Source organism: Micrasema longulum, unplaced genomic scaffold, assembly GCF_059751315.1.
Source record: "Micrasema longulum isolate JH-2025_06_02 unplaced genomic scaffold, ASM5975131v1 h1tg001143l, whole genome shotgun sequence".
Classification (NCBI taxonomy): Eukaryota; Metazoa; Arthropoda; class Insecta; order Trichoptera; family Brachycentridae; genus Micrasema; species Micrasema longulum.
In genome coordinates this window covers 15,212-87,300 of record NW_028278331.1, presented here as the reverse complement: position 1 = coordinate 87,300, position 72,089 = coordinate 15,212, and the positions used below count along the sequence as shown (strand labels likewise).

General features: G+C 34.7%; 4 protein-coding genes and 1 long non-coding RNA gene across 7 annotated transcripts in view; 1 reads left to right on the top strand and 4 right to left on the bottom strand.

The window, feature by feature from the left end:
- LOC148276810 (uncharacterized) overlaps positions 1 to 1,525 on the bottom strand; it is a 4,435-nt gene extending 2,910 nt beyond the window's left edge. Inside the window, exon 1 of the long non-coding RNA XR_015823647.1 lies at positions 1,218 to 1,525. This is a non-coding gene — a long non-coding RNA (uncharacterized LOC148276810). The remainder of the gene's footprint in view (positions 1 to 1,217) is intronic.
- A 10,257-nt stretch (positions 1,526 to 11,782) lies between these two features.
- LOC148276809 (protein dpy-30 homolog) lies at positions 11,783 to 16,348 on the bottom strand. 2 transcript variants are annotated; one of them, XM_088233711.1, is made up of 3 exons: positions 16,260 to 16,348; positions 12,656 to 12,720; positions 11,783 to 12,172 (listed from the first exon to the last, which is right to left on the bottom strand). In XM_088233711.1, exons 1-3 carry the CDS (start codon positions 16,270 to 16,272, stop codon positions 11,921 to 11,923), a joined length of 330 nt encoding a protein of 109 aa, XP_088089837.1. In that variant the 5' UTR covers positions 16,273 to 16,348; the 3' UTR covers positions 11,783 to 11,920. The 2 variants fall into 2 exon arrangements, with proteins under 2 accessions (XP_088089837.1, XP_088089839.1); XM_088233713.1 differs by lacking the exon at positions 16,260 to 16,348 and adding an exon at positions 12,945 to 13,102.
- A 14,106-nt stretch (positions 16,349 to 30,454) lies between these two features.
- On the top strand, positions 30,455 to 45,144 carry LOC148276808 (polycomb protein Sfmbt-like). 2 transcript variants are annotated; one of them, XM_088233702.1, is made up of 5 exons: positions 30,455 to 30,613; positions 30,721 to 30,913; positions 30,991 to 32,643; positions 36,782 to 37,017; positions 43,522 to 45,144. In XM_088233702.1, the coding sequence occupies exons 2-5, from the start codon at positions 30,778 to 30,780 to the stop codon at positions 43,822 to 43,824; spliced, it is 2,328 nt and encodes a 775-aa protein (XP_088089828.1). In that variant the 5' UTR covers positions 30,455 to 30,613; positions 30,721 to 30,777; the 3' UTR covers positions 43,825 to 45,144. The 2 variants fall into 2 exon arrangements, with proteins under 2 accessions (XP_088089828.1, XP_088089827.1); XM_088233701.1 differs by having other exon boundaries at positions 43,519 to 45,144.
- A 3,368-nt stretch (positions 45,145 to 48,512) lies between these two features.
- Pi3K21B (phosphatidylinositol 3-kinase regulatory subunit alpha) lies at positions 48,513 to 52,157 on the bottom strand. Its single transcript, XM_088233703.1, has 2 exons — positions 51,984 to 52,157; positions 48,513 to 50,117 (listed from the first exon to the last, which is right to left on the bottom strand). The coding sequence occupies exon 2, from the start codon at positions 50,074 to 50,076 to the stop codon at positions 48,868 to 48,870; it is 1,209 nt and encodes a 402-aa protein (XP_088089829.1). The 5' UTR covers positions 50,077 to 50,117; positions 51,984 to 52,157; the 3' UTR covers positions 48,513 to 48,867.
- Positions 52,158 to 57,790: 5,633 nt separating this feature from the next.
- Positions 57,791 to 59,196, bottom strand: Ssb-c31a (single stranded-binding protein c31A). Its single transcript, XM_088233704.1, has 2 exons — positions 59,040 to 59,196; positions 57,791 to 58,265 (listed from the first exon to the last, which is right to left on the bottom strand). The coding sequence occupies exons 1-2, from the start codon at positions 59,097 to 59,099 to the stop codon at positions 58,005 to 58,007; spliced, it is 321 nt and encodes a 106-aa protein (XP_088089830.1). The 5' UTR covers positions 59,100 to 59,196; the 3' UTR covers positions 57,791 to 58,004.
- Between the last annotated feature and the right edge of the window lie 12,893 nt (positions 59,197 to 72,089).

Here is a 72,089-nt window from a genome sequence, read left to right as displayed (position 1 = left end):
ATAACCAGCTTTTGCTTCAGAAACTTTATAAGATTGGCTTCAGTGACATTCTTCTGAGATTTTTCTCAAGATATCTTATACGAGTAGATTGAAAGCAGTATGTATCATATGGACTCCATCAATCTGCAATTTTTCACACCTCCTCGGGAGTGCTCCGGGGATCTAATTTAGGAACAATGTTGATCACAATATTCATAAATGACATTAGCAATGAATTTAAATTTTCCACATTTTTATTATTTGCCGACGACTTGAAAATTTTCTGTGAAATACAACTTTGGACTGTTTGAAACTTTAGTACGACATTAAAAATATTATACAATTGGGTAAACAAAACAAACTGTTCTTCAATGTCTCTGAATGCATTAATGATAATACGACATGAGTCGTACTCAACAGCGTCCAAAACAAGTTATTTCCGTTACATCACGGATGCAGTAAAGTTCGAACGAACGTCGACGTCCAGGGATCTCGGGGTGCTGTTTGACGCTAAGTTATTATTTAATCTACATATAATATCATTATGTAGTAACTCCCTTAAAATGCTTTAATTTGTTCTTAGAAATGCCAAGATTTTTTCAAATATTCAGGTTCTGAAAACATTGTATAATTCCTCGGTAAGAAGTCGCTTGGAATTTAGTTCCTTCGGTCGCTAAATGAAACCACATATTTCTCAATGATAGAGAGGGTGCAGAAAAAATTTCTGCGTTATCTGTATCTGTAAAGGGAGTATGGATATTACCCGTGGCTTTTCCCGACTGACTCCTTACTGGGAATGCTGGGCTACCAATCATGGTTGGGGAGAAGGGATATTCATTTGGGTGTTCACTTTTTTCAACTTATCGGTGGTCGCATACATGACTCCGATATTCTGAATGAATTCGGTCTATTTGTCCCTGATAATTATCTTCGACAAAGGCAACACGGGTTGTTCTACCTACGATGGTTATGCCGGTAGGTAGAGCAATCGTGTCGCCTCGGATGTCGATATATTTTATGACAGTGGGATTTCTCTTAGGAAGGCAATTTCCAAATTGTAATATGTACGTTCATTTTACGTGACTTCTTTTTCTTGTCATTCCTATTTGATAAATCTGATGAGTATATTCTGTATTCTATTGAGAATGAATTGGTTCTCAATGTAAATAAACAATAAATAAATGAAATGAAATACCAATATTTCATTTTCGTGATGGAAAAATCAAATTGATTAATACCGTCTCTTCCATAATACGGGACGAGCCGCCTGACGAGGAACGCGAGACAGAAGGGTCACTCCGATCTTCCTAGGAAAGTTGCGTCACGTCACGTCCGCGTCCCTTCGGCAACTTTTCTTCCTTTCACACACACGTGTGACAAAAGTGAACTAAACTGAGAAGTTGACTCACAAAACGAAAATGTCTCAACGAAAAGATTTGTCTATTAGTTTTCCTCGAGCGAGAGAAAATCTTTATCAACTTTACTGTTCACGCTGTGCGAAGCTTTTGAAACACATTCGCCGACTTTAGTAGGCTAAATCTTAAATGTACTCTCGTCTACCTGCTTACTACTCGCCCAGCGATCTACGGATAGTAGCCGACAAGTTTATCCAGAGGCGAAGCGATGCCTTTTGATTATTATTTGGAATGACAATAAAATTTATCTCAATTTAGATTTCATTTTTAATATTAGTTAAGTTCATATCATCATTATTATTCCCTTTCCGCACCTAATAGTGCATAGGGCACTGCATTGCTGTACCAATCGCAGCGTATCTTGATCATTTTTGTTACATAACGGTAAGGTGATTAGTGTTATGCTTCAGGCACCAGTCTATCGACTATGAAATATTCTAGAGTGAAAACACCCTTTTAAATAATATTTCATATCAACCATGTCGGGAATCGAGCCCGAGACCTCTTGCGTGGTAGGCGAATGCGCTGACCATTACCCCACGAGGCCGACGATTATTTCATTATATAATTTAGTTCATATTATAATTTGCTCAATCCAGTATAATAAAGCGCCAAAAATACATTTAAAATGGATGAATAGTTTGAGAAATGCGTTTAATATAAAAATGTTGACGACTTTGGTAGAATAATGTTGAAATTTAATGGATTATTGTACTAAAAGCGAATCAATGAATAATTCTACAGACCTGATACAGTTTTCAGTTTTCATTACACATTGAAATTTAGGAATTTAATTCTATTTTTGCTGAGGAAGTTCAGTGGTTTTTTCAATTTTTATACATCATATTTTCAGGGCTATGATTTTTTAAAGTTTTTTATTTCTAAAATAACTCCGCGTGTGACGTCAGAGGTTCTCTTCCGCTTATTCTCGATCGGTTCCGCCCATTGGTCCATTGACGGCAAGCAAACCGGAAATATTCCATAACTCTCTTATCATTGGTTGGTTCATATGAACCAGTGACGTCGTTTAAAGTAGTTCGTTTCTATTAAAATATTTTTAATTATTTTTTTCGTATATTTTCAGAAAACTTTGCCGTATGTACAGTTTAAATTCCCGTAGGGCTGAAGTTCCTCATGAAAAGCACATTTGTAGTATGAAATGATAATTTGCGCTTCCCTGTTTCTTCGAAGCCCTTCGTATATTGTTTGCAAATGTTTAATCGCGGCAATGGAACGCTAAAACAAAATATACATTTTCTCCTACAAATAACAGTTTATTTTTCGCATACATATGTAATACCTAATTACCGCGGAATAACTCAATGCTGAGCGTTCCAGGGCTGCTATTCTGAACACCTTTACAGGGCGTATTTATAGCAGCCCAGGAAAGATTCTTTCGCGCATGTCATAATCTTGGGCAGACATACTATATATCTGTACCTACCTTTACTACTGTACTGCAGATTCCGAGAGTCATGAAATCTGGTTTTATATTATTTTTAAAGTTCGAGATTAGCAATTAGCAAAAATTTACAAATCTGCTTTCCTTCCTTTATTTGCTTTTTATATATTTTTATGTTTTTTCCATTATGTATTTTTGAATAATTTAATTTAATACTTACTATTATTTGGCATATTATTTATTACTCTAGTGAGTTTCTAGAAAACATATATCAATTAACATTTCAAATATGTTTTTACAAATACATTCTTTTTCTGTTGATTTTAATGATACAATTATTTTGTTTTTTTTTATTTTACTATTATTTTGTTGATTTTAATGATACCATTATTTTGTATATTTGATAATGTGTGAATCTTAATTTATTAAAATTATTTCTGATTATCTTTTTTGCATTGTATTTTTTGGAATTTTATTATTTATTACATATACCTTTTTTTCTAGATTGTTATTATATTGCATCACATGTCATTTTAATTTAATCTAATTAATTTTACTATGTATTTTTATTGTTAATTATTATGGCTTGACACGGGCATAGCCTAAAAATTATAAAAGCCTATGAACTTATAAAAGCCTTAATAAGTTCATTAATATTTAAACTAGTGTAATTTTGAATTAATACATAAATACCGGGAAAATTGTGTGCGAACCATCCCTATCTATAATATTACCCCAGAATTGATTAATTGCGTCTGTTCCTTATACCAGAGCACAGGAATTTGAGTCTTATTATTGTGGTTTCAACACTAAATCAGGGTCATTTTCGTATGTTAAAATGTAATATTTGAACGGAAAAATAATTATCTCTCCATATTTGTATTCATATTTACCTCAATTTTTTTTTTTAAATGCACCTTGTGAATATATTTTTTCAACTATTGTTATCACAATAATATTTACCGATTATTATTTTTTTTATGAGCCACGATAGTATATTTGTTCAATATTATGACAAAAATGTTCAATTCCTAGTTATTATTTTTTTAAGTCGTGAGAAAATTCTTCAATCCTTTTAAATAAATATATCTTATGACAAGATTTCAATGATTTGGAGAACATATTTAAAGATTCTTTTAAATTAAATTATGATTTACATTTCTAAAATAATTACGTACCGCGAAACCGTCCATGTTGATTTTCTCCAAAAAAATGTATGCTATGCTTTACTTTTTAATTTCTAAGAATGACCTACGTAATCATTGAATTGGGTTAAAGTTGTAATTTAGTCATATTTAAATGCGATTCCAAGCTATTTAAAATGTTGATGGTGGGCAAAATTACCTTAATTTTCGTCCATGTTTGCCCGCAACCATTATTTTAACTGTAGCTCATGTGGCGTTCTTGTCTAAGAACTACTTTATTGAATTATTAATTCAAGGGCAAAATTATCGCTTGAACATATTTTCAATGGCTAACTTTTAAAATATTCGTCTAAAAACAAGTGGGCAAATTTACCTGCCGAACTCGTTTGTTTTCATACAAGCAACTTATAGCCCTAAGGGTTGTCAAAATTTGGTTGAAAATTTAAGAAAAATAATAAATCTGCTTCATTTATAGAAATGTTTTATTTAAGTCCACATACCAATAATCCTAGTCTTAATTACCTTAATGACAATTTTTAATATGAGGTAGGAACACACATTTTTCGAAATGGCAAATATACCTATGTTGTGAGAAATAATAACTGTTTCAGGAATATAAGTAATGAACAAGTAAGAAGGTTAAAACCAGACGACATCAATTTTAAAAATAAATCGAAATTATTTCGGAATCCAAGTCCATAGCTACGAAAGTGAAAAAATATCGTTTAAGGGTGGATAATAACTGGTTAACTCCAGATATGTTGGAAATGATCAAATATAAAAACAAATTGAACACCGTGTACACAATTAGAAATGCTTCAGAAACAATTCAAAGGTAATATAAGGAATATAAGAACAATTTATCAAATGAATTAAGAAAGGCAAAGAAGAATTGAATTAAATTATCCACAATAATAATAATACTTTTGAAAATCTAAAATACCTAATGTGTGCAAAACCATCATAATAGTTTTAATTCTATTTAAACTAATTATGAAAATAAGAAAGTGACAACCCTAACCAGCTTTTTCGTTTGGGCAAAATTGACACACCAGAGACTCAACTTATGCGGGTTGATTTGCCCATCGTCATAATAATTCTTGACTTAAGCTACTGACAGCACATAATACAAACAGGAAATTATCTAAAAACCTATATCATGCAACAAGAAAAACTTACCTTTGTCTTTGCCATCGAGCAGTATTTTAAAAAAAACACCGAGATGTTTGTAAAAAAAAAATTGCAAAAGCGATATACAATTTATTGGCTTATGCATAGTCAAACACGAACAAATTAAGATAAACTCCTTTGGTTTTGCTAAAAAAAACAATTATGTGCCAACCCTGGCACACAAATCCACATTGTATAGAAAAATTGAGGAAATAGTTGACAATGTTGCCCACCTGTTTTTTGCATTGATTTTATAATGGTGATGCCTCAATGATGCTTTTGTTTAAACATAAACAGCATTTTTCGCACAAAAAGTAATAATAAAAGGTATGATGAGGATGATAAAACCTAAAATAACAGTTAATGACCAAGTGGGCAAAATTGTCAACCAGTGCAGATAATTTTGCCCAGTATATTTTGTCTTCGAAAATTTCATAAATAAAAGAAAAGCAAACGTTGTGTACTTGTTAAAATGCTCAGAATAATTAGTATTACTATTCGAAAAAATAGATAGGAGTACTCACATACAAAAATTCTATGATGTTGTAAAAGTTTGGTAAAACTGGGCAATATGGTCATGTTTGATGGTACATTTTTTCAAATATTTCGTATTTTGTTATTTCACGTGAGTATCAGGTAGATCAGTCTTCCACTCAGCTTCTGTGTTCAAACGAGTTAACCGAGGCCCTTAGAGCCGATCAATGATTTAATAAGGCCTCTAGAACAAATTTATTGAGGCCCATGGAGTAGATTAAATACGCCCAGGAGAGCCGAATTTAATAGCAGATAACAGTTGGCGATAGCTGGAATGAAGCCTGAAGAGCCGAATGCACCAGCATGTAACGGTCAGCTACAGCTAACTGATATTTTTTTAAAGGACTGATTATTTTATTTTTTTTAATTTAATCCCTTACAAACCAATATTTTTACGTAGATTTTAAATGTTTGTAAATTTTGTGTGGTTTTTTGTAGCAATATTTTGCGTGAGAGATGATTTTTTATTACATTTAGATCACTGAATAACAAAATAAAAAGTAAGGCCTAAAGGGGCGATACTTTTAGGTGAGTGAAATCCTAATCAACCGGGGCATGAAGAGCCGAAAAATGAGGCCCGTAAGGCCGTTAAAACGAAGCCCGGAGGGTCGATTACATGAGGCCCGTAGTGCCGAATTCTCTACAATGTAACAGTTGGCGACAGCCGACTGTAGCCTGCTAGTATTATATAGCATAAGATGATTTTCCAACAGAGCAATGAAACGAACATATGTCTTGCTTCATTGACTATGAGAAAGTATTTGATAGTCCACACCGACCATCTGTCTGGAAAAGTCACGATGCGCATGGAATCCCTTCCAAGATCATTGCTATTATAAAGATGCTCCACGTAGACAGCAATAATTGTCGTGTGAGAATCGACAGCTCTTTTACTGATTGGTTTGGGGTCTACACCGGAGTGAGGCATGGCAGCATCCTAACACCGTTCTTATCCATCTTATTGATCAATACTGATTTCTGCGCTCCATTTATGTGTTGTGTAATACTGTTGTCGCAGTTTCTCCCCATCTTATAATCATTTTAATCTAATACTAGCTACACCCAACTATTACATGCTGGAAAATTCCAGGGAATTGATAATATAAGGAATAGCAATGAGAAACTAAGTGTGATTATATAACAGGAGAGGAAATACTGCAACATTTGTCTTTGTTTGCTTTAGTTGATAAAAGTAATAGTTTTAAAGTGTAAAATGAAACCATTTCAATAGAGGTTGGTCAAAAATAAATCTACGTTCAACCTTCATCATATGATTTGACTTATTTACATATTTAGTTTGGAACACATTTGGAATTGTTTACTCTTTCTGTAGCTTAATAATATTTGTATAAATACATATCATTTTGTACAGCTCCATGAACCAAGCGAAAAGTTCCGCATAAGAGAAGTATGACAGGGTGATACAATATCCCCAAAATTATTTACACTATCTCTGGAAGATGTCTTCAAAACTTTTGACTGAAACGACAAGGGTATTAACATCAATGGCGAGCTCATTAGCAATCTCAAATTCGTAGATGATATAGTCCTATTCGCTAAAGATGAGAAAGAACTCGAAAACATGATAAACGAAGTTAATACAGCATCCCTGAAAATAGGCTTGAAAATGAATGCTTCAAAAACTAAAGTAATGAGTGATGCAAACCAATCATATAACATCTTAGTAAATGGACAAATCATTGAAAAGGTTGACAGTTATATATACCTAGGACACGAAATAAAGCTCGGGAAAGATAATCAAGAGGTCGAAATAGAAAAAAGGCGAGGTTTAGCATGGGCCGCCTTTGGTAAGCTCTCATATATCCTAAAATCTCCAAAATATTTACATTATTTAAAGAAGAAACTTTTTGATGCTTGTGTTCTCCCTGGACTGACATATGGATGTGACACTTTTGTGTTCACGAAAAAAAAATTACACCAATTATCAGTGACACAGAGAGCCATGGAAAGGAGAATTCTGGGTATTTCATTGAGAGACAGAAAAACCAATACATGGATTAGAGCGAGAACAAAGATTACCGATGTGGTCCATAGGGCTGGGCTGCCAACCAGAAATGGAGCTGGGCTGGTCATATAGCCAGAATCACAGACTCTAGATGGACCAAAAAAGTCCTGGAATGGCTACCCAGAACGGGTAGAAGTGTCAGCAGGCCTCAGACAAGGCGGTCTGATGACATAAGACGAGTAGCAGGAAGTGGTTGGATGCGGTTGGCTCAGGATAGGGAAATATGGAGACTAAAGGGGGAGGCCTATGTTCAACATTGGACAAGAGACGGCTGATGATGATGATATCATTTGGGTGTATTTAAAGAATTTTCGAGGCTAATAGAGAATAATTTAATACTATTATTACAAAATGAAATGATACAAATATAAATTGTTTTAAGATGGGAATTCTACGGTACATCATAAGTGATAATCGAGACTTTTGTGGTAGAGTCCTTCAATGGTTCTTCTAAAAACAAACTTTATTATACAAATATATTCCAAGTCAGTGTTTACAAATATCCTCCAAAGATCTCTTTCAACTGCCGATACCTGTGCCTCTTCCCAAGCCAAGTCTGTGAGTCACCAGAAGCCATCTTTTAGAAATTGGATAAACCTACATATTGAGTACTCGCCGAGAACAGAAGTATACGTAACTTCTAGAAAACATAAGCTTATACTACAGGGATGGAGAAGGGAGAATAGAAGTATTCACCCGTCAGTTACGGGACAGTTTCATATTTTACATTAGGTACTCAGTGTTCGGGTAGATGAAGAATACACTTAGGTGTGTGGTCTAGAACCAGAATCTTGGACGAGTGTTTTCCACTCAATGGATAGTCTCAATTAAAATTTGAGTGGACCTAAGTCTGCCTTGTAATATAGTGGTAGAAAAGTATAGTTTAACATCCCAATATCTAACCGTCCCTGCCCGGCTGATCGCATTATCTTCAGATTACAGATAAATGAACTCTGCATTTGGTACACCAATATGCAGACACCTTTAAGTAAACAAATTTGAGAAAACCTTCCCCGTGCGAGTCCCTATCGCTATCCCCATCTGCTGATATTTTAGGTAAGTACTTGTCATTTATAAATTATTGTAGACCTAAAGCCTTATACTGTATTATTTACAATTTTTGTTTACATTAAGAAATTAATCTGTCATTAAAAAAAATCCACGAGTTTTTTTCCAACTGGAGTATAATCATCAATTTTAGGATTTGGAAGTAAAATTAGGGTCTTCGTAATATTATTTATTTGGATATTGACCCTCGACTAATAAGTAGTTTTTCGAGAATCTAAAAATCTCAGAAATGCTTTAATTTTTATTAATTTTTGAAATTGGAAGGACTACTTTGTTTTCCAAACCCACAACTGTTTTTAAAATTAATTTGTAAGAAAAATCTTTCGGTTCATTTGTCGCTAGTTCACGCACAACAGAGTAAGCAAGATAGACAATACCGGCCGAAATACCCATCATATCGTCATGCAGTGATTGTAAACCCTTTCCTACTTAAACATTATTTATTGCGCCTTAACTGCGCCAACAGAGCGGTGCAAATGTTTATTCGAACACGCTTTTGGTCCGGAGTGAACAAGCGCGGCACCCAGCGCGCGGTCAGCTTTCTCATGCCTAAATCTTGTTTTAATATGCAACAAACATGTTCTTTGGACATGTTCATAGACTCTGCTATCTCTTAACCTTAATCCGACGGCTGTCCAGCACCATTCGGTGAACTTGGGCGATGTAATTTTTAGTGGTTACAGATTTCAGCTGTCCCAAATGTTCATTTTCATTCAAACTGGTACGTCCAAGTTTAAATTCAGCTGCCCAAAATATTTCTGTGGTATAAGATGGAGCAGAGTCTCCGTACACAGCGTCCAACTTGTCTTTAATTTGCGTAGGCGTATTGCCTTTCAAAAATAATATTTAATAACAGCTCAATACTCGATTTTTTCCATTTTTACAAGTACACTCATAGAAACTCACTCAAACGATTGTCCAAAAATAACTGCTCGTCCAAAACGGCGGAAATTTTTATGGGTATCTTTCAACACACGCGCAAACACATTCCCTAATTTTCGCTGACAAGTGCTGCCATCTTCATGTTGATTTCGGAAACATTTCAGACAACTCTCGTAATATATGATTGTGCAGATGTTGAGCTATTTGAAGAAAGATAGTGTGAAGGTCCCTTATTGGTACAGGCGATGAGGAAGTTCAGTTTTTTTTTTTATTATTTGTTAATAGATTATCAAGCTAAGACTAAAAAAGTTTTTTCATTTTTATACTTAGTATTATAGTTATGATTATTTTAAGTTTTCTAATTTTTTTATTAGTCCGCGCGTGACGTCACTAATTTTCTTCGGTGAGTTCAGGGTGAGTTGTCCTGATTGGAGAGTTGACTTCCTGGAAACCGGAAATCTATCACAACACTCTATCATTGGTTGATTTAGAAGAACTTGTAAAGTCATTAAAAGCAGTTCATTATTATCTTAATCTGTTGCAACAGAGAGGGAAAGCATTTTTGAAAAGGAAATATGGAAGTCCAGGCATTCACAGGGCTGATGACCTGTCATTGGCTGGTTTAAGTGGCCACTTTACACACTGTGTAATATTCACCATTCTCCCCATGTTTAAACATCCACATTTTATCAACTCTTCCATATGTTGACTTTTGTGAAGTAAAAGAGCTGAAACCTTTATCATGTGGGTGAGATTCATCTGGCTGAACCAATTCACTTACTAGGCAACGCCTGAAAACAATTTTCCATTTGTTAAACTTCTCATACCAGTTAGTTTAATCAACGATGTTTCGAGTATGTCCAAATGTTTGTAGACTGGCTGGATGGTAAAACTTCACGGTACGATGAAATGCTTTAATTTTTACAAAGAAAACTTTTTTATATCCAATTTCCCGCATTTTTTTTAAAGTTTTGATTTTTGGCATAAGTGTTCCTTAGGACCTTAAAAGTGTTCCCACACCTTGGGGATCGGTGTCCCCCTCCATCCCTAAATGTGTCCCTGTCAGAAGTTTTTCATTTTTCACAAATACGGTTAGAGTTAGCCAAGGGAATATTTTATTATCATAAAATTATCTACAAAATAATACTAACTTCATTTTGATATGATTTATAGGTTCTGAATAAGTACTCAGCTATTTAGTCGTAAATATGAATACCTGTTTTAAAGTTGAAAAATTGAAGGAAAAAAGGACAGCCACCACACTATCGTAAATCTGTCAATAGTTTCTTCTCACTCGTATATTGCCTGAACTGTGAGGAACATTTATGTGACCTAAACTATGCTTAAATTGCTCAGGTTATATTACCTACGGGAGACATTAGCTTTCAAAAACAATGCTCCAACACAAGTTGCAGTCGGTGAGATATTGATATAGTAAAAATAGAGTTAAGTAAATAAATGCATAGATTTTCAGTCACTGTTATCAGTATGTATCATTAACAAATTATAACAGGGATGGACAGCGTTTTAGAGAAGGGAATATGGAAGACTGAGCTCCGCAAATGCCTGGACTTCCATATTCCCTTCTCTAAAATGTTCTTCATCCCTGTTAATGACCCCCTAGGGGATGCAATCCAGTCTTTTGTCTACAAACATTTGGACAAACTCAAAATATTGTAATACGTATCATCTTTTTTATCAACCACTGCGACACAGTACAAATTACTAGTACATAAGCGAATAATTTTATTAAAATTTGAAACTAGTTTTCAACTAAGTATTTTTCAATTTATCGCCGATCGGTTTCAAAGTTGCACGAGCTCGCTTATCTATATAATATTACATAATTTGGTAATGAATATAATTCTCGAGATAGGAATATGATAAGGAAGCTCTTGTTGCTTCAGGTCGTTGATAAAACTTAAAAAATAAATGGTTCAAAACAAAAGTGTTTTATTTTCAATTATAATAAAGTTAGTGGTTCAAATAAAAATTTTACATGTGTTTTTTTTCTACGCAACGCATAGTTTACTCAAAAGATGGCTCTGCAACGGTAGCCTTCGCGAGATCACCCAAAAAAGACATACGATAAAAAAATATATATTTGCAAAAGAGGAAATTACATAAGAGTAAAAAAATATTGAGCAAAAAAAATCGCAAATATTATAGCAATATTTATTGTTATAAATTTTAATACAATTATTTACACTAAATTCCTTTAAATCCGTTCAAAAAAATATCATTTTGGCAATATTACAATTTTAAAATGAATCCTAAATAAAAAATGTTATGTGGGAGATTATTGGGTGGCAGCAGACGGTGAGGACGAAACGGGGATTTCGTAGTTGGCTTTGTTCTTGATGAGGAAAGCGGCGAGGAAGCTGACGGGGTCGGGCGGGCGTTCTCGCGCCAAGGCCGACAGCCCCTGCAGCAAGAGAGGAACCACAGTCTGGTCCAGGTACTGTCGCGTGGGAAGGGAAGACAGATCCAGCCTTGACTTCCTCCCTTGGCTTGTTTCACTTTCTTTTTCCATCTCCATGTTAACTACGGCCTGAAAAATATCAGTTTATCTAAAAATAAGGCCATTATCTGCTAGTGTATCGTGTACCCATCACTGCTCAGAACGAAGGTTAATCATTAATACCACAAATTCGAAGTTTTTTTTGCTAAATCACGTGTAGGTACTGTGCAACACTTCATCCCCACATGCCTCTGCATGTTAATCCTCTGAACCTAATAAGACCAAGTCCTCGATAGGATCGAGAGAGAGTACTTGAATGTGACGGAAAATGTATGTTTAGCCGTCCCTTCGAAAATAACTGGTAGTCCGGCTAGAATAGGTAGACAACGGTAAGTATAAAAACTGTGTACATGTGTAAAAATGCAGAAATTTCTGAATCAGTAAGTCAATTTGGGACGTTCATTTTCTTCAGGAATGTAGTTAAAACGCTGGCTTAACGTAGATACTATAGATAAAATGCTGTCCACCGTATTTACAATTTTGCAAAATAATAAATACTATAAAAAAACGTACCTGAGCTGTGCATGGAATTTTTGGTTTTGGTGGCGTCTTTGAGGATGCAGGAGAATATCGTCCTTCTGTTATTAAATAAATATATTATGTAAATATTTTCGCGGTTCATACAATTTTTAGCACCGATGAACTGATAGAAACACTTGAATCTTAAGTGTCGAATAAACTATGTGTCAGATTTGGATAATCAGTTCAATCGACGTTTGGTTATAAATTGGACGAGTGTCCACATAGATGCAGCCACATAGATTCACGAGTTAGATGCAACCTCTGAACCCTATAAACTCACCCAGAAATGCTCGAATTTCAAATTAATCCGAACACAAACTAAACGGCTAAACATACATTATACAATATATACTAGTTCGGCAGTTCAGTCAAAGAGCAAAACAAAAAGCAGACGGAAAGCCGGGGAGAGATCCCAGAGCAGGAGCAGAGACAAAACATAAATTAACCAAACTATAGACTAAAGATATAAACACTGTTAAAAAAAAAAAACGGCCATAGAGCAGAGATTGGCAGAAACTATTAAGGCAGGCACGAGTTATCACGAGGGGAACCTTGTGAAATAATGGGTAGTTTGTTATCGAGATGGTGGCGAGATTGAGAAAAATTAAGATGAGATTTAACTATCTCGGAGGCTGTAAAATTTAGTTCCGCGTTTGCCCGTATGCAAAGACGGAAGCTGTCTATCTCTTCGCCAACTGAAAGGAAGCGGAAATATCCGCCGATCGGAAACATAAGATTAATTAATTTTTTGTTTTTTTTTTTTTTAATCTACAATAAACATAAGAGGTAATACAGTTTTCAAAAAAAAAAAGGATAATTACAAAGCAATGAAATACATATCAATAGTAAAAATAGGAACCAAAAAAATCTGACAAACGCATGCCCTTTTCTTGCATTATCGAAATCGCGTCTTCCAGGTGCCTTATCAAATATGTGAGATAGAACGTTAATTTGCCATGTGTTTTCCTTATTTTAATTCCCCGCCGTGATAGTGTAATTTTAATTTAACTTAAATTAATTTAATGTCCAAAAGAAAACAATGAAAATTAAGTGTATCCTGAAAATGTGTAATTTGATAGATAATTTTAAAATCTCGAATGTTTTATACACCTATGTTTATAAATCTGGAACATGAGAAATGACTTAAGACTTATTGCAAAGATGAAAAAGAAATTACTTACAGAGATAGCTAGGTTCTTATACTAAAGCAGTTCGCGATTGCCATTTTTAACTTATATATTGCTAACACATCACCATGCTGAGAGTTGGCGGATGACGGTGCGGATACTGTGTTCGGATAAGCACAAAATGGATGATGTCCTGGGTGGAGATCTGCTATTGATAGAGCACTGGGCAGCTCCCGGAATTCAGTCCCGTAGGTGACGACAGCCAGCTGAAAGACTGGGCGGCTGCGGTTGGGAACACGCACTGGCGGTGCAGGAAACTGGCATTTTTTGGAGGACGATGGATGTTCTAGATGTAAAGGGGCCTTCGCGACCGGAAAGTGGCCTCTGACACCCTCGGGGATCAGTCGAATTTCCATGAGGTTTGTTACGTAGCGCGGCTAGATACATTGTACGCGTTGAAATCGCTGATCTTTGGCATTGACCGAGGATCCGTTCAACACCACTCACTTCCATTTCAACTGCTCAACTTCGACTCATTTTTCGACTCATTTTCGACTGCTTTGTTCCTAAAATGGCTGCGGTGGTTTTATAGAACGTTGAGCAGGTCTTTGTTTCTTCTCCATTGTTTGGCATATTCATGGATTATTTTTGAGTTTTGAGGTTGAGGACGTTAATGTGATGCCACAGATGATTTCAGTTTGCCTAAGTTAGATAAAGGAATAACATGTCGACGCGCTCTGAGCCCCCAAAAATTATGACTCTTATTTAACTGGAGTGGTAGGTATTTTGAGTAGTTAATTTAAGGATTTTATTTTTTTAATGCAACGGCACGTTGCTTCATATAATGGCCGCACTAATGATTAAACGTCAAATGATGTACAAAACTGTTTAAAATTTTTTAAAAACCAATAAAGTTTGGTCAATTCTAATTAAGCTTAAGGTCGCAATAATGTTCTAAATGAAAATCATCATGTTTGATTTCACGTGTTCATTTTTATTTAACATCTCATCATCAGTGTAGCTTCATATATGTCTATTATTATTTTCACTTTTGAAAATGCATGCAAAAAATAAGAATTGCCCAATTTATCACTCTCTAGGGGGTAGAGGTGATTCAGAATACCACCCCTGGGCTGGTATTATTAACGCTATATCACGCATAGAGAACGCTTTGTCAGTATGTATTTAGTACGTTAAAACGCGCTAAAAAAAGCGTTCTCTACACGCGCTATGACGTTCAGAAAACCTCGCTCCAAACGCTCAGTGATGCCCAACGCGTATTAAGTCGTTTTTCGATTGCCAGCCATGCAGGTGTAACGTTTAAAATCAAAACCAGAATGCCTGCTTGTGTCACGAAAGCGTGTTAAAACTTCACGAATAAAGATTGTAAAAATAATATTCTTTTTTTTTATTGTTAAATATTTGTTCATGAGAGTGATTAAAGCTTAAAATAATTCATGTTTAAAAAAAGCTAAATATTTTTTGTACACGTCAAACTACGCCTAGGTGCAATTGCGAACCCCTTCTTACTTACGGCTGGTATTCTGAACAGAATTGCGGGCGAAGAGATTGCTCTGTTACTGTGTATTTAGTATGTTAATACGTGTTGAAAATGCGTTTTCTACGCGCGCTTTTCCGTTCAGAATACTATCCCAGCGATGCACTGAAAGGAACGCATAAAAAAAACATAATAAATACGAGTCAAATATGTAATTAACAAAGTGTTTTATAAATTTTATATTAAGTCATGTTCCACAAAGTTATGCCGATTCATTCAATAATATAAACTTGAGTTAGTATTATTTTTGCGTTACCCAAAATCCAGTGAAAATAAATAAATGGTAGAAAAGGGTAGAGGTTATAAAAGGAATTTAAGGAACGAATCTGATTGGAATCCATAAAAAACGAATCTTGGTTGAAAACATTAAAATACAAACACAAACAAACATAAGTACCAAAAATGGTTATCTTCCAATTGTTTGTAGTATATGGATATTCATTGATCTTCGTAATCCAAACGCATTAATAGCGGGGTAAAGCGCGTTTTTACGTACTTTATATGCGCTATACCAAGCAATAAATGCGTTTGGAATACCAGCCCTGGTGAAAATAAACAAATTCAGTAATTATGGGTACGTTTTCAAGTCGCATTAAACAAAATATTTTACTTTATAGGGCGCGTCTGTTTTAATAATTGGTCGATGAACAGTGGAAATATCATCATCATTCAGGAAAAATATATATATTAAACAGACAGTATATACTGCTCTGCCACTTGCGACTTTCTATAAATAAAAATATAAACATACAACTTCGTTTAGTCAGCCGCAAGATAACATTCCCTCACTAAGATTCCAACAACAGATCAAACAATATTTTTCGGTTATTTTATTTGTTTTTTTTTCAAAAATAAAATTTAAAATCAATAATAAGAAATAATGTTAATTTAAAATAAATATAAAAATTACCTTTTGTTGTCATGTGGAATGAATCACAAATTAAATTTTGCTGTGGTTTGACTTTTATAGATTTGTGAATCAAAAAAACAATCTCAACTAATTCAAAAACATTCTTTTTTTTAAACATATAAATGTTTCACTGTCGTGTAGTTTAGAATATGTTTAAACTAAATGATGAATTTAGGCGATTAAGTCAGACAAAAAAAATATTATGGCTTTTACCATTCTTGGTAATACTAGCCAGAAACAAACAGTGTTTATAAATGTTAAATGGGAGCAAAACAATATTACAGACAAGACAGAAAAAACAGATAAACCTTAAACATTTTTTAAATAGGTACATGGAACATAATAGATCTTAAAATTAAAATTAGAACAATTAGAAATAAAACACAAATCGCAATAATAATACGCATTATTAAGAAAAACACACAAAACCTTGATAATACATATTTTACAACAAAAATATACAATGAAAACATATTTGACATAAGTTTATTATTTTAGAGATGAATATAATTTATGAGAACCTAATTTCTATTTACATAATAAGAGCTTAATAATTATTTGATGATTAAATTTTAAAACATTTTATAACATTATGTAGCAATTAATCAATAAACATATATTTTAAAATGTGTTTCAGACAAAGACATTATTTAAAACCATTAAGATCTCTCCAGTATACGACAAAATATCTCCTAATATAATAAAACTGGTGAAAAAATACATAGCATTACCTCTAGTCTACATAATAAACTGAAGTTATCAAATGGGTGTGTTCCCGATTCTTTAAAACATGCAATTGTAGTTCCTATATTAAAAAACGGAAATCCGTACTCTGTAAACAATTACCGGCCTATCTCTTTATAAAGTTGTTTATCTAAAATAATAGAAAAGGTCACAAAAAAAGATTAAACATATACCTCGAGAAATCTAATTTGCTGCCGGACAATCAATTTGGATTTAGGGAAAATAGGAGTACGGGTGATGCCATAGCCAACCTGACAAAAGCTATAACGGAAAGCCTAGACAAGCGTCAGAAATCTTTTGCTGTTTTTTTAGACCTAGCAAAGGCATTTGACACTGTCTCCCACATAATTCTGTTTAACAGACTATGTGGGAGACAGTGGACAAGAAATAGGGATAACTGCAAAGGCTCTTAGGTGGTTTAAATGCTACTTAAGCAACAAAACACAAGCCACAATAATTAAACAGCCAAATAACCTAGGTTCTTCAAACAGTTTAACTCAAAATTTAACCCACGGCGTCCCACAAGGAAGTGTTTTGGGTCCCATTTTATTCCTGATCTATATTTACATCATTTTATTTATTTCGAATATAAACAGATGTACAGGTTAAATGAATATTTAAAAAAAAAATATATAAAATAAACTTAGCGATCTCCCTGCAGCCACTAAAACAATTACGTTTGCGGATGACACCGTGTTCTTTTACAAGGCTCCAACACGGAATAAAGTGTACGAAAAGGCTAATGTTGGCATAAATAAGGTAAACAAATGGCTTGAGGAGAATTTGTTGACCCTAAACATTAGCAAAATCAAATGCATTAATTTCTCTTTTATAATTAGAAATCAAACACTGATTTGAGTCTACTGAACACCTTATTTTATTTTTACAAATATAAACATATGAAAATAAAAACTTAGTGACAATTGTTTCGCATGTTTATATTTGTAAAAATAAAATAAAGTGTTCAGTAGACTCAAATCAGTGTTTGATTTCTAATTATAAGTTTAAATATGGAGTTCTACAAAATAAACACCAAATCAATCAATGCATTAATTTCTGCCTACATCCAATCCAAATCGACAATGTACTGATTATTCATACGTGTCCCAAAATCTCTATTCCCTGTCTTTGCATTAATATTGAAAAGTGTGATAATATCAAATACTTAGGAGTTTATATTGATAAATGCCTAAGCTGGAGTTCCCACGTAAATTATATTACACCTAAACTAAGAAAAAATAATTATATTTTTAAATCGCTTCGCGACATGATCGATTGGTCATTACTTAAAAGTGTTTACTTCTCCTTTTTACAATCTACAGCGACTTATAGAATTATTGGATGGAGGGGTAGCGCAGCTAGCGTATTGGATCCAGTTTTTAACTCTTAAAAGACTGGTAAATAATCCCTTTGCGCGCGGTGATGTAACATCGTGTTACCACTAGTAAAAGACGGAATATTCTGAAGTTCAGACATTTGAAAAAAATGAAAAACATGGAAAAATACTTTTTAATAATTCGTTTTCCATAACTTATGCGAATAAACATATAATTTAGCCCCGTTATAGCAAATAAATTAAAAATCACAAAAACGCCGCTCATGTTACGCGCGTGCGCCCCCTATCATTGTCATTAACCAACCGAAGTCTAAATCTGTTTTAGACGACACCCGCGGCAGAACAGCGTCTCTGTCTTTCCTGTTATGACTTATGTCTTCGTGCTCTCTCTTGTATAAGGTATATGTATAGATGTGTTGCTAAATTAGCGGACATTCATTCTTCGCGTAGCAAGGATAAATATTTTTTGAATAAACATTTGCATTACTTTCCAAGTCGGGTGTGAAAATGTCCATTTGAAGATTACAAAAAATACGAATTCGTCACTCAAAAAAATAAGAGAGATATATCAAGTTTTGTGTCCTATGTCGACTTGAGTGACATCACAGCCACACAAGAGTTAAAGTACAACAACTCGTGCTTAGAACAATGAAAAAAGTACCTTTTTGACATCCTTAAAAATAATTGTTTGATAATTGTAAAGTTCTAGATGTGCGGCAGCTATTTGTCAAGGAGGCACTTGTGAAGTTCTGGAAATCTGTAGATAAAGTCAGGACACAGCAAAATATACAGACGCGATCAGCGGGAAGGATTAATTACCTTGGCCCAACCACTCACTTGAAGCTACCTCAAAGAAACTTTACCTTCCTGGCTCCAAATTTTTTTTATCAACTTCCGGCAGCCATAAAAAACTCCACAAGTGCCAATGTATTTAAGAAAAATGTTTTCAATTGGTTGCTGCACATCGATAGGGATGAGGTTGTCAATTTTTTTAAAGTTCGAAATTAGCATTTAACAAAAATTTACAAATCTGCTTTCCTTCCATACTTTTACTTTTATTTGCTTTTTATATTTCTTGATATTTTTATGTTTTTTCATTATGTATTTTTGTATAATTTAATTTAGTACGTACTATTATTTGGCATATGATTTATTGTTCCTATTTCTTATATTTCTTACTATAGTATTGAGTGAGTTTCTAGAAAACATATCTCTATTATCATTTCAATTATGTTTTTATATATATATTCATTTTCTGTTGATTTCAATGATACTCTTATTTTGTTTTTTTTTTAATACTACTATATTTTACTATTATTTTGTTGATTTTAATGATACTATTATTTTTTATATTGATTATGTGTGATTCTTAATTTGTATAATTTATATTTTTTAAATTGTTTCTGATTATCTTTTTTGCATTGTATTCTTTGGAATTTTATTATTTATTACATTTACAATTTTTTTCTAGATTGTTATTCTATGCCATTATAATTTGATATAATTAATTTTACTAGATATTTTAATTGTTATTTATTGTGGCTTGACACGGGCATAGCCTAAAAAGCCTTAATAAGTTCGTTAATATTTAAACTAGTGTAATTTTGAATGAATAAATATCTATAAATACATACTGTTATCAAATAAATATTTACATATTGCAGAAATTATACCCCAGTTTCTTATACATGAAAGTAACATTTGGATGTTAATTGGTAATGTTATAAATTGAATCAGAATTTCTTTAATCAATTCGTCTATTAAAGGACAATTAAAAATTAAATGGTTTATATCTATAAATATATTTGTATTTATATCATGTGAAGGAAAACAGCCGTGACCTGATCTTAATCTGCATATTGTTACTACTTTACCCCTTGAGAGTTGTTCCTGCATACCGCGGGTTTAAAAAAAATATTTGACTCTAAAGAAGCGTAAAATGATCCCTTTACCAATTTAAATTCATTCTACTGCATACACTACACCATACATACATCTCGACTATTCTTTTGTACAAATCAGTTGCCGTTACACAATCGTACTTAATCTTTCCAGTGATACAAGCGTGTTTTGCAATTAAATCTACTTTTACATTGCCTTTTATACCCAAGTGACTAGGGATTCATGTCAATGTAACTTTTAAATTTCGTTGACTCAACTCAAAAAGACAGAATTTTATTTTGCAAAATATTGTGGAAAACTTTGATTTAAAATGTGAGCATTCAAGTTTTTTAAGTGAGGCTAGAGAGTCAGAAAATATAACGGATTTTTAAATACTTTTCTGGAGAATAAATTCCAACGCTTCAAAAAGAGCAACAGCCTCTGCCTCAAAATTGGAGCAATTGTTTAGAAGTTTGAAAGAACACGAAGAAAATGGATTTGTGCATATAAATGAAGCTCCAGCAGAGGAACTCGAAACATATTTGTAGCCATCTGTATAAAAATATTTGAAAGTTGGTCACTTTCCTTGGATCGATTGAAGAAATTCATTTGGATTTTGTTGATAAGACCTGAATAAACATTCAGTCTTCCTTTCAGTCATAACATTAAAATATATATCAGGGTAGGCTTTCAAAGAGAAGCAAAGTCGGGTTGTGGTCCCGTGGCTAGTGTCTCGGACTCACAGACCAAAGGTCCGTGGTTCGAATCCCACTCTACCCCAACTTGATTCCATTTTCTAATAGTGAGTTATTTACAACTCGTTGAGAATGGCCCTCAAAATTAAATATTTGGGTAAATCATAAGAACGCAAATATTTCTTTTTAAAAAAAAAAAAAAAAAAAAAATATATTGAATATGAATGATTGCGATATATTTCCGTTGCAAAAAAAGACAAGGAATTATGACTCAAAACTAGCAACGCTTTCTTTTTTCTTCTCCAGTAGGGAAGGGAATAAGAATAACTGCAAATTTGGGAATCAGCGGATAATGTGATGAACTTAAACGATTGATAAAAAAAATATTTGATAAATGTTGGCGGTGAATTTCCAAAGGTTTTCCTCTCCGTTTTCCACTTGCAGAGCATTAACTGGAGTAGATTTCATGCATATTGCAATCAATCATAAGGATTTGTACTAAATTTGGTCAAGTTTTTTTGACAAATAATTCAGAAGAGATCCAAAAAGAAACGACGCATAATCCATATGCGATCGTATAAGGGCATTGTACATTATTCGAAGGACAGATGGGTGCGATCCCCACCAAGTTCCAGCTGTACATTTAAGAATATTAAAAGTTTTGACACATTTTGCTACAATTTCGTTAATATGAACTAACCAAGATATAGACGATTCTAAATTGAGACCAAAATAATTAACAGATGAATGATTTGGGATAGATTGATTTTTAAATTTAATATCAAGACTAACGGGACGTTTTTTTGGAAAACATCACAACTTCACTTTTTTGAGGTGATAATTTCAGACCATTTTCCAAAAGCCATAAACTTAAATCATTTAAGAAATTTTGAACTTTCGTTTCAGTGGCTAAAATACTTTTTTCCGAAACATAAATGGTAAAATCGTCAGCAAATAATATAATCCGACATTTTTTTGTTATTAACCTTTCCAAATCACATGTATAAATATTAAATACTATGAGGCTCAAAACTGAGCCTTGTGGAAGACCTTTCCAGACTACTCTCGTGTCGATTATCGAGTTTTGAACAAACGCGTGAATAGTTCTCTCGGAAAAAAATATTTTGAATAAAATTAAATGTTTTTTGTGGAATTTTAAATTTAATTAATATATCAAGAAGCACAGACATATCAACATTATCGAAAGCTCCACCGATATCTAAAGAAACTGCGACTAAACTTTCTTTCCGAGAGAATGAAAAATTGATGTCAGAGATAATGTAGAACTATAAATTGATGTCAGTTGTGAAGATAGATAGATAGACTGTCAAGAGTTCATTTTCCTTTACGAAAACCAAACTGGAATTTCGAAAGATGATAGTGTTCAATGAACCAGTAAAGTCCATTTTTTTATTTTTTTTATAAGATAAAGCTATTGGACGATATGAAGATCCTAAGGTTACCACCTATCCTATCCTATCTATCTATCTACCCTATCCTATCTTTACCACCTTTGAAAATTGGAACAACGTGTTGTTGCTTCCAGTTATCTGGGATTAAGCCCGATGAAAATATTTTATTGTAAATACTAAGAAGAAAAATATAAAATTTAGAATTGGATAGTTTTATCATTGAGTATGGAATATCGTCTGGCCCAGGAGAAGAGTCATTTAAATTTTAAAGATCGTGTTGCAGCTCAGATTAAACAAATGGAGAATTAAGAAAATATGGTGAGTTAATTTGGAGAGAGGTATTTTGTGGCATTTGGCAAGATGGGGGAGCAAGTTTATTCATGAACTGGTTAATCTAAATATTACATGGAGTTAGTAAAATTGGGGGATTGTGAGTTGTAAGCGGCTCTAAACCTCCTAATCATACTCCAGATGGTAGTTAAGGATGATTTAGGTGAAAGAGTTTCACAAAATGTTAGCCAACCTTTTCGTTTTTTTAGTCGGAATAATCTTTTAGCTTTTGCTTGTTGTTTTTTGAATTCTAAATAATTTTCCAAAGACATGTTTTTACAGTATTTTTAGCAAGCATTTTTTCTACTTATAATAGCATCAGTACATTCTGAAACCCTCCATTGAGCTGGAATTGGTTTATGTGGATTAACAGAAGTAAAAGGAATGTGTCTGAGAGCAGTTTGTTTAAAAATGTCTATTAGATTGTCATAAGATTCTACGCACGATTCAGTTAGTTCTAAAGAAGAAATGTTTTTTTCAAGTTCAGATTAGAAACCAGATATGTTGATTTTCTTAGATGAAAGTCTTAATTTAGGACGCGTGATAGTATTGTTGGTTTGATATGTTTGAAAATACAAAATAATCGGAAAATGATAGTTTTCACGGGTATCCGGAATGATGTCCCAAGAAAGAAGAGAGGCTAGAGAGTTCGAAGACATAGAAAGGTCAAGTGCATTAGCGTGTTAACTGGGTGAACCGAGACGAGTCGGAGAGCCATTATTTAGTAAACAAATATTTGAAATATCTAAAAAGTTAATAATATTTTAACCTGATTTGTCTTCACTAGAACATCTCCAAACAGGAGAATGCGCATTAAAATCTTCCAGCAATATAACTGGACAAGACATATTGGAAATAAGGTTATTCCACCAATTAACATAAAATACAGAGGCTAGACTGAAATAAATAGATATCAATGTAACGTTATAAAACTGAATAGCACAAATTTGGGTTTGGGTATTGTTGGGAGGAAAAACTGGAATTATTTCAAGAGGGATACCATTTTTTATGAGGATGGCAAAACCTCCACCTGCGCTCCCGTTGGGTCGGTCACACCTGACGACCTGACACAGGAGTAGCCGCTCACTCGAAAATGAAAAGAGGGTTTAAACCATGTCTCAGATATGGCCGCTGCAGAAATAAAATATTTTTGAAGAAGAAAGAGAAGATTCGATTTATTAGAAATGGCGCTTCTGCAGTTCTATTGAAGGAGAACCACCATTATAATTTAAGGAAGTGGAGATGTTGGCAATTAATTTAGCAGCGTTGTACGGTATTTTATTATTAGATATAATATTAAGAAGGAGAGTCAGTAATGTTTGAACAATGCCTGAATTTACGGATGGATTTTCAGAAGGACAAGCGAGTTTCCATTAGGACGTAATAACATTGAATTTAATGGCTAATCACAAGATAAATAAGACGGGTGACTTGTTCTTAGAGTGCGGAATGTTAAAGAGGTTTGAGACATGGATAGGTTGTTTTGCAAGTGTCTGGGTAAATTGCGAAACATTTAACAAAGATGGCATTGAAGTTATTTCGGCAAAAGTTGATTTTGAAGGTACAATCTTTTTGGAAGCCTCAAAATAGGGCAAATTTTGGGACGCCATTATGTGTTTAATATTTTTTTGTCTAGTGTATTCAGGATAGTTGTAGCTAGTTGCGTTATGGCAACCTGAACAATTTATACACAGGAGGAGCATTTTTGGGACAACCCTCTCCCAGGTGATCTTCGCTGTATTTAAAACAGCGAGGACTATATCTGCATGCAGTTTTGGTGTGTCCGAAACGACAGCACCTAAAACATAAGATGGTCAGAAATATGTATTGTGAACAAACTGGAAGGGAGTTGTAATGTAAAGATACATTTTTTGGTAATTTTTGTCCTTCAAAAGTAACCACAATTGATTATGAAGGAAGCCACTGAATTGTTCCCGATTTGGTGTCTTTATAATTAAGACGACGGATTTTTTTAATTTTACCAAAATACTTAGGAACAGAAATTTCATCAAGGATTTCCGAATCTGACATGTCAGTAGGAATACCCTTGATAATTCCCATTCGTGTTACCTGGTAGGAAGGGATAATAGCAGAATACAGATTGCACATGGAAAGAGATGTACAAAATATGTTTGCCGATCTATAGCCATTGAATTCGACGGAAATTTTAAATTCCAAGAGATTTAACACCGCCAGAAGTAATATTTTCAATATTATTTCGGAATAAAAAGTTGCCAAAATGACTAATTGCAACTATAATTATCTAACAACGTATTTCGTTGACAAAGCTTTATTAAACATGTTTTTTTTCCTTAGAATTCGGTTAACACCTCAACCATGCAATTACGAGTACTATTAAATGGCAATTACCACGGTTAACTATGCAGGCAATAATCAATAGCATTTTATTATTTGAAATAATTGTATGTTCCCAAAAATGTGTTTATCAACAATATTTTGAGTTTGTCCAAATTTTTGTAGACAAGGACTGGATTCAACTCCCTGGGGAGCTGTTTATATTAACATATTACAACAGAGATGAAGAACATTTAAGACAAGGTAATATAGAAGTCTAGGCATCAACAGGGCTAATGACCTGTCAATGGCTGGTTTGACAGGTCATAAGCCCTGTAGATGCCTAGACTTCTATATTACCTTGTCTTAAATGTTCTTCATCTCTGTTGTAAATGTATTTATATTAATTGGTAATGAAATAGTTTAATTTTTTTTTAAGCTTCAAAGGTAAGTATTGTAAAAGTTGAATAAAACGAAAATTTTGGTTTAAAATTTATAGTGCATTTTATTACTTATGTATTGTTAAATAATTTACTTTAAATAATGAATTAATTTGTATGCTCGTATTTTATAAATGACGATAATCTTGTAATATGTCGGAATTTGTGTGTGTGTGTTTCTTTTTACTAACAATTGTATACTTAATAACGATCTTCTTTTTAAAAATATTGTAAATTGTATAAATTTGTATGTGTTGTGCTCTGATCCCTGACTTTATTTTTTAACAATTGTAAAATACTTTGTCTCATTATTTTATATTTTTCAAATATTTTTTTTAAATGTTGCATTTTACTAATTATAGTCCTTCCAAGAACTAGGGGCACTTTAAATTTGAAAATTTTATTTTTTAGTCAATTAGAACTAGAATACGAAATTGTTTAGATTTTTTTAAGTACTTAAGGTATAAATAGCAAGATTTATAGTTTGTCAATAAGTGCGTATACATATTTTCTCCGATATAATTTGTACTGTGCATTTTAATTACACTCTGTTAATTATTATTATAATGAACACAAAATAATAAATAAAAAACATGCTTGTTCAAAAATAAATACTCGTAAATATATCGGTAGTCAGATGGCAGAACCCAGATAGCAATTTAAACTTGCCTCAAGCTTGTATCAAGAGTTCAAGCTTGACCCAAGTTTGAGATTGCAACTCTGTAAACTTGAGGCAAGTTTAAAGAAAACTTCCTAGTTACCATCCAACAAACTTGCATGATGTTTGGATTAATTTAGGAAAAAAAAACAAAAACCAAAAAATACAACAAAAAAACAAAAAATAGAGAAAAAAAAGAAAACAAAAAAAAGTAGAAAAAACAAAAAAAAACGAAAAAAACAAAAAAAAACGAAACAAAAAAACAAACCAAAAAACAAAAAACACGAAGCTTCTTAAAAATATTAATATTAAATAAAATATCTTGTTATTATTACTCAGTATATTTATTTTGAATAAATAATAAAAATTACGGGCTATTTTTGCCAAGAAAGTCAGATGATGTGATGTCAGATGATGTGATGTCAAATAATCCATGTCAATTGACTGGATATCAGAGTCCGGTGCATTATTTTGTCTCTCAACTCTGAAACAAATAAATAAAACTGTTTTATGACTTACTAGCTTTTCGACTAGCGGGATTTCTCATGGTAAAAAGTATCCGATATTCAAATCAAAATTTGTTGCAACAGAGGGAAACATTGTATAAGAGTAGTGAAGTATAAGAGCCTCTGTGGTTAAAGTATTGGTTTATTTTATCGACAGCTTTTTCGTTCTGTAAATAAAACATAATTCAGTAAATTCAATTCCATAATAGTATAATGTTTGTGATATTTAATAATTAATCAGTTTAAACTATTGTAAGCATCATGCAGTGGATGAGATATTAATATCATACTTACTTTTAAAGAGCTCTTGACAAGACTGTTTTGTCTAGTGACAGTGCAACAAAAACTCATTTTTAATGTTTTTTCCTCAGTGGCATATCAATAGTTCATCCTTTAAACTGAGTATTAACACTTCGACAATATTTTTAAAGTTTTAAAATCGCCGGAAAAACGTCCAATGATAAATGCGTAATTAAAGAACCGCGCATTATAAATGACATGAAACCCGCGGACAAAAACGGTGAAATATATCATATTTTTCTATGACTTTGATAGTATTGCCAATCTGAATGTTGTTTGGAATTAACCATTTTTTTGGATATTTGTCATGCACTAATTTAATTTGGCGGCCTTCGTGGTGTAGTGGTTAAGACATTTGGCTCACGCATGAAAGGTTCTGGGTTCGATTCCTGGTGAGAACACAAAAATTAAATGTGATTTTTCTTAAGGCTGGGTGTACCGTGCTGTAATTCACCACTGTAATTGGGTTTCACGGCCTGTTGTGGTGCTAAAAAAAATCGGTCTGGTAGAAAAGTCCTGGGATTAAATATAACGGTTAAAATATAAAAAAATAAAAAAAGGAATTCTCTCCATATTTTTATGTATATGGCAATGTGTTGATCATCACTATATAATTTTCGGATTCTGAAATACCATTCTTGACATGGCAAGATTCCAGAAAGTTTTGTAAAAACTTGTCTCTTCAAATTTGACATAACAATATTCTAGCAACTTTTGATAAAAACTTGTCGGGTCAAATTTTCCTTTTCAACCTTCCATCAATCTTAAATCAAGTTTGTACCAAGTTTCACTGCTATCTGGGAAGGGACCCATCTGTAATTTTCCAAAATGTTCAGGAGAGCTGAAATACGACTCAATTTCAAGACTGCAGTCCCCAAACTGAAATATTTTAGTGTTGCTTTTCAATAATAAATTACCATTCTAAATTATGGTGAGTTTTTTTTTCTATGTGTATTATCTGAAATATTGATTAAAACTATTGAAAACTAAAAAACAGAAAAAAATACATATGGTCCCTTTTGCCATCTGACTACCGATATGTCATGTTTTTAAGTAAGTGTTTTTTTCGCTCTAATCCAAAAGAGATTTTTAAAAACTAATAAAGCAATAGTTGTCTATGTCACGCTCATAAGCGCGTCTGAGCGCGAGAGAGACAGATATTATTTTCTTAATGCGTATGCCGTGCGATGTCATACGTCATACCATGGACTTCAAGGGCTACTACATACAGGCCTTGATGGACTTATTCACGGATACTACGCGATGCGTATGTGTGAGTATAGTGCACGCGCCAGCTTATAAAAATCCACCAATACGTCAAATGGAGAAGTAAGAGGCGGCTTGTCACAAGCTGCCTCCATGGTTACCGGGTTCGTTGTCAACGGCTACCTATTATTTGTTGTATGTTTGAAGAAAACCCAAATATTAAAAACGTCGAAAATTATGAAAGTTGAAACTGTGAACAAGAAAAAAAACTGTCACCAACAAAATTATTTGAGACGAACAATATTTGAAAAAAAAACAAATAAATGACATTAACCTATAAAATTGAAATAAAATAACGCACCTTAAACCAGAAGATCTACACGTTATTCTAGTTACTAAGCCCACAGACTACGCTAATCCTAAAGGCATAGAATTAAGAATAGTCCAGAAACCGCATACGCACATCAAACAGAAGGCCACTAATCTACTCATAAATGAGTAGGTTTACGTTTTGACCCATTAGTTTCTTTGTAGACGTCGCTCAGTACGCAACTCCTGATTTGAATTCGACTATGCCGTGTTGTGTCCTTTTAAAGTGTAGAAATACTGCTAGAATCTTAAAGAAACAGGGTGGCATAACATTTCATGTGTAATTAACAAACGAATGTTAAAGCAGCAAATGCATTACTTAAAAATTAAATTATTTTTCCATCTGTCAGATTGTCGAAGAAACAAAATGGAAATTTTGTTAGTGTTGCCAGGGTGGTAATTTTTTTTACCCTACTTTGGTCATCTAATGAAAGAACTAATGAAAATTAGACCTCGGATTAAACAACGCCGTGGGGGAGATTTGAACGAATTTTTTTTTAAAACATCAAATATTATTTAACATGATTTAAAAATATCTGTTTTATGTGAAATAAAATATGTTTTATATTTTTAGTTCATAGTTCATTAATTCAATTACTCTTATTAAATGACCTTTTACACAACTGTCAATTAATGTTTCCGCGTGCACAATAAAATTTTAGAGAAATTAACAAATTGCTTTTTTTTACCTTACGTTTTTGATATGATTATTTTTTTCCCATCAGGCAACATTACCCGGCGACTTCAAGAATGCGTGCGGCGAAAGTGCATAGTGAGGGAATTATTGGACACAGTCCGATGCATTCAAATATGATTCTACGCTCCTTCTGGACTATTATTAATTCTATGCCTACAGGTCTATAAGTATATTTTTTTTTATAAATAGTCCTTTCTCAATATTTTGAGCTTTCATTTACCATAAGTTTTGAAATTGATTTTGTTTCATTTGTTTCCATGTGCTTTAAAAATATATTAAATAGGTACCTATGTATTGCATCACAAAAATTGCCTTTATTTTTGGTACAATTACAAAACGATCATCTGTTTTTTTTTCCTTTTTTTGTCTTTATTGAAGCCTACTACCAATTTTTTTAAAAATAGTAAATAAAATAAAAGTAACGCTTATTGCTTAAAATATCATAACAAAATATAATATAAACAGAATGTTATAATGTGGTTATAATACATATTTGATATTGTACCTCGACTTTTGCACGTTTAAGAATTAAGTATTCTGCAAATGTTTATCGATAATGCAAAATTATCTGCTTCCGTGCATTTGCTCCCGCGGTCAAATAGCTCTGCCTAATGAATGCTTAATTGAGCAACACCTTTATTAGTAAATGAAAGAAGAGAAAAGAAGCAGAAGCTGTTAAATATGAATGAAACTTTTTTTACTACTATGGAAGAATGCGATCCCAATGAAGAACATAATATTTATATCCCAAATACGTAAAGCGATTGAGAAAGACATAGCATACATTATAGAACTCTTTATCAAAAGAAATAGAGTCATTTTGAAACAACCATTAAAAAAGAAACTAACTGAAAGCGCTTAAGCACGCCTCATCAACTTAATTAATGAATAAGAATTAGAATTATTCATACTCATATCGTATTATTGATTAATAAATATTTGAAAAGACAATTTTTGATGATATTTTTGACATCCTTCGAGTTTCGAACATACAACATTCGCACACATTTTCAAGAACCAATTATGTGCGAAAGTAGAGGGCCTACTGAAATAATAAATTACCAGGTGACCCGTATTAGCAAGTTTTAGTGATATGGTGGCTCTCGAGAGTGCTATTTATTCTTGTGTATTTTTTATGTAAATACACAAGATAATACGGTCACGAGAGCGTTTGGAATACTACTCCAGATTATCCTATTCAGAGGCTAAATCAATATAGATGGTGTTTTTTTTATGGTGCAGTCAATTTGTGATCTATGGTTGTTTTGATTTTTGAGCACTATGGCCGACTGTGGCTTGATTATAGCGCTTCTCTGGTTTTAAAGTGAAGTCTGCCGGCATTGTTTTGATTTGTTGAAACTGAGCATGGTCTCGTAGTCTTATTACTAGAAATATCATCGATAATTGATATAATTAAAAATACACAATCTCTAATGACTATTGGTGGTCAGAATGAGATTCAGTAAGGCTACCCGACAATTGAGGGTAAGAAGGGTTTAAAAAAAAAAAAATAACCTTGTGAAAGTTATGTTCTAATTCGTTTAATTTGTTTATCCTTCTGTTACATTTTTCCTCTTTCGACGTTTTTGTAGATATTATGACGTATTTAAAAGAGTAATTCACAAAATTGTGATGTTACTAAACAAAGAATGGCCGCTTCGAACGCTCAAGCCCAAAATAAAAAAATTAAACCCATCGCCCACCCGAATTTAGTACTGAAGTCTCCGATCGCTTACCATGGAGGATCCGACCTCTCCGTCCTGCCGATAGATAAAGATGGAATCGGTAAGTCCCCCGAACACTCGAATCGTCATAAGTACACTCACACAGTATAGCATAGTCACGAGCGCTCTCTTTTACAGCCGTCTGCGAGAAATGCGGCGCCATCGGCGTGAAGCATGCCTTCTACACGCGCCAGAGGAAGTTCTGCAGCGTGACGTGCGCGCGCAGCTACACCGGCTACTGCAACACCATCCCGGAAGCGGGGGCCGAGGATGGTCTAGAGGACTACCACCTCCGCAAGCGGGCGAACTACAAGTTCAAGCTCATGGAGAGCAGCGAGGCGCTCGTGGGCATGATCCCGCTGGAGCCGCTACCCCGCCTGCCTGGGCTGTGGCGCGCGGCGCTGGATGACAGCGCGCCGCCGCCGCGCGCGCCGCCCGCGCACCTCTGGCCGCAGCGCGAGCTGTTCGGCTGCCATTTCCTCGCGGCGCCCGTCAAGCTGTTCTCGCACGCGCCGTTGGCGGACATGTGGGACCACGTGTTCGAGGGCATGAAGGTCGAGGTGCGTAACACGGACTGCGGCGGCGAGCCGGCGGACTTCTTCTGGGTCGCCGCAGTGCTCAAGCTCAAGGGCTACATGGGGCTGCTGCGCTACGAGGGCTTTGGCGCCGACGGCTCCAAGGACTTCTGGGTCAACCTCGCGGCCCGCGAGGCCCACCCCGTGGGCTGGTGCGCCACTCGAGGCAAGCCGCTGATCCCGCCGCACACCATCGAGAACAAGTACGCCGATTGGAAGACTTTCCTGGTGCGCCAGCTGACTGGAGCGCGCACGCTGCCTGCCGACTTCTACAGCAAAGTGCACGAGAGCCTCAAGTCTCGCTTCCGTCACGGACACACTCTAGAGGTCGTGGACAAGAACCGCCTGTCTCGAGTGAAGGTGGCCATCGTGGACGATATAGTGGAGAAGAGACTTCACGTTCGCTACTTCGACAGCACTCCCGATAATGTCAACGGCTTCTGGTGTCACGAGGACTCGCCGCTCATTCACCCCGTGGGCTGGGCGCGCGCCGCGGGGCACGAGTTGGCCGCGCCCCCCGCCTACCTGCGCCGCCTGGAGGCCGGCGACGCGCACGCGGATGACACCACGTCCGACATGTTCCGCGAGTACAGCCAGCCCGACCCGCACGGGCTCGGTCCCCGCGCCCCGCTGCGCGAGGGCACCAAGCTGGAGGCCGTGGACCCCCTCAACCTGTCCTCAGTGTGCGAAGCCACCGTCATGCGGGTGCTGCTGCGCGGCTACATCATGATCCGCATCGACTGCTACCCGCCGGACGAAGCCGGGGCGGACTGGTTCTGCTACCATGAGCACTCGCCCTGCATCTTCCCGGCCGGCTTCTGCGCTGAGCGCGGCATACCACTGACAGTGGCGCCGGGGCGCGCACCGGCAGCGCCCCCGCGCAGCGCGCCGCCCGCGCCCCCCTCGCACGGCTTCGTGTCCGGCATGCGCCTGGAGTGCGTGGATCTCATGGAGCCGCGCCTGGTGTGCGTGGCCACAGTCGCGCGCGTCGAGGGCCGCCTGCTGCGCGTGCACTTTGACGGCTGGGGGGAGGAGTATGACCAGTGGCTGGACTGCGAGAGTCCAGACATATTCCCTGTGGGCTGGTGCGGGGCCGTGGGCCACCGCCTGGAGGGGCCTCCATCTCCCCTCGCCCCTCCGCCTCCTGGGAAGCCGCACCTCCGGAAGCGTGGCCGCAAGAAGAAAAGCAAGGGACACCATGAGTTCCGCCAACGCGGTAAGTATAGTGATCTCCTCCGTACACGGATTGCATTATTTTTACCATACAGAATATAAACACAACTTTTGGCATATTAATACATGGATATGCCCTGAGCCCTCATAAATGATGACACTTAACTCATGTCTATATGCTCAGTCATGCCCGACGTGTATTTAGTCATTCTTCGACTGCCAGCTAGACATGACGTTTAGAATTCAAAGCGAAATATGCCTTTGTGTGTCATTAAAACATGTAAAAAGTATTGTGTCACTTTTCATTGGTAAATATTTGTTCAGGAGTGATCTACAAAGCTTAAAACAATTAACAAATTTCAACAGGAATTCAGAACAATTTAGAGAGGGAATATGGGAGTCCAGGGATTTACAAAGCTTATGACCTGTCATTGACTGGTTTAAGTGGCCATTTTACACACTATTCACTATTTTGCCTATGTTTGAGCAACCATATTTATTCAATTCTTTCATCTGTTTATTTAGAGCGTCGTCTTTGTCATACATACATGCATACAGATCCCGAACTCCCGGGACAGAGGAGACGCTCTACAAAGTCAGCAGTCTCATTCTTAAGCCCCATGTATTTTATTTACTGCCGGGTACTGTAACTATGGGTACGTTTTCGTATCACTTATTTAAAAAAATATTTTACTCTATAGGGCGTGTCTATGTATTATATGACAATGAACACAACTCGTACTCGACACAATATGTACGTTAGACCGGATTACAACTGTCCGATTTCTATTCGACACAGCAAAAAAAGGGTGCCAAATGATACTTTTAGCTCACATACAAAATTTGATTAGAATCGGATATCATCTTCTGCCTCCGTTATAATTTTTCAATACATTTAGCTATGTATTTACCTAGTTATATGCAGTATTGTATCTTTATATCAATGAAGCATGATGTTATTTGATACTTTATTCTTATTGTTTGTTATAAAAGCACCCGCACAATATGTCATACCATAAAACTTTTTAGTTTTATACCTGTCATGTAAAAGCACACTGGGCGTATATAGGTAATGAAATAAAATGATTTATTAAATTAATATTTCAATCAAGGTAAAAATCTTTTTTGTTATTGAATTTTAGCATAACTTTTCAAGACATTATCTGGGTTTTGTATTTATATTTATTTTATTTTATTAATTTTTTACGCCCATAAGGCTTTTACATACATGAAGCCTTCCGCCAGTCTTTACTGCCCTTTCAATTGTCAAGAGTATAATACGGCAGGCGCAGTAACGATTTTCTTTCTCCTTTTTGGGCAGCAAACAGTCGGGTGTATTTGTCAGATATCAATTTTTATTATCGGGTGTTCAATTACATTCCCCCGCCAGTCAATAATGTCAGTGTTATTATTGACTGGTGGCAAATTTTGCAGTTGGAAGTTGGATCAGTTGAAATTTGATTGTAGATTATTGAATGCTGCGGGATTTCAAAATGTGACAGACTGCCAGATCACTGATGTGCGGCTCGGAGTCTGTCTTCATTGCGAGCGATATATTTTCAGGGTTTCGAAAGTATTTTTTAATTAGCGCGAGTTAGCCATCGGGCATGAAACATTTTGCCCGGTAATTGATTTCCTAAATCTTTATAATATACGCTTTATGAAACCGCTACAACTGTCGCAGAATATGTTCGGTCTGTGTTAATACTTTGAGTTGGACTCACGGGTAACTGCCGAAATGGGTTGAAACAGATGTGCGGGCAGACTTCTTTTCTAACATTTTTACATCTTTTCTATTGTGCCTGAAAATAATTACAGTCTTGATGTGCTGCCATCGATGTATAGGTACAAGTATCAGAAGGGTAATTAGTTTATATGTAACGGTTTTTCTAACCTGTGTTCATATTTATCAATATTCACATCACGCCCAACTAAGCAAATATTCCATAGATATTTCTGATTCCAGTATCAAGAGGTCGAAACTGTACGAGGCAATGGTGGGATTGTGGGATTGAAAACATAATTCTTGGTGAAGGTTCAAAACAGCAAGTCAGATCCATTCCAGGCGTACAACGGTCTAAGGCAAGGTGATGCACTGGCACGCCTGTTGATTATTGCTCTTGAAAAATCCATAAGAGATGCAGGAGTAGAAACAACAGGAACTATTTTTAAAAAGACCACCCAGATATTAACCTATGCAGATGACCTAGACTTAATCCTCAGAACTGTCCCGGGATTAAAAGATGATTTGTTAAAGCTTGAAATGGCTGCAAATGAAATGGGTCTTAAAATAAATACATCTAAGACTAAATATATGTTTGCAAGAAAGTCACAAATAAACTATGTACAGCAGGCAATTGACGTTGGGTCACACCACATAGACAATGTCATTCCTTTAAATATTTAGGTACTGAAATGACTAATGATAACAATTATAGTACCGAGATTAGAGCACGGCTATCGGCAGCAAACAGATGTTATTATGGCTTGTTTAAACATCTGGGATCCAAATTGCTTACTAGAAAAACTAAGACCATTATTTACAAAACTTTCCTCAGACCAGTCATTACATATTATGGTGCCGAATGCTGGGTTATGACCAAAAGAGATGAAAATATGGTATAAGTATTGGAAAGAAAAATATTAAGGAAGATATTTGGCACTGTCAACCAAAACGGATTGTGGAGGAGACGGTTTAATCATGAATTAGAGACACTGTATGGCGAACCCAACATTGCACAATTCGTCAAAATAAGAAGATTACAATGGTTGGGCCATGTGCACAGAATGAATGATAACCGCACCCCAAAAAATATTCTTTATACTACTCCAGAAGGCAGACGAAGCAGAGGCAGACCAAAATTAAGATGGCTGGATAATGTGGAATGTGACATTAGAGCGATTGGCCTGACGAACTGGAGAAGAGCCGCGGGGTGCAGGGACGAATGGAGACAAATTCTGGCTGTAAAAATGGCTGTAGCGCCACTGATGATAATGATTTCTGATTCCAAGAAGAAATCAATGATTGCTATTCTATTCCTTTGGATGTGCTAAAAGATGGTGCAATATATCCCGAGGATGTCAACAATGTATCAATTATAAATGAAATATGCTCTTTAATAATTCTCTGTCTATATATTTTTCCATTTTTTTCTGTCCGTCAAAGTATAAAGCGGGTATTTGTAGGACTTTGTCTTTTGCAGCCAATTTTGTGCTATTTTGCGTTTCCGGCGAAGCTTATTTTTACCAATAATTCTTGAAGAACTGCTTAAGCAATAGCTGCTGTAGCCTTGTCTGACACTTCTCATCTATTACATTTTCCTGATAATAAATCATAGTCTACTGTACTGTTTGTAGCGGTTGGCTTATCGACGGGAGCAGTCCACATAGAGGCTTTTGATTGCGGCAAACATAGATTGTCACTATTGTCCATTTCCGATTGATTAGATTTAAATGAAGTCGAAGCATCAAGCCTGTCTGTGCTTTCTTTTTAAGGCTGAATCTGAGATTTTCGGCTCAGCATTTCCCCTTTCAAAGTGTTATTTGTTGATTGTTATATTGATTGTAACAGTCTCTACAGTTTCAATCACTATTCTTCCAGGAAGTTTTATATGCACATTTTGTGTCTGGGACAAATGCGTTCATTAATGTTCTTACACTTGCAGAATGAAATGTCAAACAAACTTTAATTTAGTTTGGTTGAAACTCAAACTCCATGCTCCAGCATACTTCAAAAATAAAATACTATTGAAACTTTGATATCAATCCGGAGGCAGTTAGACTTATCAAAATGTAATCATATTTCACACATGTTATACTGAGACCATTTAGCACCCTTTTATCGCTGTGTCCCTTTAAAAGGTAGAAAACAAATAAAACTGCACAGCCTTAATGCATACTGCATTATGCATAATATGTGATTAGCTTATATTTCTTGTATTGCAAGCTATTCCAATATATTTTTTATTTTATTTTGAATTTTTTTTTTTTTTTTTAAATGTCCCCTTACCGTCCCGTCCTGTGCTGACGGAAAAATGTATCATTTTTTAAAAACGTATATATCATTTAAGTATAAAAGAATCCCATATTTAAATATTCTTTTTAAATGAAAAATCATATTATTATCAACGAAATTTTGAAAGAATTTACAATTTTACAAAGAAATTTTAATTACATTTCAGAGTCCGAAGACATTTGTAATATGAACAATGGTAATCACAACCTCGCTCCGCCACCGGAGCAGCTTGCGGTGGATGACACGAGAGACCAAAGGGAGGAGGAATTACATCCCGTCATCAAACAGGAAGTGAACCCCTGTCTCCCAGAAGATAGTAAACCAGACATGGAGCTCCTAATGGGAAGCCCCATGGACACGAGCCCTGCGGAGGTTCCTCCTACCGCCGTCGCCATTTCCGAGGTTTGTGCTCTTTAACCCAGTTGATACTGTAGCTGAGACTACTTTGGTTCAACTCGATGTTGGAAACTATTCAGTGCCTTATGCACCATCCGGTGCGGGTAAGGGTATGATGATCGGCTTTTTAGACCGCACATGAGTTTATTCTATTTTTTATCAGTATAAGTATCTATCATCAGGTTAAAATATTGTCACGCTATGGACCGGGAACATGGCAAATTCAAGAAAAGATGCTATGGAGATCTTCCATGTTCCCTTTCGCAGAGTTTTCATCAGCCTACTCAGTCTTTAACAAAGCACTCCATAATAAATAATATTTCAGTTGATGGTACTCGCAGATTCCCCAGGGTGATGCGACAGAATGTTAAATGAAGGATTTCCAAATGGTGTATTATAAAGTTTATTGCAAGATACATATAAAATATACGGATTTATACAATATGATGCTCTAATTTAATTTACTATAAACGATAAGTTTTTATGTAGCGACTAGAAAACTACAAAGCTACTTAACTAAAAAAATCTAATAAAATTCAGTTCTCGTAGAATCTCAATCAACTTCTTGAGGAGGTCCATTGTGAGATTCTATCCCAATGGTAATCATCTTCATGATTTCTTCCTTATGTACGTAGGTAGTTCTGACTTCCAGTTGCTTCGAGTTTTGTATTTTAATAAAACCACCAGTATGATGGTGGATTCGTCATCTGAAAGGTTAAATATTACATCTCACTTGGAAGATGTAATTGGAAAATATATTCTAACATATTATTAGAATTATGAGCATGGCATTTTGATTAGGGTAAAGATTAAGGGAGCCCTGTGTCAAAATGGAATAATATTAGTTGCTTGTTCAGCTCTACATTAGACAAGTTAAAGATGGGGTTTTGACTTACGATTTCGGTCCCAATCTCCCGGGTTTATGATGACATCTTATTTCAATTTTCGTTTACCAGAACGTTTGAAACAGACGTTCTTTCGCTGGGTCGACATTTTTTACATAAGCCGTGCTCAAATGGCGAACTCTTTTACCGACTGTAACGCGGGTTGCCACTCTACAAAAAATTATCAGAATATTCTTTTGTCATGGTTTCTACTTAGTCGATAACATGATAATATTAGGTGCTAATCTATGAAATTACCGTTTTTTAAAGAAAAATGAATCTATTTTTTGTTTGAAAATTATAAATTGAATTGATCCAAGTATGGTCTCATACTATAATATATCGACCATGTTTAGGTCAAAAGCATAAAACCACAATTATGGAAAAATCGGATATAGTATTTCAAATGTATTTTAAACCAATTGCGTAAGTCTTATATACATTCTTGCAAAAGTATATGAACTGCAAATGTCAATTAACTTCGATTCTTTTGCCAGAATATGTATAAGAGCTATGCAGATGGTTTAAAACACATTTGAAATAATGAAATACCTTTTTTCATAATAGTGAAATATCACTTTTTTTTTTACAATTTTAAATTAATAAGGGTCTACGAAATACTGTAGAGTAAAAAATAAAAATATTTTTAAATTTATAATTTTAAATTCCTGCGAAAACTGTTCATTGCCACACCCCCAATGCGTCACGATTTGGTTAGATTTGAACTTTGAGACAGTTTGAAATTTAAAATGAATATCTTCACGAATCTTGACGTAACAATTGTCAAGGCCAAACATGTCGCGTTTTTGTAAAGACATGTATTTTTTAACAATTTCATTCAAAAAATTATGTATGAAAACATTTCTCCACGGTCAATATCCATATTGATTTTGAAAATTTAGTTAATTTTTCTAAATCCATTTCACATGTTTTTATTGGTATTCGTAGTATGTGATATTTCCCTATTGTGGGTGAATTGAATTGAGCCTTTGACCTGAACATGGTCAGTGTGTATAAACAGTTTTGTCATTTTAATAATTGTTTATTGATGCATTGAAGTATGATAAGTGAGAGAGAGTCTAGTAAATGTGCGGCCGGCTTTGTCGTGAAGCAGCAGTAGCGGTGAGCTATTGACCAGCTTCAATTGTTGTATTGTATTGCGAGCTTCTCCATCATTGTCTGCAATTCTTGACAATATATGTCTGCAGTAACAGTCGAGCCAGACGTTATTAAGCTATAGTGGATTGAACCACCATACCCCTTTTCGTGTTGCGCATTGTTTGACTAAAGGCCCTTTATTTAACTACTGTTTTACGGTTGTCGTACAAAATCCATTTCAAGTTGTGATCTGACTCAGAATCCCTCGTTATGTGTCCAGCAGTAAAACAATGCAGGCATTGACGCGAGCTTATCGCTGGCGTTCGTTCACCTCATTGGGTTTCAAGCTTCTTTGCTGACTTTTTGTAAATGATTCAATAAAGCTTTCTCACTTTCGTAAGTTGTAAGCTGTTACTAGCTCAGTTGTAGTTCAGTTAGTTAGTTGACATCAGCCCGCTTCCACTTCATTGAATTCCTTATTTTTAACCTTAGTCTCTGGTCTACCGTGGGATTGTAGATGACGAAATTTTCCAATTGGAAGCGTTCAAACCAAAAACTAGCAGTGCGTTTACTTGCAGCAACCTCGTATACATCATGATGCCGGGTGCCGTCTGGGCTGCGTAAGTACCACTGCGGAACTCGTATTAAAAAATGAGAATTTTCAACTTATCCATTGTTGATTTTGTGATGTCCCATCCTAGCAATAACAAACAACACAAAAACAAAGCTTTAAAACAAAAAATACTTGAATTTTGAGTTCCTATGCTAACACAAAGGTTACCCATTTTTAAATTGACAAGTTTGTAAAATTGATAATTTCATACGTAAGCACCTAATATTAACTATATAACCCCCAGTCTTGGGAGTCACTGTCGCAAGCGAGGCAAAAATAAAAACTATTGGCTTTAGGTCCTACACTTTATTTTTAAAAAGTTTAGTGAGAAGGCTATGCCTTTTTATTTTTTAACAATTTGTCAAACCGTGGCTCTATTTTTTTAGATACAAATAACCTCACATAGGTGGCGGCGAATGACAATAATAATTTTAAAGCTTCTTCAACCCAGCTGTTGGTATTCTTTTATTCATTTTGGTCAGAAGATGTCAATCTTATGTGAGCAGTACATTCCATTTTATGCATGCTGTAAGCAGTAATATATTTATATTTGCTGCTGATGCGATGCCTCGCTGCGCCCGCTCTTACATGAGAAAGAAAATTAAATAAATAAAAAATATCATCATCTCTAAAAACTTGTGTTCTTATTAGAATAGTTTGCTTAAAGAGTAAAAAGGAGAAGAAATCTGTATTATAAAAATGTCTGTCACAGAAACTCCTTCAAAATGGTGAAATTTAGACATGCATTCTAGATGTTATTTTTAAGTCAATGGTGCTATTTTTGAGACACATTTTTCTCGGCGTTCCTCTGTACATAATGAAAATTTTTGACCGTACGTCGTAGACACTTGAAATTTAGAATCAAAATTTAAAATGCCATTTGTAGATTTACCACGCTATTTTCCAGCCTAATTTCTCTAAGTCTTTCTCAGTAAAATCAGAATTTTTGGCGTTGAGTAGTAGCGGTGTGAAATTTAGAATCAACATTTTAAATATTGGGTTCACAACATTGCTTTCGCTTTCTCCGAAATTCGAGGCCCTATTGTAAAAAACTGGTTATACATTTGTGATTCAAAGTATTGTCCATCATTGGCCACCACTTTCTTCCATCTTTCGGGCAGGGTACGAATCCTGCACTGAAAAAACTCATCTGTCATCTGCTTAGGCGATCCATGAATCGATCTAAATTTTTTTACAATTTCTTCATAAGACCGGAAGTGCTGGTCAGCCAGGCCGTGTGCCATTGATCGAAACAAGTGATAGTCAGAGGGAGCAACGTCTGGAGAATAAGGCAGGCGGGGTAGAACTTCCCATTTCAAAGTATGTCTTGACTTTCCACTCTTGCAACATGGGGTCGAGCATTGTCTCGCTGCCAAATTACTTTATCGCGTCTCTCTTTGTATCCCGGCAATTCCCTCGCTTCTGAATCATTCCCATGGTTTAAAGATTTGTTGGAACCAGTCACTACACATTCTGCCACTAATACCGGCCTCACCCTGATGAGCCTCAGCTGCAGATTTCTTCGGACTGAATAAATCCGTAAATAAATAAATAAGAAATGACTAGAATTTTCCCCTTAAACTGACATTTTCAATCGAGTATAACTTAATGATGCAGACACAAATCGACTAATGTTTCTACGAGGTTATGTTGCCAGATTTAAATAGTGTTTATTGCATGACGCGTATGATCTATTTAGTTGGAACGCTGCTTACCGCTAAAGCCATTTAAAGGAAAATGGCGGAAGCATAGTTGTACACCAATAATTGTAATTCAATTTCTAGATCATCATTTGATAAGCTGTTTCTTGTAATAAGTTCTAGCTATGGGAAATTTAGAACCACATTTAAAATCCCATTTGTAGATCAGCTGTGCGGTTTTCGACCCAAATTTTTCTCAGCCTTTCTCGTTAAAATCAAACGTTTTAGTCGGAGCGATGTAAAATATAGAATCAACATTTTTAATACCATTTCTAGATCAACATTTGAAATGTTATTTTATATCAATAATAGTGTTTTTGAGACAATTTTTTCCCGGCCTTCCTCTGTATAATATTTTTAATAGTAAGTCGTAGCGATGTGAAATTTCAAATGAACATTTAAAACGTCTGTTAGATCGATCGTTCAGTTTCCAAAATTTTCTTGCTCTTCTTCGGTATAGTATCTATTTATGAACGGCAAATTGTAGCGACGTGATATTTCAAAATTGACTACTATTCTAAGATGAAATTACGTAGCCAAGGTATTGTAACGGCCTTCTGTGAGGAGTGTAAAAAAATGTCCAGATTTTCTTTTAAAATAAAAGAATGTCAACACTCAATGTATCAACATATTTCAAAGATTTACAAAAATTTCTAATTTAATTATATAGAAAAATTGTGTCTTTATTGGTTGACAGCTACGCTCTGTGCATTGTTGTGAGACAATGCAAAAAGTAAGCCGAACAAATAAATGCAGATCAAACTCCTCACAGAATATACGCCATTCACCAGTGTCGCTCAACCAGTAAAGGTGAGAATCTCTCCAAAATGAGGACAATAATTATATCCGACCTTCCCACCAGATGTGTAAAGATTCAAAATAAAAATAGGATTCTAAATTTAAATAGTCTCGGAGCCTCAATAATCACTGTGTATTGCTAATTAAAACATGTAGACCAGGTAATTGCAAAATAACAAAGGCATCTCTCGAAATTACAATTTTATTTTTACCAGCAAAAAATTATACAGTTTTATGCGTTTACCTAGCTAAATATATACTCTAAAAGACCAAATTGTCAAATGATTTAGAAAATTAAATTAAAAATAATAATAAATATTAAATATTTGATTCTTGACACCACCTTAAATTATTTAAAATCTTCTTTGTAGACATTCAAAATTTTTCCATATCAAATAGCCAGAGTATTATGTGGAAGGTTCCAGTTTTTGAAAGGTACATCCGGCCAATAGTTTATTTATTATTATTCTTATTCTTTTTTCAGATAACCAACAGCTACAAATATCATTATTAAAAAAAAAATTTTTAACAAATAAGCCAATTACAGGTTTTCACAAATAGCACCTCAGTATGTTAACAAATATTCTCAAACATAAAATAAACAATTATCTAAATCCAAAGGAAAAACAAATTAGAAAAAAAAACACTACAAATTATTTCGAAAGCAAACGCTGCACGTCATTATGTAATCATATGCGAATAATTTCGCAAATAAGAATAAAAGAGAAAATATCTTGGCGTAAGCCATCGTTGTATGCGTCATTCCTCTAAATAATAATATGACCAATTTTATTGTTGTCGAATCAAACTCAGATTTAATAATTTAGATTTTGTAGGTAGAAATTGACGTAAATTGTCAGGATTTAGACAGATGTAATGATAATCCATTATAAAGTTGGTAATATACCATATATTATAAATATATTAAAAATAAAATAGGGTGTTTAGGAAGCCTATAATTACGGACAAAAATACCTCATTAGATTCCTTGTTCTGGCAAATTGAAACGACAATACGATTACAAATTCAATTACATAGTACTGACATGCCGTAAGGCCATGCTTCCTCGATAATAAAAGAACTACATCTTCGATTTTGTCAAGTTGCACGTTTTCTCCGCAGAAGCGGTGAAAACACGGGCGATCTTTCCTTTTCAAGCAATGCACAGTCTAACCTGGTATTGCCATGCTAGAATCTTAACGTAGCAAAATATCATTTAGACTCGTGCTTAATCACGCGCTACTTAAATGGGGCAGAATGAAATATAGTCGTTACAGTATACAAAATTAAAATAAAACAATAAAAATTGTTTTTTTTTTCTATCCTGAGCCTTTGCTTTATTTTAGTAAGTCATAAAAAAATATCGGGTTTCACACAAATTATTCTTCGTGTCTATAATTAGTCTGTGTTTCAGCAGCCGGTTAAGGAAGAAGAGGCGATGTGGATCCCGCGCCTCGCCGACAGTTCCTTGGCGGAGCTCAGTGGCGGGGGCGTGGAGCCGCTACTGTGGGGTGCCCGGCACGTGCAACAGTTTCTGGCCGTGAATGACTGCGAGCCGTACTCGGCGCACTTTGCGCAAGTCGACGGCGCGCGCATGCTGCAGCTGTCCAAGGATGATATTCTGCAGCTGCTGCACATGAAGGTGGGGCCCTCGCTCAAGATCTTCCACCTCATACAGCAGCTCAAGTGCAAGCTGAAGCCCGCCTGCAAGCTCTACTAATGATGTGCAAATCCTCGTATATATATTTATGTATTTGTCTCACTGTCCCCAGATACTATTATTTTTTCTTTTTACTGCATCATATTATCAGGTCCATGCAAATGATGAAATATGCAGTTTTTATTTATGTACATAAAGAGAGATGATAAAATATGGACATACCCACTGTGGCAAATTCTGGAATTTATTAGAATTATAAGGCGGACACGCTCTGTCCATACGTATCGTGGATGCGGAGCGTTCCTAGTCTTTGTATTTTGTAATGAAAAATTGCTAAATATTTATCTCCATCTACGAGTGGTGATTTTTATATTTGCGGAATGAGCCACTAAAAGACTTTATTTTTCTCTTTATTTCTTAATATAATCTCCTCAAACATGTGTACATTATTTGTAACATTTTAGAATTAATTTTTCCAAGTATTTGTTAAAATATTTTTTATCTTTGCTTGAAAAATGGTCATTTACCACTGCCTGGAGTGACTCATTGGTCTCAAAATGCCTTCCACGAAGTTCTTTTTTCAAATTTGAAAAAAGGTAGTAATCGCCGGGTGCCAAATCTGGACTATATGAACAATATCCTCAAAATTACACTATGTTATGGCATCAACCGCAACTCTGGCCTTATGAACCGGTGCATTGTCGTGAAGTAAAAGTATGCCTTTTGCCAATTTTCCCCTTCCTTTATGTTTAATTTCTTCCTTTGAACGGTGTGAGATATCCGCGTAGCACGCACCTGTGTCTTTACTTTTGTTATCGATCAAAAAATTCTTTCTGAATCCCAAAGGATGTTTGCCATAACCTTTCCGGTAGATGAAACGACCCTGTATTTCTTCGGTGCTGGGCCGCAAATTTCATCTCCAGTGACAGTTCGGTTGGATCAGTGCCACACAGCGTCAAAAACTCTTTAGAACACTCGATACGGTGTCGGTTCGGATGGGGTGAAAGCATTCGCGGTACCCGTCTTGCGCTAACCTTCGACACACCCAAACAATATATGTATTTGTTTTTCACAATACTATAATAATTTTTATTTGTATACATAATTCATTTACTCAGAGTCTACATGCTTAACATAAGTACCTACTGTTGACAAATACAACATTTTTTGTCAGCACCAGCAGCAAATAATCTTCCTAATACTGACGAACTTTTTTCTTCCTGCTACTATTCATTTTTGCATGGGGTTAGGAACTTTAATTAAAATAAGTTTATAAACATTACGGAATGTAAGCGAAGGAACGAGTCAATCACACGCATGCCGAGTGCCCGAAGTTTTGACATTGACATTTGGGCTAGTATTGCCATCTATCATTAAAAATAATATGGAAAAATGGAAAAGAACAAATATATCGGTGCTGCCATCATGTTCTCGAAAAGCATGCGAAATGCAAGCTCACATTGCCCCCCCCCCCCCTGAGACATTCAAATTGCCCCCCGGTGGGGCGCACGCCACGGGTTGGGAAACACCGGTTAAAATGTGTTAACTTCAGGACATATTTTGTACAGTGGGTGTTAAAATAAGTTGTCTTTTTTTTTACAAATTTAAAAATGAGGTTATACGTCGATCGAAAGAAAGAAAATTTGCCCCCGGGGGTGCTGACAGCGCCGAGGTCTTAACTCTAGGGGTTATTGATTAAACCCATAGTAAATTTACAAAATGTACTTAACAGTTTTTTATACCCAATTAATTTAAATCATGTAAACAAACTTACATATTTTATGTCGTCATTCATCGTAATATTGTTTGTTTAAACCTATTTTTTCAAAAAGTATTTTGCTCAATGCCATAAAATAGACTTTTTGCGGAATCGCAACTTTGGCACGGACCTGAAAATGTGTCTTTTGACTTTATTTTTATATCCAATATGTTTATGTAATCATGATGAACTTACAAAATTAATTTTCTTTTTGAAATATTTAAAAAATAAAGCTTAAAAATATTTAAAAAATGAACTTTGTAAATATCGAATTATATAGTGTATTCCCAAAATTTTACATCATCACATTAACGTCTTAGTTAAAATAATGGCTCAAAGAGCATTTCTGTCAACGTGTCATTGGTATTTCAGGAAATGACTTGAATTGTCACTTGCGATTATCACTGTAACAACTATTTTACAATATAGGGGACAGATAGTTACCTTAGATTATAGTTTCTGAGTTAAGTTACTTTACCCCGAACACAGAGTGCTGTCCATTATTACTCGTGATGTACCGAACTACATCAATTGGCGCAGACCTGTAGGTGTATACTGAAGTAATATGTACGATATAAATCTTTGTATATTATGATTGTGTCTGTAACTAAGTAAACTAAGCAATATGTCAATTGGGGTTTCGTTTTATGTACATGATGTATCCACGTACCCTCGTGCGTCTTATAACTGGTATCACATTTGCCTGACTTACAATACATACACATTATAGTGAATTTCAAATGAATAAGATGACATTTCCTTTTTTTACACATTAAAAATAGTATAATTGCTTACTAGGTTTTACTATTTTGCAATTTGTGTAAATTGTATTTTAGAAATAAATTTTTTTTTCCCATAGAATTTTAAGAAAATATATGTAAATATTGGAAATGATCTAATTTCTTAATAAAAGCATGAAATAATCACACATTTATTTATTTTATTTCCATTACTAGCGGTGAGATTCTGAAGGCTCTCTCGGGGGTAGAACAAGTATTGCTAGCGCGTAATTAGTACGTAAATAACACTCTAGCAATGCTTTCTCTACCCCCTAGAGAGCATTGAGAATCTCACCGCTGAGTGATGCAGTGAGCCACTTCTATTTTTACTAATCAATATTTTAGTAGTCGAGTTTTAATAGAATTTTGAAATAAATCCAAGTCATTCATCACTCATGTCCACTCCTTAACCGGCTTCCGCATTATATCCGATTCTTATTTTTCAAATAGATCACTCCTGTTCTAATCAATATTATACTTGCATGTGGGGTGTAAAAAATAATTTATTTTATACTCTCGAGATCTCTTTGCAAAGTCACCGCACTTACGAAACGAAATTGTGACAGAATAAGCCTTCCGTTTTTTGGCATGAATGATAGTTATACAGGTTTACCAAATATGTGTTTTTTTTATTTCACTGTATAAAAAAAATCCCCTGTAAATAATAATTTAAGACTGGAATATTTCATAGTCCCTGGACTAAAGCGTGAGACTGTTCATCTTACCTTCAGATAACAAAAATTATTAAGATACGCTGCAATTGATTTACCAATGCAGTGCTCTATGTACCATTAGGTGCAGAAAAGGAATGACGATGATGATGATACCCAATGAAAATCTAACTGGTGTAAGGAATAAACAAATTACATAATTATGTACTGTGGTAAGCACATATTTGAAATAGTATGACACTTTTTGTTTTAGACTTTAATGAGGAAGTTCAACGCTATGGGAAATTGAATTGAATGATTTCTTACACGCGGTAAAAATTAGAGCATTTATTTGTAGGGTATTTCTCAAAAACATATGAGAAAAATTATAAAAACAATTTTAATAAAAATGAACTACATCACAATGACTAATGAATCAACCATTGACAGTGTTGTGATAGATTTACGATTTACGGGAACCAACTCATCAATCGGTAGAACCCTACAAAGAGAACTTGTGATGTCACAGGCGGTGTAATTGAACATTAAGAAACATTAAAAAATCATGTCGTAAAAGTATTTTTAAAAAACCAGTGATTTTCCTCATTGCTCAATAGGATAAAAAAATTACCAGAACGTTCTTGAAATAAAACAACTTCCTTCTTTCATAGTGTTTCTTAATGTGTTTTAGAAATTAAAACAATACATATTTTGATTACAAATATAATATGACACATTTTCTATTTTACAAGTTTAAAAAAAAAAAAAACATATTTGTTGTCTTCTAAGGAAGCTTTCGACACCAGAAGTAATGGTTGGTAGAAATTTTAATGATCTCTTTCGTAATAAATAGTAGCAATTTTAACAAATAAAATAATCAAATATCTATTCTGCTCTGTACATTTTTTAGCGCATAAATGGGATACAAAATGAAAATGGTTTTGCACAAAAATATTTCATTCTTGGAAGGAATTATGCCATGAGTAAATGTACATTATCTCTGTGATATGCTACGAGTATTACAGTAAAAATATGTCTCCAACATGGGCGCTTCTATTATAATAAGAGACATTTTGTAGAGCAAAATACTTCAATTATGAAGTTATTACTGTTTAATTATTACCGATTAACTTTATGTCAGGACTTTCATATTTGCTGATCGGAGGAAAACAAAAGTAATTTTACTGTTATATTTCCGCAAAATATTTTTTTTTTCGTAGAACGAAAAATAAGTAGGAAGAAAATTAATAAAAAATGTTTTTTTTTTAAAACGGATGATTAGCAGCTCATAAAATTATGAAGAAAATGGAAATAGGAAAAAGAAGGTGAATATCTGTTAAATTTATGTGAACATATTAAACGCACATACATTATAATATTCCATAAACCAGGGCTGGTGGTACATTGAAAACTCTAGCGGGGACAGAGGACACTTCGCTGGTGTGGAATTTACGTGCTAATTACGTGTCAGCAAACCCTCACGAGAGCGCTCAGAATACCAGCCAGAATGATTATTATAAGTGGTGAGAAGCTTTTGATAAGTTATTGAAAAGGTAATGAAGAATGCTAGAAATCAGTTTATTTGTTCAAATGAAACATATTAATTACGAAACCCATTTTCTGATATGACAGAAATGTAAAATATTGATGAGCTATAGAAATAGTAACACTATATTGCACTTTCTAGCTAAAGATTAATTTATGTTCACGTTAAAAAAGCAGTTATACATGAATTGTAACACAATAATACAGACACCGGCAATCTCTCCACAATTTCGTATAATCTAGAATAATAGTACTTACATTATTTATAAAACATTTAATACAAAGTGAGAGCGTAAACATTAGAATATAATTTTAGAACAGATATTTACACTATGTATATTATTATCACAATATCGGCACCCGACACGGGTCACTTGGGCGTCAAGTGCGCGGGAAACACGGGCCAGCACAGCTTGGTCGTCAGATAGTCATTGTGCACTTCCAGAGAGTTTAAGGCGTAGTGCAGAACCAGGTCCATGAGGGTAGGATAGATGTTGTAGGGCTCGGCGAACCCATATCCCTTGTCCGTCTTGAAGATGATGCAGTGGTAGAGGTTTCCTTTGCAGTTCACGGACAGTGCGAACTGGCCCGTGCTGTTGGGGCGGACCAGGAAGGATCCCGAGGGCTGATTCTGCAACAGGCTCTCCGCCTGCAGTCGGGTGCAGTCCGGCAGCAGCCACGAGTTCTCCTGATGGTGCGGCAACATGGCCTGGTCGAGTTCCGCTTCCTCCTCTTGCGGCGTGCACAGCTTGCTGATCTGCCAGTCTTTCATACCGCCTTTGAGCAGCCAACGCATGTATTTATTGCGCGAGGTGTCCAACGCTCGGATGTCGGGTTGCAAGCTCGCCATATCTCGTTCCAGAGCGCGGGAGGTGTTCAGCTGCGCCTGCACATCTTCCTCTAGGATCAGTCTGCTCTCGCTGAGGAGCTTCAGATGAATCTGCAGCATTTTGCAGTTGCTCATCATCGCGGAGGTTTCGTGAGGCTGCGTCTCTTTCTCTAATTTTTCCTGTAGACGTATTTGCTCTTCAAATATTTTCAGCGCTTGCTGGAACGAAAGCAGCGCTTGTCTTTTAAGTTTGGTATCTTCTTGTAGGCAGCTATACGTGTAGGAGAACTGTTGGAAGCTCTTCATTTTGGCCGTATATTGTTCCTGAATTTCTCGGAGGCTCGCTTTCAGCGATGTCAGGTCGTCCGAGTCGACGCCTAGCTCTTCATCATGAAGCGTGAGCGGGTATTCAAGTTTCACATCCAGGCTATTGTTACAATGTACCAGAGAAACCTTCTTGTAGTGGTTAACCAGTTCCACTACCGACTTAAACTCGTATGGCTCGCAAAAACCATATTTCCCGTTGCACTGAAATATCTTAATGAGCTTGCTAGAGCCATCTTTTTGGACGGTGAGCGTGTAACCGGTACCTTTGTTTGATGCATTGCGTACGAGAAATGTTCCATCACGAGAGTACATGAGCCTCTCCACCACGTCCTCCCGGGTGATGTCTCCCCAGTACCACTCGGCATCCTCCAGCCTGAGGGAGTCTGCTGAGTCTTCAGAGAAGACGCCGGTTTCCTCGCTCATCCTCCCCTCTCCCGCTCTATTGCTGCAGGCTACGCCGAGAACTGAAACAGACAATATTATTACATACATTGGAAAGACTATTAATATTATATTATAGTCTGCTTAAATTCAGTTAAATTGTACAGAATTGTATTTACGATTGCCACACAAAAAGAATTTAAAACATACAAAATAAATTTGTTGAACATTTCAATTACGGAACAAATGATAAATTTCCAAAATAGATCTAAGGAATGAATTATTTTAAACATCCAGGAATTTTACAAGAGCCCGTGTAATATGAGTCGTATACTTCCAATACCCGCCATCTCCATCATCGTGGATAATTTACCAACTTTGAAGAAATGTTAACATCTTTACCTGTAAAACAGTCATTTACGAAGGTGATGGCCTCCTCGTTAGATGAGAATCTCTGTCCTCCGAGTGCAACTTTTAGCTTAGGGGACAAAAAAACGTCACTCTGGGCTAGATCTGGCGAGTAAGGAGGGTGGTCAAGCAGTTCAAACCGTAATTTGTGGATTTTTGCCATGGCAACCGCTGAGGTGTGAGAAGGACCATTGTCTTAGTGACACAATTTTTCTTCTTTTTCAAATGTGAGCGTTTTTCTGTGATTTCTGTCTTCAACATCAATTAATGATGCGTAGTAATCTACAGTAATAGTTTTTATATTTTTAGCTAATCGATGAAGATAACTCCACGACTATCCCAGCCGAAAGCACAGTTTTTGCATTTTTTGGGGCCGATTCCCCCTTCGCAGTCCACTGTTTGGACTGATTTTTTGTTTCTGGAGTAGTATGGTGAATCCAAGTTTCATCTACCGTAATTAATCGGCGCCAAAAGTCTGATTTATTACGTCTTAACTGCGCCAATAGAGCGGTGTAAATGTTAATTTGAACACATTTTTGGTCCGGAGTGAGCAAACGTGGCACCCAGCGCGCGGTCAGCTTTTTCATGCCTTTCAGCTTTACGGTATATCATTAAATTAGCATACAGTTTGTGCAATTGAATATTACTGAATATAAGTAGGTAAACAGATATATAATATAAAACTAGTAATGTTATTAATCATTTCATTTTCTAAGCAGCCTTTCTACGCAGGTTGGCCAGAAGTAAAACATAATACCTATCTATTATATAGGGATTCTTCGCAGGATCCCATCTAATAAATTGCACATGCAGTATTCTGTAATAAGGTTCTACTAGTATTATTATTTAGGTCAATGAAATGATTATCTACTGCCACTTTAAGTGAGAGATAAGGACAGAGATAATTGAAATTATAAAGATGATGACAGTAAAAACACATGTTGATATGCATCCACAAACAAATAAGTTACTCTATGTTCACATTCATTTTTTGTCCGTCAATGGACGAAAAATCAAATGCTTATAAAATATTGCCTTTACTGCATATTATAAAGTAATTGCATACACATCTAATACTGCGAATACTTAGTATATTCTAAAACTAAATCAGTTACATTCATTAAGTCTCACTGTCAAAGGAGACACTCTTCCTATTACTAAGTAGTCTTACTAAACGTAATATTTTTTATGTTGTTCTTAAATATAGGTTATGAAGCAAACGCCATAATAATCTATCGTTCAAATAAGAAATATATTAGAGAAATTAAGGTAACTCGGCCACTGAAATATGGTGACAACCGATAAATTGGGATAGCCTAATACGAATTCGGAAGTTTTACCACAAGCAATTTTTGAAGTAAGATATAATTAACAAAGAGAAGTGAGGGTGGATTTCAATAAAGTTTTTTGTAGTTTGTTTCCGACATTAATTAATTCGTACTGTCATGAAATGTATACCGTTGACAATCAAGACCATCGAGCCGATACGTGTTAAACAAAGAAACAGTCATTGAAATAATACATTTTTAATTAAAACTTACCCAAAATATCATCGTAAGTGTTTCCCGACTATTAACATGCATATTGATCACGTTGTACTAAACGAAAGAGGCAAAAAGACTATCTAAAATTCCATTTTCCTTATGTCAAGCACTTGCCGAGGCAGGAGCAGGCAGGAGCGCAGGCCAACCTGGGCCAACCTTCCTTTAATCTATGGAGATGGAGGCGGCCATAACCATAGAAGATGATGAGTGTTGTTGGTTATGGTTCGAGAGAGAGTTTTCGTTTCTTTGCATACCTATTTTTTTTTTTTAAATAAATAACTAACTCCTTGAAGTAAATAATATAAAGCCTAAATATTGTAAGACCAGTAAATAATAATGCAACTCCTACACAAAAATATACTTCTTATTAGTTTTTGATTTTTTTCGCCTTTTTTCTAGGGTGTTCTAGCTGATTCTAACCAATGCAGTGTCGAGTTATATATAATATTTTCTTCGTTTATTTACTCATAAATTTATGTGTTAGTAATACATTACACAAGTAAATGCGTTTGTACTTAATATTGAATACATTATTTATAGCGTATTTCCAACATGACATAATTAATTCATGGACATTAGGTGGGGGCAGGAGATATTAAATATTACGGAGAGAAATGTTCATATCGGAGAGGTCAGATAGAAACACAGGACAATCATCATTTATAGAGCACCCAAAAACACATGGTTTGAATCTTCCTGATCAAGTTGACACTCCAGATGGCAGAGTCTCGGACGTGGATTCTTAACAAGTGAAAGCTTTTGGAGCAGTGTTTAATGCGCATTTTACATAATATATAGAGGACGTCTTAAATTTGTTCTGAATCACATAGGAAAACTAAAATTTGTCTAGTACATTTGGTTTATGTTGGAAAGAATGTTTCTCTTTGGCTTTGGACCTTAAGAGAAGGCTTAGGCTGTTAAATATTATTTCCATGGCATGCGTGAAGTTGTTAAAAAAATACTCATATCTTTGAAATTTTCAGAAAATATATTAGAAGGCAAACAATAATTTTATACTTTCGTTTGTGAAGTAAAGGTATACATTTATATATATTACGACTCTTGTGAAGTATAAGACCCGAAAGCTTTATTATATGTGGGTGAGATTCATCTGTCTGAACCATTTAACATACTAGGCAACGCATGAAATTTTTGTTTTGAGTATGAGCCAATGACAGGTCATAAGCTCTGTAAATAACTAGACTTCTATATTCACTTCTCAAAAATGTTTTCCCTTTCGGTTGCAAAAAAATTAGATCTAAATAACTCCCCAAAGAAGAAATCCAGCCTGTCTACCAAAATCTGGACATACTCAAAACATTGTTCATATAATAAAAAAAGGTGTATTTATTAGAGGATTTGAATTCGTCTGATGTTGACAAACATCCTGAAAAGAATTGGCAGAAATAATCTGTGTGGGCTGTAAAAGGCCGAGGTATTTTATAATATAAAGAAAAAAAAGTCAAAGCGTTGTGTTGTTTATAATATGATCATTGTAAAAAATTGTGAATATTTTTGGCCGAAATTATCATGATTGGTAAAAGTCCTCAATAAAGAAAAAAGAAACATTAACATACTAATGGAATTATTATATAATAATTAATTTGACAGTAATGTTATAATAGATTTATTAATAGACCCATTTTATCAGTTCATTATGATCTCGGGCACCTCCAAGGTACCAAGTGTAGGGACTAAATTAAAGCGATTCCGAAAGGCGTGCTGGGTTGCGATCACAGAACATCCGTTCGAAAAGAAGGCCTCAACGGCAAACGCACGCTCCTCACTAATCTAACGCATGATGACGACTAAACCTCTCTATATTTATAAATATAGTTCTGCCTCTCGAACGAGACTACTAGCGCTCCGCTACGACATCAGCCGACTGAATGGCAAGCATTTTACAAAAAGAAGTTATTCTGCCGCACCCTGTATATTCTCGAAATCATTTAAATTTTGTTAGCAAATTATAAATATTCCTTGAGGTATTATAATATTAGGAATTATAATCAAAAACAGTATTTAACTATTCTAAATCTCTGAAAAGCGATACAATAGATTTATCAAAAACTATGGACCACCATTCAAAAACTGGAAATAATTTTGAAGAGGTAGTTAATCTTTTTGGTGATTTCCTTAAGAGTGTTTATGATAGTATCAATAAATGTACTCTAAATGGGTGCGAAGGTTTTCACGGTCACTGTTATCAATATGTTTATTTTTTGGGTGATACCGTGTGTGTTGGATTTGTTCCGACGTTTCGCTCCGTTTACCCTGAAGATGGCTCCTGCAATGGTAGCCGAAACGTTGGAACAAATCCAACACCCACGGTATCACCCAAAAAAGAAACATATTAGTACATGTAATTGTTTGCCTGAATCCAGCATCAATACGGATTTACAATTATCTTGTGTCCACATTGAACTATCTCATATAAAAAACAGTATTTACCATCTCGAATATAAATGCAGTTATGGTCCAGATAAAATCCCATGAATATTTATAAAGAAATGTGTTGATTGTCTTACTTTTCCACTTTATTTCATTTTAAATAAGTTGCTCTCTGAAGGAAAATTTCCAACATTTTGGAAATTTAGTTACCTTACCCATTGTCCATTTTAAGTGGAATGGCGCAGTGAATTTCGTAACTATGATTTTTTGCTAAATATTTTGATTTTGATTAAATAAAATGATAGAAAAATTATTAACAATTTATTAATTTTATTTAAAATTATAAATTCAATATGCCCTGAACTTTTGACACTCATTGATTTTCAAGTACCAGTGAGAGTAACAAGGCGTGTTCAACTGTATAGTAAAATTGCAACAATCATATAAAAAATATGTATATTCTAACAATTCTGTACTAAATCGGCTACATGCACTGAGTAATAGACATTCGGATATAGGAGAGATATTTCTAATTAAATTTCCAGCTTGTAAATAATTACTTATAAAACATTTAAGTGTAGGTTCAATCTTTTAATTATGTTTTTAATATCCATGGTAAATTTTGTTACTGTTTATTAACGGAACATATTTTCCAGTATTATTACATTACTGATTCTGTATTGCAACCAAATCATATTTTTACTATAGTTTCTATTTTCTTCTTCTCTCTGGAATTTTAGGTTTTTACGATATTTTGTAATTTTTTTCTTTTTATATTAATAGAATGTATTGTTATTTATTTTTATTACCTATTATTATTACTCATTTTGTATTGTAACTACATTGTCACAATTTCTATTTTTACGTTCTTCAAAGATACCTTATGAGATTTTTTTCATAGAAACTGATGGTATTTGAAAGGGATAGTGAGGTTACTGACTGCATAATAAATGTAAACAACGAATGTCTCGAGCAAGTAGAAGAATTTGTGTACCTGGGAAGCATGTTTTCAAGAGATGGAAGAGTAGAAAAAGGTGTTGAAAGAAGAGTGAATGCGGGCAACAAAATGAACGGAGCACTAAGCACAGTAATTTCTAATAAAAATATGTCAATCGAAGCTAAACTGGCAGTGCACAACGGAGTTTTAGTCCCAACACTTATGTATGGAAGTGAAACATGGAACTGGCAGAGGAAGGATGAAAGCCGAGTGAACGCGGTTGAAATGCGATCTCTTAGACAAATGTGTGGGAAATCAATGTATGACAGGGTTACGAATGATGAAATCAGGCGAGAGTGTAAATCTGAGACAAGTATAATTGATAAGATTAAGAAAGGGTCTCTGAGATGGTTTGGTCACGTAGAACGAATGGACGACGAGAGAATGGTAAAACAAGTATATATGGCAAAAATGAACGGCAACGTTAGACGAGGACGACCAAGGAAGACGTGGCATGATCAGATAAACCAAAATCTTAAGTCTGGTCATGTCAAAAGCAGACAGAACCGAAGGGCATGTATGACAAGATGTATGAATGTGGAAGAGGCTAGGAGTGTATGCCAGGATAGACGTGTGTGGCGGTCCATTCTCTCTGCCTACCCCTACGGAGAAATGGCGTGATGGTAGTAGTAGTAACTTAAATCCATATTAATTATTATAATAAAATTTTAGTTTTATATAGTACTTTTATTAATGAAGTATATTTTACACGAGTTGAATGCTTTGCTATTTCTAGATTTGAGTATATACTCGTATATAGATTAAATGAACACAGTCGAAAATTTTATATCAATTATTGCATTTAGTTCAAATTAGATGATTTTTTTTGTGTTTCGGATTACACAATTTGTGAGTATATGCGGTGATAGGGAATTTTGATAAAAAAATATTTGAACATAGTTTTTCTGTCACCATCTTGCAGATGCCTCCCCGATACGTCTGTGCGAAAAAGATTTTTGTACGTCGGACCTTTAATGCCCAACTAAAATAGACAAAATCGTCATTTCGTTGTCCGCTTCTCCGCACCTCAAAACTCAACCTATTTTGTTATTTTTTTAAACAGAGTATCAGAATAAAATTTTCTGTATCTGGTACATACGTATTGCGTTTTTATTTTATTTTATTTTAAAATTATTTTTATTTAAAATAGTTAAATAGATTCCAAACTCTTATGAGTACATTTTTTTATAAGTTATCTTTTATTTAGCCTGAAAGCACTCTAGAAACGATTTTTTCTTCTTTAGTAGAATCAATAATAAGATATGGTATAAAGTCATGGGGACATTCAACTAAAACTAATATTAAAATGATCCAGAGTCTAAAGTTCTCTATAGTTAAGAGAATTGTAAAAGCAGAGATTTACAGACTTCAATTATTCTTCTCATTCTTTTATTCTCTTGTACAAAACACTTAAAACTCTGCCAGTTCGAGGATTACTGTGGCTTTGCATCATTTTAGAACAATTTAATAGTAATAATTTCAAAATTCGTCTCAAACATAAAACCATAATCCACGATTCACGCATAATGATGGTTAAGTAGTACCAAAAATATGTAACAAGTATGGTAATAAAACTCTCAATTATTTAGTACCTAGCATTTAAAATTCATTGCCAAAAGAACTTAAATTTAATACACAATGTAACAAGAGAGTGGCTACTCGATCAAAAGTTTATATGTGAATAGTTGTCAAACAAGCTTATTTGTAAATAATTTTTTTTTAATATTTTATTCTCGTATTTGAAAAAAAAAAATTGTTTATTTGTATGCATATTAATGATCTTTCTGGCTGTTAATTATATCTGTAAATTCATTGTTTTTATAAATTTAGGTAATATTATACAAGGTAGTATTAATATAAATCTCCACCAAGGCACAGAAAGTGGATTTAGATTGGACACAGAAATGCTTGCACATTTTATAAAAATAAAACACTGGGGTATTTTTGATAATACTTATAAAAGTTCTTGGAACGGTGTCTTCAAGTTAGTGCTGTTGCCTTATTCATTGACGCTATAAGTATATCGTCAGGTTTCTGGCACAAGATGGTAACGACAAATTTTTAAAACGTGAGATCCTTTCATAACTGGCATCAAATAATCTTTGTTTAAAAAGTAAGTAGAAATATTTCATATTTTATAATTGCAAAATATAAGGTTTTGTAATATTCTAATTGTGGTTTTATTTGAATTGTTGATTTGGGATGAGCTTTTAACTTTAAAAGCGCAATATATCACAATTAGTGAAATGTTAGTTACCAACTTGCGCCAGAAACCTGACGATATAGTGGTCAGTGGTAGTCAATTAGGTTTGCCACATGTCCCGGTTTTACACATCAGTCCCGGCCGATTAGGGATTATGTCCCGGTCATGTGAAAATTTGCACAGATTTTGGGATATGAATAAATTATCTTTATCTTTTTTATGAGTGTCCAATTTTTTAATAATAAAGCGACTTTTGGGGTTTACATTAATTTAATTTCTTTCCCCCTAGTAATAATGAATGTTCAAAATAATAGTAAGATTCATCTTTAATTTCATCAGTCGAGTTGATTAGCTTCTTCCACAAGTCTCCACAGTGAGACATAATGGTAAGTCTAGTAATAATGAATGTTTAATATAATAATGGGATTCATGATGAGATAGCATCATTAATTTCATCACTCAAGCTGATAAGCTTCTTCCACAAGTCCACTGAGAGACTGATGCCCTTTTTCCCCGGAAGTAATTCTCCATTCTTCTCGTAAAATTCTCGGATATCCACGTACGTCTTCCCCTTAAATTCGCGGACCTTCACTAGCTTGTTCTTCTGCAGAACCCACGTGGGTTCCTTGTCATCCGTGCGGGCATCGCTGCTTCCACTTTTGCTTTTTTTCGAAGGAGGAGGGTTTTTCTGTAGAAAATAAAATGTCCTTAGTACTTTCAGAAAAATCTTACACACACATTAAGCCGAGGTATAATGTGTATTTAATACATAAAAAAGGTAAGTAAAATTTATTTTAAAAAAGAAACAATATAAATTAAAAACAAAACAGATGGCATGCCGTGACAAATAGAGTAGATGTTTCTAAAATGCTAATATATTTTCTAAAAAGATTGCTAATTGATAGTGCATAATATTGTCCTGTCCCAGCATATAACCTATTGTCTACGGGTGAACAGCAATTTGGAGGACAGGATAATGTCGATACATCTCGATAGACATTGTAAAAGATAAACGGTCAGGCCATCTCCGCAGGACAATGGATCCCAATCACCGCGCGGCCGCATTGTCCTCGTGCAAACACGCACGCGAAGGACTTTATGACAATAGCAATTAGCTTGATTGTTATTATTTAGTTCGTTCTTTAACAATTACAATACATCTTGGTATAAAATAAACAGTTTTTTTCGCGAACTTGCTCTTAATGAACGCCGCCGTGTATTCATTTTCGCAGCGCTCACGTGTGAATTGCGGTCGAATTTTCGTATTGTCCCATCATTCCGTCCTGCGCGGTCGAGGCCGTTCACGGAGCTAGGACAAGACAATATTGTTATATCTATTGTGATGTCCACATGTAAACGATGCTAAAATATAGAATCCTCAATTTATAAAGGCAGCAATTTTATGATGCTATAGATTGAGGTTAAATTTTATTTTTAATCAATACTCCTTTGAAACACTCACATCTATAGGTCCGTCATCACTATCACTGGAATCACTGTCAGGTTTTTTAGTTTTTGGCATTATAATTTACGGTCAATTTCGATACTTTTATTTAAAGTTCAAAAATACTGCAGAAAGACGATTGATACCTCTATAATGCGATGATCGATCGATTGCCGGTTGTCAGTTGTCTGAGTTGTCAGAGTATATTTATTTTATCTATGGTTTTGGGGATTTGTGGCCGGTACCAACACCTCCTGGACTCGAGTCAAAGTCTGGCCACTAAAATGATAATGGCTATTCGCTTAAAGTTTGTTATTGTAAAAAATAATAGGTTATGATTAGCTTACCAACTATTGGGTTTTCGAAAATTCTGACGCAAAGGTTTAAGATCAATTTAACTATGCAGATGAACCTCTGAATTTTTGAATCATGGTCCATACAGATTTTAAAGTGCTCGAAGGGGAAAGTCGTTCGCAAAATTGAGACCTTCCATATCTTTTTTTACTCCTTAACAACCATCTGGTACAGGTTGAAAATGTTGACCCCCCCTTCACATTAGAAAACAACAACAAGCGGATTCGTTCTTCATCAAACGCATCCGTTTTCAAAATCATCCTGTTCTGTCTAAAGTCCAATATCTTCATTCCATTTGCAATAATTCTCCTCTTTGGCGAAACAAAAATCACCCTGCTCTTTCGATTAGTCACGAGCGTTTTTCCTATTTTACTACTAAGATTTTTCGATATCATACTTTACCACTTTATTCTTCTCCATATTTCAGTTTTTTCTCAAACGTTGAAATTCATCTCGATCTTGGCTTTTTAAAATTTCAAACCACTCACAAATCGATTTCTTCTATTAATATTGAATTTTCAGAAATTATTAACTGTAAGTGGCCCAATCACAAGTATGTATTTACCGATGGTTTGAAATCAAATAATGGCGTTGGCGCTTCCTTTCTTTGTGAACAAGACAATTTATTTGGTATTTTTAAACTCCCTTCTTTACTCTCTAATTTTAATGCTGAATGCATAGCAATTCTGGAATTTTTAATCCATATTGAAAAAATGAACTATTCGCAGTCCGCTATTTTTACTGATTCACTCAGCTGCTTAAAATTACTTGAGTCATCGCCATTCAGTTCTAACTTCTCAATTATCATTTGTAATATTTTTGCTTCTCTTTTTAAATTATATCAATGCGCCAAAAATATTGTTTTTGCCTGGATTCCAAGCCACATTGGAATATCAGGCAATGAAAAAGCGGATTCTCTTGCAAGGTGGGGATCTGAAGTTGGTAATTTAAAATACGACCGGGTGAATTTAGAAATATCTGAATATTTCTAATTTGATTAGAGTAGTTAATTTCGATGCTTGGAAAGTGGAGTGGAATTTTTCTAAATTGTCAAAGGGAATTTTTTATAGTAATATCCAGCCTGATATTCCCTCCAAACCTTGGTACAATAGCGCGTGTTAACTCAATAGGTCTAGGATTGTAACTTTTTGCCGTATCAGATCTGGCCACTGTTGCACTCCGTCCCATCTTTTTAAAATTAAAATTTTAGACTCCAATGCCTGCGAATGTGGTGGCATTGGAGATCTTAATCACATTTTTTTTAAATGTCCTTTAATGACTGGGAGGAAAAAATTATTTGATATTTTACTTATGTTTTTTATAACCTTTCCAATTCATTTATCTCAATTTTTTTCTTGTACAAATTGTTTATTGATCAATTCTGTTTATATTTTTTTAAGTTCAAACTGTTCCCTATTATGATTTGTAATAATTGTGTCATTGAAATAATTATGTTTAAATGAATTCTTTATTTTTTTACAATAAATTTATTTTACATTTTTAGGTTTATGTAAAATATTTTGTCATTATTACTTCCGGCGTTCAATTTTTAATTTTAATTTTATAAGTTATAATTAATCATTAATATAAGATTAAGTTTGTTAATATTTGTATTATTCTGTTGTAATTTTTATAGTTATTAAGTTCTATCTTCCTTCTAATTTTACTGTAAGATTCTATTTTCTGTTAAATAGGCACTATCAGGTTTTGATGGGTTTTTCTGTTAGTGCCTATTTCAATTTATGTTGAAGTTTTTGTTGGTTTGGATATGTTTTTATTATAACAATTGATATTTCGATGTTATTCTTGTACGTATATTTTTCTTGTCTTTTGTTTGTAGCTATATTGTTATTCCTCTTTGTTTATGTTTTTCTTATGTTTATAAATAGGTAAGTAAATTAAAAATTACAAACTCAAAATATTGTTAACATCATTTTTGTTACCCTTTTAAATATTAGAGCCAGAAAACTTGTTTTCCATAGATTAAGAAATAAGCCTACAGACAATGACAAATTAAACAAATATTTTAAAGGAAAAATCAATTCATATACACAATTATATAAAAAGTAGGAGAAATTTTATCAGGACCAGCTGTTTTACGAATATTTAATGATTTTATTTTACTAATTTTATTTGAAACAGAAATATTACAACTTGTTATATCTAAACATTCTTCAAGAGAAAAGTGAGGAAAGTTATCATCAAAAGCTTCGTCATAAACTTCACCAAAAAACTTGCAAACAAATTTACAGTGTCTTTCATATTGTTCACATGTTGTGAATTATAAGACATGGACACCGATAAATTTGAATTATGATTCTTTAAGATTTAACATAATTTAAAAAAAATGTTATTTGAATGTATTGAATTTTTAACATCACATATATATTTGTTATAACATTCAACTGATAGTTTGGCAAACGTTTTTTTAATATTTTGAAATGTAATATAATCAGCAGTACGACGCGTTTGCTTATTCATTTTATGTGCTAACTTTTTACTACAAACCATATTTGAAAACCATTACTTAGAAGGTTTATACGTTGTTAACGGAACAAATTCGTTTATAATATTATAAACGAATTTGTTTTGTATATATACAGAAGTATAGAACTTTTAAAGCTTAATGTTAATATATTAAGTACTTTTAAGCTTATCACTAACTTGAGCGTAGTCAGCTTAAGAAAAATTTCGTGAAATTGTCATCTGTTTTATATTGTTTATTGAGTTGCTAGATACTATTATCTCTAAAAGTGGATGATAGTTATCAACAGGCAGTAATATTTCTAGACTTCGTTCAACTTTGATGGTAAAAATATTAGAAAACAATAAATCAAGAATATGACCACTGTTATTAGAAAAAAAATATATATTTAAAATTGAAGATTTCTTAAATTTTTTTTGGGCTTTAAATTCATTTAGTTCTAATTTTAATTGTATTATCATGACGGGGAATACAAATAGAAAACACATGGCGAAGTAACTTCTGTACCACATATTCTATATGTCATATGTCACCAGGAAGACGGGATTTTCTCAATAGATTCAATAATCTCAAGTTTCCAATCGTCGGATGTTCCCGCTTCCTTTTAAAAATCAAATCTCATCTTAATTTTTATCAACCCTGCCATCTCTCCCAACTAACAAACTAAACCATAAAAATACATTATTTTTCATTTTCTTTGTATTCCCTCCGTGATCTGCTCTAATAATAAAGTTGTGATTATTTTTAAAATTATATTTTTGAAAATAAAAATATATTTACTCTCCGAAAACGGGGAAGCAGGCAGATATATACGTTTTTGTTTTTTTAATTATTTATTTATTTTGGTGCCTCAGAAGTAGGTACTGCTAACCGTCGGACATAGCCTGCGAACGCGACCGGTTGGCAAACCAAAGAATCAGTGATGTAGGTAAGCCTATAAAAGTACCGTCGCACTGATCGCTCGCCCTTCTTTACCTCTACAGCCTACCTACTACCAGGATCCACGATCGTAGTCCTCCGAAATTATTGTTAACCACGCCGTAGAAAATATTTGTATAAAACATAAGTTCAGTGTTCCATTCTTTTATTGAAATATTCAATAATATAACTTATTAATTTTATTGTATTTAATTTTCGCTAAAATAAACAGTGTTCAAATATCATGTAGGTACGACTTCTTTTTATTTATAACAAGCGGACCCGACAGACGTTGTCCTGCCCGAACGTTAACTTGCCTGTTATAAGATGGTTGAACAAACGTTTTTTTCGTAATTAATTACACACGTTATTTATTTTGGACTTGTTTAAGTTATTTATATATTCGTAGTAAGGGTTTGTTTTTTATTTATCTCCAAGTGTGATTGGCTAAGAGGCTTTATTGTGCTCAAATCAAAACCGTGCAAAAATCACTTCTTTATTAGTGCCACAATCTATGGAGAAAACACGTGAAAGCGTGTTGATGAAGAAAAGTCAGACTGCGTTTTACCCTGAGCCTTCTAAAATTATGACACTCAACTCATGCCTAGCATGAATTTAGTCATTTCCTAATCGCCAGCCGTGTTTTGATGTGACCTTGACATTTAATTCGAAACCAAAATAAATTACGAAAATGACAAAATACATCCTTTTAACTTAACATGTTTCATTACATTACATATTTTTTGTACGAAATATTCCCAATCAGCAAAATGCTGGTTTAAGGGTATATAATTTATTATGATACAATAGTTTTATAAAAAGTCGATAATTTAACATTACATATCACTAACACGGGCTGTAAGAACTATTTTGTTCGGGTGTTTTTAAGTACGTATATGTTTTGTATATTTTTGAGATCATTAGAAAGTGAATTTTTGAACTTTATTGCTGAATGTCAAAAACCTTTTTTTTTCTGTTGGTTCTAGGTTGTTTCGTAACCAAATCTATTTGATATATACCAAAGTAAATATATAAAAAAAATACCTGCCTGTGTCGTGAAATCGTGCAAAACGTATAAACGTATAAAAGGAAAAAGACTTTTTATTGATAAGTAGGAACCTAGATATTTGATCATGATTGAATTCCAAAACTAAAAATTATCAATATTTCCAAACATTGGCTTGCCTGCAGGTTTAGCAATCGATTTTCGTTTATTTTATTGGTTAAAAGGCCTCGTTGTACTCAAATTAAAATCGTGCAAAAATTAATTCTCCAAGTTATGGCTGGATTATGATCCACGGAGAAAATACGAGAATACGTGTTAATTAAGAAAATTCAGAGCTCGATTGACCCTGAGCCCTCTAAAATTATGGCGCTCAACCCATGCGCTACGCGAACTTAGTAATTCTTTAATCGTCAGCCGTGTTTCGACGTGACCTTGACATTTAATTCTAAACCAAAAGAAAAGAAAGAACTAAGATAGACCAGATCTTGTCTTGAGGTAGTATTTTTTTTTTGGCCTAGCTTTAATTTTATTTCGTTGTATTTTATTTCATTTGTACCCGTATTTAGTATGGGATAATACGTTGAAATGAATTGTATAAGTCCGTCAATAAATAAATAACAATAAAATAAAAATTAATGTATCGTGAAAACGTGGAAAATTTTTCCAGATAAAAGGAAAAATACTTTTTATTGATATGTAGATACCCAATTACCAGTGGCGAGCGGTGAGTTTTAAAATTGGTAAGCTATGAAAATTCTGATAAAATGTCCATAGCGGTAGTATGGCATATAAAAAACAAGTCTATTGTATATTTAATAAATAATTCATAACAAATGGCTCCAGCGGCTAATAGTTTCAGTAAAAATATTTTCTAATGTAGCACAAACATTTGATTTAAAAAATACAATTTCAAAAAACATAATTGCAAAAAAAAATTGGAACCCCTATGGATTCGAACCTCCGCCCAAGTCATTAGAAAGCGACGACCCATCCGCGCAGCTATTTCGTGTTTTGCGCCAAATGTCGAAAAAGTAATTAATAAATTAAATAATTCATTAGCGCACCGGTGCGTCTTCGGCTAAGTCAGAGTATTATAACTTGTCTTGAAATAAAACACTATTTCTTAATAAATGATAATAATTTAAAAGTATTCCTTACCGAGTACGATAGTTCACCAAACAAAACATAAATTATGTTTTAAGAATCATTGTTTCATCGACTTTTAAAGCACATTATTATTCACAAAACGACATAAGTTATACATATTATAATTCTTCATATATATATATTCTTAACACTATACACTAGTAACGTTTTTATCATAACTCTAACTAAATTTTAAAAGTTTAAATGGATACTGAAGAATAACCTACAATATTCAACTGTCATCGTATGCACAAAAACGAATTACAATTAAAAAACAATAAGCGAATCTTTGTTTTTTAAAACCCACTAAAGGATTTATACTATATTATGGATTAAAATATTTATTCGTTTCGATTAAAATATCAAAATATTTATTTATTTAAAAGCAAATTTACTTTCAAACCACCGAAACATAAGATTGATAAATTACTTACGACATACAAAATATATTCGTTATCTCTTTCTTACACATAACGAGTGCGTATATTGTCACCTCCCTTAGACTGTCGTAAGTCAAATTGATGTATTTTAAAGAATACTAGCCCTTATGAAAAAGTATTGAAAGACTAAATTGCATTAATGAAAGCTGCAAGATTTTACTGTAATCGCAAGTGTAATTTTTCGAACGAGATTCTAAAGTTTTAGGTTAAAGACGTATTTGAATTAGTGATTTTAAAGTGAGCAGAGTAATCTCGTGTAATCCAGTAGTTATAATTTTGGCCAATAGAGGCGCAACTGGTCGCTGTATGGAATAAAGGAATATATAAATTTACTTACCCAAGAAAAGTAATATATTTTTTTGGTGATATGTTTTTTCCTAATAATACTACAGTATTATAAAACATTACTTACGACGTCAAAAAAATATGGTAAGCTGCATGTAATCGATTACAAGGAGCATTCGCCACTGCTAATTACTTGTTTAAGATTGAATTCCAAAACTAAACATTTTTAATATTCAAATATTGGATTTAATTACATAAGTAGGTACTTGTTTGTGGGTGAATTAAAAACCATGATATAATAATTTTTCAAGAGGATTGTCTATGACATGCATTAGTGGCGGTTGATTTTGTGTGTCATAGAAAATTATAATTGTGTTTAATAAAAGTTTAATTGAAAATAATGTACTAATTTGTTAAAAAACAGTGGGTTAATATATTATTTTTATACCATTAAGTGTATATAGTAGAATTAGTTCGTTTTAGTTTTGTTTTATTACGATTTTCCTGAAACCTTTTGAGGTTTGCCAGGTAACAAAACTTTTTTTCTTCTTTTCCGCATGTGTAAATATCCTTTAATTTAATTTCTTTTCATTATAATATTTTTAAAAAAACATGGATGATAAAGATCCGGATCACGACACGATCCGGACACCGGATCCACCGGATGGATCCCAATTTGATTCATCGTGCGGCACTATGGATACAATTCTAGACCCCGCCAAATTTGTAACAGTAAAGACCAAATCCAAAAATGCAAAACTTATGAATACAAAGAGGAAATCGAGTTCTGATTCAGACCGCCCTCTCCCACACAAACCTTCAACCTCTCGACCTCTGACTTCTGCAACCCCAGGTACCTCACAGATCCTAAACGCAGTTCCACCTACCACCACAACTACCACCACACCTACCATCACACCTCTCAAAGTTCAATCCCGAATGTATAATGGAATGGACCGCGCACCATTCATTGTACACGTAACCAAAGTACAAATAGACGGCGTCACCCCATTCAACTTGTACGATATTGACTTCGGTTGATTTCTTCATAGAAATAACATACGGACTGCCTAAGTCCGTCGGTCGTAACCGTGTTTCGGTGGAGTTTAAGACGGTAAACGAGGCCAATGCGTTTGTAGCATCTGAGATAGCCGAAAAACCGTATTTTGCCGCCTTAGGCAAGATGATTACTTTAGCAATTTTCCAGGACTTTGGAAAGTAACCTATCTCTAAACATCTATTGAACAGTAGTATGAATGTATCTATATTGTCTTGTATGATCTCAAAACATATATCACCTGACAAACTATCCAAACCCGGAGCTTTTTTGTAGTTGAGGCAACTTGATGCGAATATGAGTTTATCTTTTGTGATTTTAGGATCATTTTCAGATATGTATAGGCCTTCCACGTCTTTCCTGATTTGTTTTTGAGTTGTATTCTCATTGGTGAAATCATCATCTGGATAGAATGTATCAATGATAAGCGTGGCAGTGTCATTTGTGTCTGTTCACCAGTTTGTGCCAGATTTGAGTATCGCACTTATTGATTGGTATTTCTTTTTGCTTAATATTTGGTTAATTCTATCCCATACATTTTCCTTATTTTGTCCTTCGCAGAAGGTTTTCCAGCTGGATATTTTTGCCTCTTATAGAAGAGGCAAAAATATCCATTTAACTATAGAGTTTGGATGTATTTTTCCTTTTCCGTGAGGTAGTTAGCTAACAATGCTGTTTTTCTTCTGCCTCGATTTTGAACTTTCTGAGTTTTATTTTGGGTTGTTGAATTTCTTTACTTCACCATGGTGGTTTTCGTTAAGTATTTTGTTTTGGTTTCCGACAAACCTCTTGGCATCCGTCTTGGTTACATTTCGTAAGAAGTTCAACAAAGTTTTCAATATCATTAATGTTCATGGTGGAAAATTGGACTGTATTAAGGTTGTTTTCGTGCATATGTTCCTTTGTTTTAGCACACAACGTTTTTCAATCCAATTGGCCAGTGCAGAATTTCCTGGTTGACGTACTTTAGCTATGATATTTTGTGTAGTTCGTTTTAAGGAAAAAATGGATCGCATTATGGTCAGATAGTTGTATAAGTGATTAATTTACTTTCCACCCATTTATTTTAGTAAGGAAGTTATTTGTGCAAAGTGTCAAATCGATAATGTTCTCTGATACTGTATTCCATCTTATTGCCCTAAAGGTTGGTGTGGTGCCTTGGTTTAGGAAACAAAGGTTATTGGATGCAATAAAGTCACACACAATTTTTCTTCTGGAGCAATTTTTAGATGAGCCCCACATCATATGCTTTGAGTTGAGATCTCCAGCTATTATGATTTTCTTTTGTTTAAGAGTTGAGCTTTTAAGGTTTAAATCATCCATCAGTCTGTTAAGGTCGCAGTTGGGCTCGGCATAAATAGATATTATGGCGATATCCAGTTCAGAAAAAGCCGCACAAATCATGTTATTTGTAAAGACATCGTATATAGGAACACATATTATTTTTTGGTTGAATATAAGTATTGCCGCTTTATTTTTGTTAACGAAGTCAGATTGTATGGCTTTGGAATACTTTAACATTTGCGATGTCTTTAATGTGGCCCGTGTTTTCAGTGTACGGTTCTTGTATTATACCGATATCAATAGACTTTGCTTGGCATTCCCTGGTCAGTTCTTCTGTAGCTGCTCTGCTTCTTTGAAGGTTGCACTGAATGAGTTTTATTTGACTGCCTTTAGCATTGGTAATCTACCCTTTCCCGGGCTCTTTTGTCCATCAAAAATCTCAATAGACATAGTGTGCTGGTTGCAAAGTGGCCGACATTATTATTTTTCCTCGAGACACAGTTAAAACATTTTGGTTCAGCTTTATCTCTATTCGAGAAGTCCTTTGCAGAGTGATCCAGGGTACAGTAGGGACATGTTTCTTCTCCCTTGCAGTATTTTGCGATGTGGCCATAAGCGAGGCACTTGTAGCACTGAGTAAGTGGGCTTTCATCGGTAACTTTAACTCCAAAGTAGCCAATATTTACCTTTCCAGCATTTGTAAGTGCTTGCTATGTTTGTGCACTGGTTTCAAATACCACATTAGAATATTTTCTATTGTCTATTGACCGTTTTTGTTTCTTTTTTTGTATTTTATCGACAAATCACCTTTGTTAATTTTCAAGTGGGTATTTTGGTTAATAATGGATGCGTTGATGTCTTTCTCCGTGATCCCCTTAATCAGTCCGTTGAAATCGACTAGCGGTTTCTTCTTGGTGCCTTCATCTACCGATAAGGTGTTGGTCTTATTTTTTATCTCATTCTTTATCTTATTCCGGTCATTTAGTGAGGCACAATTATTAAGTATTTGTTGGTTTCCAATTTTCCGTAACCCAACAATACCGATTCCAGATGTTCTGACGTTAATGTCTCTTAACGAGCCCTTCAATTTCCTCACTTTTTGTGGTAGGGTCGTTTGATTTGACAATTAGTGAATAGCTGATATTTTTGAAAACTTTAGGCCCTATCGGTATTTCTTAAATATTTTCGAATTTTTCCATAAGCTTCTCCACAATTTTTTCCGTTTCAAGGGATTTAATTGCTTGCGTTTTTAGTAGCAGTAAAGTTTCATCATGTTTTCTACTCATTTCTGGAAATTCCATATCCTTTTTCCCGGATTGCGATAAGCATTGAACTATTTGTAGCAGTTCCTTTGTGGCGCCAGAAACGGTTTCCTTAATATCTCGGCGAATATTGCCGCAGGCAACCTCAGGAGGTCAAAGCCGCGTTTATACTGTTTCCAAGCGCACGAGCCCTTTTAAGTGGATCGTAGGATGATGAAAATTCATCATTTGATGGTAATGCGTCCACAATCTGCTCATCAGCTTTTCCGGACAAAAAGAGTGAACCAGAATTTTGAAACGAATCTCGGGTATTGGGAGCTGAGCAAGAAATGCCACTTGCAATTTTAACTCCAAGACTAAGTAATTTCTTTTTGTCAGACATCTAAACAAATCCAATATTCTCCGGATTTTCCACGATTTTTCCGGGGTTTTCCGAAATTGTAGTAAAATTTAGAATTTTCCTTAATTATTCCGGATTTTCCTAGATTTTCCCTGGGGTTTCCGGGGTTGTAAAAGACTGAAGAGTTTCACGGGATTGTACTAGGCTTCGGAATTTTCCAAATTTTCCGGGTTTTCCGGGATTGTATAAGACTTAACAGAGGAAAGATCAGGTCAGGACAGGTCAGGTAGGGAAAGATCAGGTCAGGTCAGGTAGGCAAAGATCAGGTCAGGTAAGGTCAGGTAGGCAAAGATCAGGTCAGCAAAGGTCAGGTCAGAAAAGTTTAGGTCGGGTCAGGTAAGCAAAGGTCAGGTCAGGTCAGGTCAGGTCAGGTCAGGTCAGGTCAGGTCAGGTCAGGTCAGGTCAGGTCAGGTCAGGTCAGGTCAGGTTAGGTTAGGTTTTTTTTTTTTTTTTTTTCTTTGTTGTGTTACTTGATATCCCTTGCTTATAACTATACAAGGTGATATTTTTGGGCTGTTATTTTTGTTAGTGCTTTGTGTATGACTTTATGTGTTTATGTATTGTGTTGAAGCTGTGACATGGACTATTTGCACTTTCCGACATTTGTCTAGTGCCTATCCATCTTCGTCCCGCCCGCCCACGCTTTACCAAACAATGTCGCGATTCCCAGTCCAGTGTCACGCTTCATGCACAGGCGGTCACCTTGCGGTTTTTGCCAAGTGCGCGCTGCGTACACTAACCTAGTCACCACAACATATCCAGCAACACGTGCGCATGTCGAGACTCGGAATTGGAATCAGCACCGTTGTCAAGGGAACCATGTAAAACCTTGACTGGAAAGGGATGAACATAAATTTTTATTTCTATAACATAATAACAATAAATGTAACGAAAGTTACATAATAATTTGTAACAATAAGTTATATAACAATAGATACTTAACAAAAGTTACGCACCTACTTCATAACAATATATATGTAGCAAAAGTTACATATCAACTTCAAAACAATAATGTAACAAAAGTTACATTACAGAGTCAGTCAAAGCAACAAGTAACAACAAGTAACAAAATAACAGTAACAACTGTAAAATGGTTAAACTATAGCAATTTAAATATAAAATATAGCTATGTCTATTGTTAGTGCATGCATATCACAGTTGAAAAGTTTTGGGTACCTGCCCCATTACTTGTTCATTGGCCTTATTTTTTCTATTATTAGTTTGGCGTAAGACACGAACTTTTGGGACAATATGCTGTGCTGTAGAACTGTCCGAAAATCTTCAATTGCAATTTTTCTTTTGTTGCACTCTTTTTCCAAATCATACCTTTCTTTTGCAAACATTGGGCAGTGAAGGAGAAGATGTTGGACATTTTGCTCGCTTAGCGTATCGCATGGGCAGGCACTGCTACTCTTCAATTTAAATCTGTGAAGATACGAAAGTGTAGCACCGTGACCTGTGAGAATTTGTGTTAATTCAAAGGTGTGTTTGTTTGCTTTGCCAAATTGCTTGCAGTCATTTAAATTTTCAAAGAAATATTTAGTTACTGACCCAGTAGAGCTTGTTTGGTAGCGGTTTTCCCATTCTTCGAGAGACTTTTCTCTTAGTTCCCTTTTTGCGTAGCTTAGTGGAAACTTTGTGTATAGCTTTACAGTTTTTACGTGTAAGGCTGCATCTTTCGCTAACTCATCAGCTCTATCATTTCCAGAGAGACCGTTATGACCACGTATCCACAAGAATTTGCATTCAATGCCTCTTTTCTCGAGATTTCTCGAAGATTCTTGTATGCAGAATACCATGGGATTGTTAGGTGATCCATCATCTAGCGCCTGAATAGAGCTTTTTGAATCTGACAATAAGTTGACAGTCTTCCAGTTTTTCTTTTTGCTAGTGACCCATTCTAGTGCCTTCACAATTGCGAAGAGTTCGGCTTGGAATACCGTGCAGTCCGTGCGTCTGCCATGGGAAGCTTCTTACTGTACAACTCTCCGGAATTGTCAAGTGCGGCGAAGGCAGCGCCCACTTTCCCTCCAGTTTTACTGCCGTCCGTGTAGATGTCTATTTCATCCTCTGGAAATTCAAGTCTGGCGTACGTTTCTGGATGCCCAGTAGATAAGCCCACTTGTTTGCTTGGATGTGGAAGATCTGTATAGGCGATCCTTCCTTGATACAATATGTCGTTTGGAGCATTTATGATAGTATGGTTCAATTTTGTGTAATAGATATCGCTAATCTCTTTAATTCTAATATCCAATGGCATGAGTCCTGCAATTGCCTGGACCGAGGTGAGGGATGTAGTTCTATAGGTTAGGTTAGGTTAGGTTAGGTTAGGTTAGGTTAGGTTAGGTTTTTTTTTTTTTTTTTTTTTAAAGTTTTTTTATTAATTCTTTCATTTTTCATCACCCTACTTACATATACAAGGTTTTGATAC

Coding starts and splice junctions, on each gene's coding strand:
- Ssb-c31a (XM_088233704.1), bottom strand. CDS start 59,099: ATGCCAAAAACTAAAAAACCTGACAGTGATTCCAGTGATAGTGATGAC. Junction 58,266..59,039: donor GTGATGACGGACCTATAGAT/GTGAGTGTTTCA, acceptor TATTTTCTACAG/AAAAACCCTCCTCCTTCGAA.
- LOC148276808 (XM_088233701.1), top strand. CDS start 30,778: ATGGCCGCTTCGAACGCTCAAGCCCAAAATAAAAAAATTAAACCCATC. Junction 30,914..30,990: donor GATAGATAAAGATGGAATCG/GTAAGTCCCCCG, acceptor TCTCTTTTACAG/CCGTCTGCGAGAAATGCGGC. Junction 37,018..43,518: donor CCGCCGTCGCCATTTCCGAG/GTTTGTGCTCTT, acceptor TCTGTGTTTCAG/CAGCCGGTTAAGGAAGAAGA.
- LOC148276809 (XM_088233711.1), bottom strand. Junction 12,173..12,655: donor AAATTCCATGCACAGCTCAG/GTACGTTTTTTT, acceptor GATATTTTTCAG/GCCGTAGTTAACATGGAGAT.
- Pi3K21B (XM_088233703.1), bottom strand. CDS start 50,076: ATGAGCGAGGAAACCGGCGTCTTCTCTGAAGACTCAGCAGACTCCCTC.